Consider the following 70,451-nt stretch of genomic DNA (forward strand, 5'->3'; position numbering starts at 1 on the left):
TGTTTTATGTTGCGGCTCAGTTATTTTAGGGTTTACGGCTGATTTGTTAGATCTATTTGATTTGATGGCTGATTTACTTTTTGTTTTATGTTGCGGCTCAGTTATTTTAGGGTTTATGGCTGATTTGTTAGATTTATTCGATTCGATGGCTGATTTACTGTTTGTTTTATTTTGCGGACGGATGAGTTGTGACTGAGATATTTTGTGCTTTAGATCTGAGTTATGTGTTTGTGGCTGAGTTATGTTATGCTTTATGTATGAGTTTGTTTTATGTTATGGCTGATTTATGTTATGATTTACTTATGAACTATAACAGATGTCGATGGTGATTATTTCTTCTGAAGAACAAGCAAGGGATTACCCCCCAAGACTATATGCTAAAATAGAGTCTAGAGATATAAACACAAATTTCAGGATGAAAGAATTCCCTCAGATTAGGGAATCAATAGGACTGGATGCGTGGGATGAAACGAAGAAAGTACCAATTGGAATAATCTCTAAGCTAGTTGATAGCCAATTCGTCTGGTCTGGTAAGGTTGTTCATTTCCTACTATGTAACCAGTTAAGGGTACATAAGAAGGAGCTTTGGTTTGTGGTCGGCGGTCAACCTATCAGGTTTGGGTTGAATGAATTTCATTATCTGACGGGGTTAAACATAGACCCAATGCCTACTGAACAGTTTGAACTTGAAGAGGAACACAAAAAGTTCTTCCGACTTTTGAAAGTGCCTGGTGGGGCAGGTCCAACGCTACTTGAACTCAGGGAAGCATTAAAAGTGTGCCGGGGATGGGTTAACCTTGATCATCGTAAATGGTTGGGGCTGTTGCTTCTTCAACACATTGGACTTTATGGTTTGCATCATAACTCTAGAATTCCATATGAAAGTGCCAAAAGAGTTTTTGATGATGAAGCAATGAAGACGTATCCGTGGGGTCGGTCAGCATTTGAAGCTCTTGTTGATTCCATAAAGATGCTGAACCCTACGGGAAAGTCGTACACCCTTAGCGGGTTTACACCCATGTTACAGGTTTGGGCGTATGAGTCCATCAAATGCTTTGGAGAACGGTTTGGGAATGCATCAGCTGAAGATGGTGGCATACCGATGCTTCAATGGGGTGGAAACCGTACACGTTCATCGCTGGAAACCGCAATTGCTGAAGAGATCAAAGCGCTTGGTGAGGTAAGGTTTATATCTGGTTGAGTGATTGTTTAGTAATGGATGAGTATGATTAGTTATGGCTGAGTTATTGTTTAGTAACGGCTGAGTTATGTTTTAGTAATGGCTGATTTATGCTTTAGTGTTGGCTGAGTTATGTTTTAGTAATGACTGATTTATGCTTTAGTCTTGTCTGAGTTAAAACTTACAGATGGGTTTCATAATCTCTTATGTTACAGCTGCGTGTGATTAATATGGTTATGAAGGAAAATGGGTGCGAGCTATTTCATTCGTGGCCAGAAGAAGAAGACGACCCAGCAATCGATCGCCTGATCGAAGACATACATCTGAATACGTTTGTTAAAGGTTTTTGGGATGTTAAGGGGAGTGATAAAAAGAAAAAGAAAAAGAAAGCTGAAGCAGTTGTTGAGTCTGAATCTCCTCCCGCAAAGAAGCGGAAAGTTCAGAAGATGAAAGTTTCCAACAGTCAGGAAACTAGTGAAGGAGTTGCACAGGAGAGGAAGAAGAAAGAAAAAAAGGTAAGTGAGGAGGAAGATGTTGGGGAAGATGTTGGGAAAGGTGATCTCTACGAATTGATCTCTAAGTTATACACAAGGTTTGACACTGTTGATAGGAACATTGAAAATGTATCGGCGAATCTGGAGAAGAAGATGGATGAAAGGATTGAAACCAGGCTTGGATCTTTTGAGACGGACCTCAAACAGATGAAAGAGCTCGTGCTTCCAAAGAGCACGACTGACCAGACTTTAAAAATGGGACATGAACTAAATAACCTGGGACATGGACAGGAACTTCAGACATCAAAAGGTCCACCAAAAGTTCCGGTAACGTCTAGTTTATCTTTGTTTTATGGCTGATCTTTCAGAATGTTTAGGCTGAGTTATTATAATTTTAATTGTCTTCGCTATGATATACAGGAAAAGAACTCTTTGACTTCTCCTAAGAAGTCTCCAGATGCTAAGAAACCAGCTGATACGAAAACAGGGCCTTCCACGAGGAGAAATGCCAAAGAGTTAGAGGCGTCAGAGAAGGCCAAAGAGTTAGAGGCGGGAGAGAAGGTAATGTCTGGTTTATCTTTGTTTTATGGCTGATTTTTCAGAATGTTTAGGCTGAGTTATTATAATGTCTGATTTATCTTTGTTTTATGGCTGATTTTTCAGAATGTTTAGGCTGAGTTATTATAATTTTAATATACAGGAAAAGAACTATTTGACTTCTCCAGATGCTAAGAAGTCTCCAGCTACTAAGAGACCAGCTGATACGAAAATATGGCCTTCCACGAGGAGAAATGTTAAAGAGTTAGAGGCGGCAGAGGAGGCCAAAGAGTTAGAGGCGGCAGAGAAGGCCAAAGAAGTAGCTGCGTTAAAGAAGCCCAAAGAAGTAGCTGCGGCAAAGCAGGCTAAAGAAGTAGCTGCGGCTGGAGGTAGAGGTGGAGGTAGAGGTAGAGGTAGAGGTAGAGGTAGAGGTAGAGGTAGAGGTAGAGGTAGAGGTAGGGCGCCTAAAAATCCTACTGCTGCTGTTGTGGCTGCTGGTGTTAAGCCGTTGAAATTTGTACTACCTGGAGGTTCAGAAGCTGGTGCATAAGCTGGTGCAGAAGATATTACAGACGAGTATTTTGCTGAAGCCGACTCACTTGAACCTGAATCTGAGGATGATGAGGAGGAAAAGATTAGGCTTGATAGAATTAAAGCTTTAAGGCTGGAGAGTGTTAAGCTGTCAGCGGATGGGAGTGCTTTGAATACACAACAAGATCATCCAAGCTGGATTTTCCCTAATATTGGAGACAACGGACTGACGTGCATGAGGAAGAACTGTTCACCTGGACCTGGAATATATGATCCTCTGGCACCTGTTGATCCGGTCAAGTTGCAGAAACTTTTGGAGTACCTAAAGAAAGCCGAGTATGACCCTTTAGACCCTTTTGCTTAACAAGTTAATAACAGCTTGTTAACATTATATTAACTTGTGTTTATTTGTTTGTTAGGAATATCCCGTTAGGCAAAGGCCGAATGGAAATTGAATTCTATAGGGTGCTAATCACCGAACGAAAGGAATGGCCAGTGAAGCCAGAAGAATATGGTAAATATGGGTGGCTTACTGATGAAGTAAGTTTATCTTAATGTCTTAGTTATTGTTGTCGTTGTCTGACTTATATTACATTATGGCTGCGTTGTTGTTTACTACTCAGTTTTCTGTTGTACAACACTTGGGCGCGTTTATGAGAGTCCTTAGGTGTAGGTACAAACGAGATCCCTTCCCATTCCACAACAAACGCATTACGTTTATAGACCTGTGGTTCACCAGTGAAATGGTTCACCGTCATTATCCGATGTTCATGTCCGCACCCTAGTTTTTTACAATGATTGGCAATTGTTATGAAGAATTAGTTAAAGGTTTGATTCCATCAGACGAACAAACTAATTTGAAGTGGATAGAAGATGTGGATCACCTGTATATTGCTCCACAAACTGGAGGCGATCACTGGGTGGTGCTGCACGTGGATCTCAACAGAAGGCATATTGATTGCTATATAGCATCGTGGGACAAGTAACCGGAGAGAGTGAGCTTAGAATTTTGAATGCTTGGTAGGTAGGACTTGATCACAGCATTCAAAATTTGGATTTCTTTTGGTAGGAATTGTACTTGGATAAGAAAGTCCTTTGTTTAGTATCTTTTCAATGTTACGGCTGAGTTATGTACTTCACACGGCTGAGTTATAATTAAATATTGAATAAACATATATGTTATGGCTGAGTTATATATTTCGAACGGCTGAGTTATCTACTTCGTACGGATGAGTGAGTTATGGCTGAGTTATGTACTTGGTACGGCTTCGTTTAGTCTTTCGTGCCGTGCCTCGATATTACTAAAAGTGTTGTTGGGGAAGCCCAAACAATAATTCTGTGCGTGCTCAGATCCACACGCGTAATCAATTTATAAAGTTAGTTTTTTCACAATATATTATACAAAATAATTAAAAAATTGAACTCAAAATTCGAATAAAAAATCTTAAAATTCCGACAAAGTGACTAAGTGATGGCTGAGTTATTGACTTACACGGCTGACTTATAAAATATTTGTAAATTTACATTATTATAACTCAACATTTAAATGTAAAATTGAATTATGAATATTACAATTATTATAACCAATAAAAAGTAATAATTATAGAGAAATATTGATTTTTACACATTCTCACCAAGGATGTGTAAAACATACAACACATGACGTTTAGGGGTTAGGGTTAGGATTAGGGTTGGGGTTTAGGGTTTGAGATGTAGGATTCAGATTATTTGATTTTTGGATTTGGTTCTAATGTGTTTTAATGTGTATGGTTTAAGGTGGTAATATGGATATAATAATATTATTACCATTTGAATATTTTTTTAAAAATCAAAAAATCAAAAAAATATTTGGTTATTTCCGGTTATGGGTCGGTTATATTAATATCTAACAATAAATAACCCAAAATATATTGTAATTAAGTAGATTAGCCTAATATAACAGAAATTAAGCCGAATATATCCGAAATTAATTAAACATACCAATTCAAAAATATCAAATTGGAAAATTTATTTTATCAGTCGGTTCGGTTTAGTCGGTTATTTAGTCATTCTAATAAATAACCCAAAATATATTGCAATAAAGTAGATTAGCCTAATATAACCGAAATTAAGCCGAATATATCCGAAATAAACCAAACATACCAATTCAAAAATATCAAATTGGAAAATTTATTTTATCGGTCGGTTCGGTTAAGTCGGTTATTTAGTCATTCTAATTTGAGGGTTGGCTGATATATCGTCTATTGACGGCTGAGTTATAATTAATCAGCGAGATTCTCGGGACGCAGCAAAAATCTCGCTGCACTCTGGTTGGTGGATTCAGTGGCGGTTACGCCCCTTAACCCCGTACAAATAGGTTTGAGAGCCTGAGAGATTGAAATATTCTACGGCCTCCACTTCGTCTGCAGGACCAACCCAGACGGTGATGGTGAAACTCCGACCGTTCCAGACTTAGAATTCGGACGGTTTTTTCTTTTTTTCATCTAGGACTCTGAGTCATCGAAGGGGTTTTATTTTATCGGTCGGTTTGGTTTAGTTGGTTATTTAGTCATTCTAATTTGAGGGTTGGCTGAGATATCGTTTATGACGGCTGAGTTATAATTAATCATGACTGAGTTATAATTAATCATGACTGAGTTATTAAAATAGATTGATAAAACACCACAACATAGAAAGTTCATATCAATTCCAAAAAAAAAAAAAAAACAACGGAGCTTGACTAATCTCACAGATACTTGTTCAAGCTCTCAAACTTCTTCGCCAGCGCGTCATATTTCTTTTCCAAATACAAGATCATTTCTTCTTGAATCTCGATGCGCTTCTTGGATGCATCCAAGTCCTGCTTCATCTCATTCTTCTCCTCCTGAATAACCCTAAACTCTTCGCGCACTGCATCAGTCCACCACTTCCTGAAACCGCAGCCTTGACCGGGACCCTTACAAATAGTACATAATTCATATTAGACTAAAAAAAAGTCAGAAACAGAACACAAAACTCAAAAATAAGAGTACAAAAATCTTTACATCTGTGATGTCATACGGACAACTGAAATAACGTTCTCCTCTCATGGTAGGATCATTAGAAGTGGCAACGAGAAGCACCGCACCGCAATTACACCCGATTGGAATGCCCTTGTCTCGCCTCCGGATTTCGCCGTACCTCATTTTCATATTTATTTCATTACGATTCAGCTCCTACAGTTCCACAAACACAATGTTAAGATAATGCTTTGAGATTTCAGATAGTCCAGAGATCTACCTCAGCTAGTGCTTCAGAAGCAGTTTTCTCATCAGCCCTGGAGTTGCCGCCGTAGTTATCTCTATTTGCCATCATCTTGACTCGATCTCGATTACTGAAGCAATAAATCACAACAAATCCCTTAATTTATACTAAAACAATATATCAAACGATGTCGTTTGACAGTAATATACTTGAAGGCTGAGTTGTGTTGTTTACACGACTGACTTAGGGTAGTCAGTTAAATTAACAAGTTTGTTATGGCTGACTTATGCAACGGCCATAATAATAGTGTTACGGCTGAGTTATCCGACGGCCACCCTATTAATTTATTATATACCCTCTCGGGAATGCAAAAAGGGTTGTTGGGGAGACGCAAACAATAATTATGTTTCTTGTTATCATCCATACGCTTAATAAAAATATTTAAACGATTTATTATTAAAAATAAATTCAAAAATTTGAATTCAAATTTTTCATGTATTTTTATTTATTATTAAAGAAGGGGCCAGTAATTTGACTAAGTAGTGGCTGGGTTATTGACTTAAACGGCTGAGTTATGAGATATTTGTAAAATAAGGTTATTATAACTCAAAATTAAAATTTAGAATGGCAAAATGAATATTACTATTATTATAACCAATAAAAATAATAATTATAGACAAAAAAGTGATTTTACACATTCTGATCAAAATGTGTCAAACATACCAAAACATGTTGTTTTGGGGTTAGAGTTAGGGTTAGGGTTTAGGGTTTAGGGTTAGATGAGGTAACATTATTTGTTTTTAATATAACAGTTTGGTTTTGGATATAATGTGTTTGGATTAAGGTGGTAATATGGATATACTAATATGAGTACCATTTTGAAATTAATTTTTTAAAAACTTTTTAAAATTTTGAAATTAATTTTTGGTTATTTCCGGTTATGGGTCGGTTAGATGAATATCTAACAATAAATAACCCAAAATATATTGTAATTAGGTAAATTAGCATAATATAACCGAAATAAGCCGAATATAAGAAAACTAGGCAAACATACCAATGCAAAAATACCAAATTGGGAAAAATTATTTTTTGGGTTCGGTTCGGTTTAGTCGGTTATTTAATCATTCTAAATTGAGTGTTGGCTGAGATACCGTTTATGACTGCTGAGTTATCTTTCCAGCATCGACAATTACAATGAGAGGGAAAGTGAACGGTTTTTAAACCGCGAAAACAAAAAAAACTCTCTGTCCTTATCGTCGGCAAAATCTAACCCTAATTCCGCCGGCGATAATCTGTCTTTTTCTACTCTCCCGCCGTCATCTCTCGCCGTCCTCGCTCGATATCCTCATTCGCTATTTCTTCTCTTCGTCGTCGCTGGTCTTGTTCGATTCCGTCTAAGCCGTCTCGTCTTCGAGTTCCGGTATGTGTCTTCCTATTTATTTTTGAGTTACGGGTGATTGTCGCCGTCTTGGATGGCTGAGTTTAGACTGAGTTATCTTATGCTTTATGACTGAGTTATGTATTATGGCGGAGTTATTATATGCCTTGTGTTTGCCATATGTTATGGCTGATTTATTTTATGCTTTACTATCAGATGGCTAAGGATATTTCTGAAGAACAAGCAAGGGATTACCCACCAAGACTTTGGCCAGAAATGAAGTCTATTCTACATACTAAACAAATTAACACCAATTTCACGATGTTAGAATTACCTCAGATTAGGGAATCAATAGGAATGGATGCGTGGGAAAAAACGAAGGATGTACCAATTGGAATAATCTCTAAGCTAGTTGATAGCCAATTCGTCTGGTCTGGTAAGGTTGTTCATTTCCTACTATGTAACCAGTTAAGGGTACATAAGAAGGAGCTTTGGTTTGTGGTCGGCGGTCAACCTATCAGGTTTGGGTTGAATGAATTTCATTATCTGACGGGGTTAAACATAGACCCAATGCCTACTGAACAGTTTGAACTTGAAGAGGAACACAAAAAGTTCTTCCGACTTTTGAAAGTGGCTGGTGGGGCAGGTCCAACGCTACTTGAACTCAGGGAAGCATTAAAAGTGTGCCGGGGATGGGTTAACCTTGATCATCGTAAATGGTTGGGACTGTTGCTTCTTCAACACATTGGACTTTATGGTTTGCATCATAACTCTAGAATTCCATATGAAAGTGCCAAAAGAGTTTTTGATGATGAAGCAATGAAGACGTATCCGTGGGGTCGGTCAGCATTTGAAGCTCTTGTTGATTTCATAAAGATGTTGAACCCTACGGGAAAGACGTACACCCTCAGTGGGTTTACACCCGTGTTACAGGCTTGGGCGTATGAGTCCATCAAATGCTTTGGAGAACGGTTTGGGAATGCATCAGCTAATGATGGTGGCATACCGATGCTTCAATGGGGTGGAAACCGTACACGTTCTACGATGGTATCGTTAATTGCTGAAGAGATCAAAGCGCTTGGTGAGGTAAGGTTTATATGTGGTTGAGTGATTGTTTAGTAATGGATGAGTTATGATTTAGTTATGGCTGAGTTATTGTTTAGTAACGGCTGAGTTATGTTTTAGTAATGGCTGATTTATGCTTTAGTGTTGGCTGAGTTATTATTCACTGATGGGTCTCATATTCTCTTATGTTACAGCTGCGTTTGACTAAAATGGTTATGAAGGATGATGTCCGGGAGCTATTTCATACGTGGCCAGATCAAAAAGACGACGACCCAGCAGTTGATCGCCTTATCCAAGACATACATGAGGATAAGTTTGTTAAAGGTTTTTGGGATGTTGATTCTAACTCTCCTCCCGCAAAGAAGCAGAAAGTTGATTCTCACTCTCCTCCCGCAAAGAAGCAGAAAGTCAAGAAGGTGGTAGTTTCCAATAGTCAGGGTGGTGGATCTGGTGAAGGAGCTGAACAGAAGGTGGTAGTTTCCAACAGTCAGGGTGGTGGACCGGTTGGAACTCTCATTGAGTTGGTGTCTAATTTAACCTCAAGGTTTGACACCTTGGAAAAAAACATTGGAGATAGAATAGAAGAGAGGATGAATGAAAGGTTTGAAACCAGGTTTCGTTCTGTTGAGAGTGATCTCAAGCAGATGAAAGAGCACGTGTTTTCCTTGGGTGTTGGGCAAACTGGCCAAAACAATGTTGAAGACCTTCGGGATGAACTGTTGTCACAAAACACTTGTAAAAATTTCAAAATAAAGAACCTTAGGGATGAACTGTTTTCACCAGAAAGTCCACCAGTACCAGTAGTTCCAGGAAAAATGCACCAAAACTACTCTGTCAACAGTCTTCCGGTAATGTCTGAATTATGTTAATGTTATGGCTGAGTTTCCAGATTGTTTAGGTTGAGTTATCATTATCTTTAATTGTCTTCGCTATGTTATACAGGTAGTTGGCCGTGGTTTGGCTGGGGTCAGTAGGAATCTGAATAAAGAGTTTGATAAAGATGAGTTTGATACAGATGATCCTCTTAATTTCATTGAGAAGTCTCCAGCTGCTACGAAACCAATTCAACGGCCTAACACGAGGAAAAATGTTAATGATGGAAAGAAGGACGAATAAGTAAATGCAAAGAAGGCCAAAGTTGAGGCGGCCGCTGCGAAGAAGAACAAAGAGTTGGCGGCAAAGAAGGCCAAAGATGAGGCGGTGGCTGCGAAGAAGGTCAAAGAGTTTGCGGAAAAGAAGGCAGAAGATGAGGCGGCGGCTGCAAAGAAGGTCAAAGAGTTGGCAGAAGAAAAGGATGGAAATAATCCGCCAAAGAAAAAACATAGAAAGACTACTAAGCCTAATCAAATCATTCAATTGGGATCTAATTTGAATGAGGGAGTATCCAAAGCTGGTGCAAACGCTGGTGCCGACGCTGCTGACAGCAGTATATGTGATATGACAGCCAAGATTATGGCTGAAAACAATATCCTTGAACCTGAATCTGAGGATGATGAGGAGGAAAAGATTAGGCTTGATAGAATCAAAGCTTTTAGGCTGGAGAATGTTAAGCTGTCCCCGGATGGAAGTTCATTGAATAAACTACAAGCTACACAAGAGAGGACTTTTCCTTATATTGGGGACAACGGACTGACGTGCATGAGGAAGAACTGTTCACCTGCCAAAATATCGCTTTATGGCTGAGTTATAATATTTACGGAAAAACGAAAGGTCATGTGATAGCTGAGTTATATTGAGTTATGGCTGAGTTATCACTAGAAACAATCTGATATATATGACTTTACGGCTGAGTTATAATATTTACGGGAAAACGAAAGGTCTCGTCGACTCATATAACGGCTGAGTTATATTGATTTATAAATCCGTAATGGCTGAGATATCGTACCAATTATAAATCCGTAATGTAGGATTTTTATAGACTTATAGTGATTTTTACACGTTCTATTATTTGGTTAACTTATGGTTTCCCGCCAAAATATCGCTTTACGGCTGAGTTATAATATTTACGGAAAAACGAAAGGTCATGTGATAGCTGAGTTATATTGAGTTATGGCTGAGTTATCACTAGAAACAATCTGATATATATGACTTTACGGCTGAGTTATAATATTTACGGGAAAACGAGAGGTCTCGTCGACTCATATAACGGCTGAGTTATATTGATTTATAAATCCGTAATGGCTGAGATATCGTACCAATTATAAATCCGTAATGTAGGATTTTTATAGACTTATAGTGATTTTTACACGTTCTATTATTTGGTTAACTTATGATTTCCCGCCAAAATATCGCTTTACGGCTGAGTTATAATATTTACGGAAAAACGAAAGGTCATGTGATAGCTGAGTTATATTGAGTTATGGCTGAGTTATCACTAGAAACAATCTGATATATATGACTTTACGGCTGAGTTATAATATTTACGGGAAAACGAGAGGTCTCGTCGACTCATATAACGGCTGAGTTATATTGATTTATAAATCCGTAATGGCTGAGATATCGTACCAATTATAAATCCGTAATGTAGGATTTTTATAGACTTATAGTGATTTTTACACGTTCTATTATTTGGTTAACTTATGGTTTCCCGCCTATTATTTGGTTAACTTATGGTTTCCCGGCAGTGGAATCAATGGGGGTTGCGTTCCAAGTTTTAGTATAAATAGGGAAAGGGTTGGAAATGTTAAGAGCATTCCAAACTAGAACGAAACTAGCAAAGATGCCAGTGACTACCCGATCTGCATGGTTGAAACGGGCCCGAGAACTGACAGCCGCTGGAACTAGTGGTTTCGGTCCAAATGCGTCGGATAATTCCCCCCCTCAAGAGTCTCCGTCTCGATCCCGTTACTTTAATCCTTTGCAAAGGGAACTCCGGATGTACCGAGCTCGCCGCAAGAGACTTGGCGCTTATATTAAAGCATTTCGTCTTAAATTCGAGCAAGTCTTTCGGCTCTGCCGATTGGAAGGGACTATCCGAGTCCTGGATGAGCTCATCGCCAAAGGTTTTTTTCTGGCGAAGTGGCGCATGACTCGTCTACTTGCTGAGCATGCCTCTTGCGTAGAACAGGTCTCCCGTATGGTGGTGCCCAACTTACCCGAAGGTGATTACAAACCTTTGGGAAATTCTGACTTCCCGCACAACACGGAAGTCTTAACCTACTGAGCTTGCCTGGAGAGGCTGAGGCGGTACATCAACCACTTGGAGTCAACGGACTATTTCTTCCGCGAAAGCCATGACGTAGAAGGTCCATGTGCCTTCTTGGAGGAGATGGTGTCCAAGGGCTCCGAAGTGCCGATGGAAAGGCTTGAATCCTTAAGGCGGGATGAACCGTTGGAGTCCGATCTATACGGTCCGCTCCCATCCTGAGACTTCAGGACCGTACAGAATGCTAGAGACGATAGCCTTCCCATGGGAACTAGTTCGCTAATATGATGCTTGTCGCATTTATTTTTTTTTTATTTTTATTTTTTGGCGAATTGCAGAACTGAATGTAATCAATTGCAGCACGGAATGTAATCAATTCGAATTTAATGCTCTGTGTATGTGAGACTTGACGGCTGAGTTATAATATTTACGGGATAACGAAAGGCCATGTGACGGCTGATTTATATTGATTTATGGCTGAGTTATCACAAGTAACAATTTGAAAGTAAATGTGTAATATATATGACTTGACGCTGAGTTATAAACTTCACGGGAAAACGAAAGGTCATGTGAAGGCTGAGTAATGGCTGAGTTATCACAAGAAACAATTTGAAAGTAAATGAGTGATATATATGACTTGACGGCTGAGTTATAATATTTACGGGAAAACGAAAGTTCATGTGACGGCTGAGTTATAGCACCCTATAACGTTATGGATGAGTTATAGCCACCAGAGGCTTGTAAAACCGTAATTGATTGAAGGCGTAATACGCGAAGCGTCGCTTTAGTTCGGTTATAATTACGCGTTGAAGGGCTTAGAATTATGTATTTATGTTTTCGAAGGGGTACTTTTTGTAAACCAAAGCGACGCTTCGCGTATTATAAATACTTTTTGCTCTCCACTTACACATCAAACCTTTGTCTCACGAAAAATCCTAAATCATCTCTCAGATCCGAAAAGTCTGTTTACCTTCTTCCTTCAATCCGTCAGAAATGGCCCGTCGTTCTCCTTCAAACTATATAAGGACTGATTTGAAATATCTAAACAGGGATCTTTCGCCAAACATCACAGCAGGTAAACACATACATCTTCAGATTAGATTTGTTTTACTATTAAGGATAAATGAGACTGAGTGTTTGACTTTTTTTTAGTAACTGTTGATGACGACATTTTCCGTTGGGAGGCCACCCTAATCGGACCGGTGAACACTCCTTATGAAGGGGGAGTGTTTAAACTTAGGCTTAGTTTTCCACCTGATTACCCAAGAAGTCCCCCCAAGGTATCTATTTTTTATTATACTCCTTTTTATTTTAGCAAGCATGTTTATTAGGACTCCCAACTAAATAGTTTTTAAAATAAAATTTCTTGATAATGCAGGTTGTTTTCATCACAAGAATTTGCCACCCAAATGTATCAGATAGTGGAGGCATTTACCTAAAAGTTTTGAGGACCGACCGTTGAATTCCCACTGCCTTGCCGATTGTTAGGCTTTTCAAGGGATTAGTGGAGATGTTGATTGAACCAGAGGTCAATGATGAGGAACAGACCATTGAATATCTTGCCAACCTCTACAAATCTGATAGGAGAAGGTTTGAAGCAATGGCTAGAGAGATGACAATTCAATAAGCTGGGAGAGGAAACTGAAATATGAACTTAAATAGTTCAAATCTATTTTAAGAACTCTTGAATAATTTATCTTGTTTTTGTACTTTTTAATAAAATATTTCAGTCACTGCTCTTGTAAACTCTATTTTAAAAAATATTTTATTCAGAGTCTACTGTTTTAATATTAGAAACAACTTGTAAAGCTTTTAGAAAAGCAAATAAAATTGATATATATCATTATAAACAATTTGTAAAACCTTTTAAAACTTTCTAAAAACCAGATATACTCTTGTAAATGAATGATATATATAACTTGACGGCTGAGTTATAATATTTACGGGAAAACGAAAGGTCATGTGACGGCTGAGTTATAGTAAGTTATGGCTGAGGTATCACAAGAAACAATTTGAAAGTAAATGAGTGATATAAATGACTTGACGGCTGAGTTATAATATTTACGGGAAAACGAAAAGTCATGTGACGGCTGAGTTATAGTGAGTTATGGATGAGTTATAGTAAATATATGGCTGAGTTAGTAAAAAAGATTGATAAAACACCACTAACAACAACATTAGTTTGCTTGGAATCCATAACCATTAACAACAACATTATGGAAACATAATCCCATCATACACTATCTCATCCTGCTATCTTAAATAGACCAAACATGATTATATAACCAAAAACTATCACAACTATCATAACCTTCATCCTTGCTTTCAATTCTGATTTTGCATCTTCAACCCTCTCAAATAGCTCCTTCCCAAGCTCCATTTGTAGTTTTTCAGTTTGAACAGAGAAAGACTCTACCTCATCCAACAGTGCCTCATCGACCCACTTGAAGACGTGTTCATCATTCATAAGCTATCAAGGTGATGGAGACAACAATTGGAACAAGAACAGATTCAATATAAACCAACAAGAACAGATTCAACATAACCAAGAACAGACTCTACCTTCTTCGCAGCTGCATACCCACAACGGAAGTATCGTCGACAAGGATTTGACTCCGATTTCGAATTTTTGGCCACAATTGCTTCTCCACACCAACATCTCTTAGGTACGCCAACAACTGTACCTCGTCCTCTCTCTCGGACATTTGATGCACAACTCGAATCTCCAGATACATTGCTCATGATTTACGAGAATTTGATTTTTTAGGGTTTAAGCATTCGACATTTGGGGATTTTCGTTTTTAAGAAGAAGAACATCACTCGATAATTGAATATTAATATTATTAGGTTAACTTATGGTTTCCCGCCAACAACTGGATTTTAAAATTATTAGGTTAACTTATGGTTTCCCGCCAAAATATCGCTTTACGACTGAGTTATAACCATTATTGGAAAACGAAAGGTCACGTAACGGCTGAGTTATAGTGACTTATAGCTGAGTTATCACAAGAAAAAATTTGAAAGTAAATGAATGATATATATGATTTGACGGCTGAGATATCATATTTACGGGAATTCGAAATGTCGCACCGATTCATGTTATGGCTGAGTTAGAGTGAGTATGGCTGAGTTACCTCAAGAAACTTTATGAAAATAAATGGCTGATATATATGACTTTGCGGCTGAGTTACAATATTTATGGGAAAACGAAAACTCTCAACGATTCATGTGACGGCTGATTTATAAATCTTTAGTGGCTGATTTATCATAATACCGGCTGAGTTATATTAATATGAAACATTACAAAAAGAAATAAAAATAAAACAAGTTCAGGGTTCATAAAGAAGAAGAGACGACATTACAATGGAATTAACTTCTAAAAACCGATTAAGAGGAGGAGGAACCATGAGCTTTTAGTTAATCCCAATCAACAGGAGGAGGAACCACACACAGGTCGGCATCGGCCTCCGCAATCTCTCTCATCTCCTCTAACTTCTTGTGCTCTGTCGCTAAGTCGATAAGTTCTCCAGCCAAGATTTGATTCAGTTGGTTTAGTTGAGCGTCGATTAGTTCCACTTGATGCACGAGGACGGTCTTCTCTTCCTTCTTCTTCATATGCTCATCCATCATACGCAGAATTTCTGTGTAGCGACGCTTTGACTCCGCCTCGACCGCGGCCCTTGTCTGAGAAAAGGCTTCGGACACACCCAATAGTGATTCCTCTTCCCACTCGTAAGCTTCTGGGACTCTTGCTGGCGATAATGCTTCGTCTGCCTTGCGTTTTTGACGTCTACTGGAACCCTCTCCGTCCATAGCTCGGCTATCAAAATAAAAACAACCGTCACCAACTGATAGGTGCAATGATCGGAAAATATGCAATAGATTGAGAGGGGATGGAGAGGAGACTTACATATGCAATGATCGAAGGATATATTGATATTGGTTGTAGAGGAGATTTGTAGGTGCAATATATTGTGAGCGGAGAAGAAGGAAACGATACAATGAGTAAGAAACCGAAACGATACAATGAATTAAGAGAATTTAAAGGAAAAACAATAGGTTAACTTTTGGAAAAACGAAAGGTCACATCGACTATTAGGTTAACTTATGGTTTCCCGCCAAAATATTGCTTTACAGCTGAGTTATAGTTTTACGGATTCATGTTATGGCTGAGTTATAGTTATCAAAAGACAGGTCGCGTCTATTATTAGGTTAACTTACGGTTTCCCGCCAAAATATCGCTTAACGGCTGAGTTATAGTTTTTTACGGGAAAACGAAAGGTCTCGTATATTCATGTGATGGCTGAGTTATAGTAAGTGATGGCTGAAATATATATATATATATATATATAACTTGACGGCTGAGTTATCACTAGGATTATTAGTCTATTACATGAATAACTTATGGTTTCCCGCCAAAATACGATACAATGAATTAAGAGAATATAAAGGAAAAACAATAGAAAAACGAAAGGTCACGTCGATTATTAGGTTAACTTCTGGTTTCCCGCTAAAATATTAGTTAACGGCTGAGTTATAGTTTTACGGATTCATGTGATGGCTGAGTTATAGATATCAAAAGAAAGGTCGCGTCAATTATTAGGTTAACTTACGGTTTCCCGCCAAAATTTTGCTTAACGGCTGAGTTATAGTTTTACGGGAAAACGAAAGGTCTCGTATATTCATGTTATGGCTGAGTTATAGTAAGTGATGACTGAAATATATATATGACTTGACGGCTGAGTTATCACTAGGATTATTAGTCTATTACATGAATAACTTATGGTTTCCCACCAAAATATGCTTAACCCTAAAATCATTAGTCTATTTATTACCTCTCAACTACAAATAGAACCAAGTGTCTGAGTTATAATATTCCCGTTTTTAGTCTATTACCTCTCAACTACAAACTAGAATAAAATTATTTTTTTCAACACTATGTCCGCGCTAGCACCCAAGATGCCGGATCTCCCCGACGACGTTTTCATCAAAATCGTTTCCCTTGTTGCAGAAAATGCTGCAGAATAAGGTGGATGGACCGCACTTGGTTCTATTTTAAGGGCTAGTCGTAGGGGGAAAAATGCAGTATACAGTGATGAAGTTCTAAAGACAGCTGCTATATATTGCCTTTGTACTGATCCATCAGAAATCAACACATCCAATGCCCCTGATGGTAGCCTCCAAAATGAAGGGCGGCACAAGCCTTTCTTCGTCAAATGCTTTGACGCCGGCAACCCCATTGCCATTTACTTCGAAGGGCTAAGGGTTGTGGCTGAGGATAGAGATATCCAGCGTGGGATTGATATTCTCAATCGTATTGTACCGACCGATGGTTATGCCACCTTAGCATGTGGGGTACTAAGTATTTGTCAAGGGAATGAGGATATGGCCGTCCATTACCTCCAGCTGTTTAATGCAAATCATTATCCTCTGAAGTCTTCGGATGCCATTGTAACCGGTAATTATTTTCTAGATGATTTATCTCGTTATAAGACGGCCCGGAAAAACTCATACTCAGCCTCCCATCGCTATCCTGACAGCCCGTCACTCCCTAAACCCATTTGTGCTGTGATGTGTTGTTTGTATTATGGTTTCCATTCTCTCCGCTATGGAGACTATGAAATCACGTGCGAAAACTGTTACCTTCTGTGGTTGTCCCTCAAAGTCTCGGAGATCCTTTAGGGTTTCCAGCAGTGATTTTTAGTTTTACCTTATCAATTTGTGACTCTAATTTCTGTTTATTTTAAAATAATTGTTTTCCATTTATTCGTATAGTTTCCCATCTTTTTCATGTATTAAACGTCCCTTTTTTTCTTCGGCTAATTCTATGTATCCACCTTTCATGCTTCCACATTTTAGTATCTACTCTCATGTATTGGCTGAGTTATAGTTTTACGGGAACACGAAAGGTCACGTCGATTCATGTGACGGCTGAGTTATAGTGAATAACGGATGAGTTATCAAAATGAACAATCTATATGGCTGAGTTATCAAAAGAAAGGTCGCGTCTATTATTAGGTTAACTTGCCAAAATATTGCTTAACGGCTGAGTTATAGCTTTACGGGAAAACGAAAGATATAGTCGATTCATGTCATGGTTGAGTTATAGTGAGTTATGACCGAGTTATCGAAAAAGACAATATGAAAACAAACGGCTGAGTTATCAAAAGAAATGTTTTTGTAATTATTAGGTTAACTTGCCAAAATATTTCTTAACGGCTGAGTTATAGCTTTACGGGAAAACAAAAGACGCGTTTCATTAAATGTGTTGCACGGTCTTTTATAGTTATTCTCGGGACACAGCGGAATTTTCGCTGCAGTCTGATTGGTGGACTTAGCGGCGGTTACATCCCATGACTCTATATAAATAGGGATGAAGGTTGGGGGAATAAATCATTCTAACTTCCACCAGCGTAAGAAATAGAAGGATGCCAGCAAGAACTCGATCCGCATTGCTGAGACAGGCCCGGGAAAGGATAGCCACCGCATCCGGCAATCGGGAGCCGGAAAATCCCATTCCACATGAGGTAGGAGAGACGTCCCGATCTCGTGAGGTCGCTCCGAACTCAAATACTGTCGACCCTGGTGTGTCTCCCCTTCAGCTAGAACTCCGAGAGTACCGAGCTCGGCGAAAGAGGATGGGCGCGTATATTCGGGCGCTTCGGCTGAAACTTGACCAGCTCCATCGTTTTTACCGTTTAGAGGGAACCATTCTAGTCCTGGAAGACCTTATCGTCGAAGGTTACTTCTTGGCACACTGGCGAATGGTCCGTCTACTTGATGAGCACAAGGCGTGCAAAGAACTGGTCGATCAGATGGATGTACCCGATCTCCCGAAAGGCGATCGCGAACCCCTGAGGGAAACCGCCTTCCCGTTCGTGACGGATTTCTGGGCCTATCGAGCTTGCTTGACTAGGTTAATCCGATACGTCAATTTCCTGGAGTCGTCGGGTGAAGCCTTCCACGAGCGCCATCTTCTTGAAGGCCCATGTGCCTTTATAGAGGACATGATGTCCAGAGGCTCCGGATTGCCAATCGAAAGGCTAGAGGCCTTACAACGGGTACGAGATTTCTGTCGAATTGCGGTGAACGAACTCGCAGTGGAGGAACCATTGGAGACTGACATATCTGACCCAGCTCCCGTTCTGCGATTGCAGGACCGTCCAGAACGCTAGAGGGTTGGTGGCAAAACTTTTCGATCGGGCTCCCCCGACCAGAGATCTCTCGTTTAGGCGTTGTTATTATATATATTTTTTGTTGTTATTTGGATGAAGTGTAATGGAAACTAATCAAAACGATTTTAGCGAAGTTTAATGTCATGGCTGAGTTATAAAATTTACGGCTGAGTTATAGCTTTTACGGGAAAACGAAATATATAGTCGATTCATGTCATGACTGAGTTATCAAAGAAACAATATGAAAACAAATGACTAATTTATACGACTGATTATATGGCTGAGTTATAGTTTATTACGACTGAGTTATCATGATACAGGACGAAATATCTCGTCGATTCATGTGATGGCTGAGTTATAGTGTGTTATGGCTGAGTTATACTACTTGACAGATGAGTAATACCACAAAATAAAGTAATAATACTTTGACAGATGAGTAATAACACAAAATAAACTATAGAGCACAAGTTTTCGCATTGTGCCCAACTTGCTTACATCGCGAACATGCGTGTTGCTTCCTAGGGCATTTATTTTCAGTGGCAACTTCCAAAGATGATTTAATCCTACGCTTCTTTGGTCTTCCTGGCTGGTTCACAACAATCGGAGGCAAGCACTTCTGATTATCCACAACTTCAGGAGCAGGGAATGATCTGGAGGCATGATTGAACCAGCCCATCCGTTAAGCAAATCGACACTCCTAAATTTCGTATCGCACATGGATATACGAGACACATCCATATGCTCTGCAGCTGCGATTGCATGGATGCATGGTATTTTCTCGTGGTCGAAACGACGGCATGTGCAACTTTTTATTTCTAAATTTACAACATGCAAAGATAATCCATATTTCACTTCAACACGTACAGCATCAATCGTTTGTACCTCCATAAGTCTTGCTCCGGTGACACGGTCCTATAAGGGAGTAGAACAAAAAACAAAAACGTTTTAGGCTGAGTTATGAAAACTATAATGGTAATGGCTGAGATAAGGAAACAATTACGGCAGAGATATGGTAACTGCTACGGCTGAGTTATCAACATTGACGACTGACTTATGTAAAATTACCTGTAATAGTTTCTCAACACCTCGAGTGAGCGTTGTTTGCTGCGATTTCGCATCCTCTCTCCGTTCAGAAAACCATCTGGTCATCATATTCCGTATCGATTCTAGAAGTTGAACTATGGGAAGACTTCTAGCATTTGACAGTGCATGGTTCATTGATTCTGCAATATTCGTTGTCATTAAATTGTACCTTTCACCCGGGAAATGAACACGCGCCCACATTCGGACACCAGCTCGTTGGAGGTATCCATGTAGTTCGGGATGACGTGCTTCAATCTCATTGAAAGCCTCATTAAAATCAGTTAGCCTAAAACACTTTGCCGCTTTTTTCACTAGAGGGAACAAATGTTTTCCTTTGAACTTCACCAAGATGTTCTTATACAAATGGTAAGTGCAAATTCCACGTGAAGCCAACGGATACACTTGACGAATCGCTTTCCCTATTGACTGATGTCTGTCGGAGATTATCGCAAGATCCTTTTCGTCTGGAATGGCAACTTTGAGTTGTGTAAAGAACCAACGCCAAGACTCATCATTTTCAGTGTCAACAACAGCGAAAGCTAATGGGAAAATTTGAAAGTTACCATCCTGAGCTAGGGCTGTTAGAAGTGTCCCTTTGTAACTACCATGGAGAAACGTTCCGTCGACAACAACAACTTTGCGCATGAAAGCAAACCCAGCAATACTCGCACCAAAAGCAATAAAAACATATTTGAATCTATCTTCATCACCTATTTGAAGACGCGTGACTGTACCCGGATTTTCCCTTTTTAACTTGAATATGTAAGAAGGCAACTCGCTAAAACTTTCCTCAGGAGTTCCCTGATGGATCTGCCTTGCATTCAGCAGCGTTCGATATGCCTTCCAATAACCCATCTGTCGACACCAACAAATTAATAAATCAGCCATAATATATAAATAACTCAGCCGATACATTCGAATAAGTCAGCCTTAAATAATCAATAAATGAGCCGTAAAATGTAAATAACTCAGCCTATACATACCTATAACTCAGCCATTGTTATCAATAAAGTCAGTCGAAACATAGTAATTACCTTTAGACTAAATTGCTTATTGAAAATGACTCCGACACTTTTAGGTTTAACATCCGGACCAAGATCACCAAGATAGTCCCTGTAAAGACCTGCCAGTACATCAGCTGTTGATTGAGGGCATCTAGTAGAACGTTCCGTCACATAACATGTGTGTTCCGAATCGTATACAGGAACATGAAAATCCGGGTCATCCCCTTGTACAGATGCACGAATTCTCCAATGACATCCTTTAACCCAACACCTAAAAACCACTTGTCTCGGATTTGAGACTGGTACATTAAAATCAAATCCATCCCTAACCGAAATAAGTTTCACGTGATTCCTGAACTGCTTTTTGCTACTGTATCGTTGTCCTACAGCAATTTTTAGCGTTGACACCTCCAACCTAATAGCCTCCGGATTCATCTTCGATCCGGCAAAGTTATCATCTCTATGAGCTTTCTTCTGAGGAGGCGGAGTAGGTGGGTCTTCCACTGTACTCTGAGGCTCGCCCAATACAGAAAACTTCTCATCATCGGAGTCGTCGAAAACATCAAATCGGGTTGAAAATTCATCGTCTTCTTCTTCTTTAGATGCTACTTCGACAGCTTCTTCTTCGTTTTCTTTGTCAACAATCTTACCATAATCAAAACAAGTGCCTTCAAATCCCCCACCGCACACTTCGTATGTAGATTCTGCTTTCGAGTCTCTGCTTCGCCGAATTATACTTCCTCTAGCTCCACTAGTTTCTGTAGACTCTTTCGCCGAAAACTCTACACAGAGACGTAGCTGATCGGTTTCCATAGCCCCAAAAAACATTGCAACTGTCGATCAGTGGAGACAAAAACTGGTGGAGTATCATGCACCATATGTTTCATTGCCCTGTTCGAGAACATGTAGCTCAACTTTAGCTCATGTCTAAACGAGTCCAATCCGTAGTCTTCAAAAACAAGCTTAACAAGCTTGTCGTATGTTGTGCCTCCATCTATCTGCACAACGATACACCCTCTCTCGTCGGAGTTAAATACATATCTCTGTGTCTTTATCCAATTACCGGACACAACTAGTACCGGCACTGGATCCATGAAATATAATGAAGAACAAGGTGGAGTAGAACAAAAGTAGAAGAACAAGGTGTGAAAAAGAAAGTGAAGAAGAAGTAGAAGAACAAGGTGAATAAGAAGGTAAATAGTTCACTTATTAAACCAGTTGAAGAACCAGAGTCGAACGACGTTTCGTATTTCCGGAGAAAAAAGATGATGACATGGAATGCTGACATGGATGCTGCATCCGACGTGGCAAATCAGCCATGAAACAATACCATAACTCAGCCTAACTAAAACTCAGCCACAACACGAAAAACATTACAGTAATTAAAAAGCAAAAAAATTTGCTGCCAAACTCAGCCGCTTCATGAACTGAAAATATGTAACTCAGCCGTATCGTTTGATAAGTCAGCCGTAACTGAAAAACATTCTAGTAATTAATCTTTTGCCAATAAGTCAGCCGTCAAACGGCTGACTTGTCGATAAGTCAGCCTATGACGGCTGAGTTATAGTTTTTTTACCATAACTCAGCCGTAACTACATCTCATAAGTCAGCCATTTTTCATAACACAGCCAGTCGGAAAATGGCAACTCAGCCGTGTCGTTGTGATAACTCAGTCAAAATTTTGACAACTCAACCGTGTCGTAGCGATAACTCAGCCAAAATCTTGACAACTCAACCATCAGGTGAAAACTCAGCCATTACTACAGCTGAGTTATGCGCATAACTCAGTCAAATTTAATAAGTCAGCCATAACGCTTGGCTGACTTATGAGCATAACTCAGCCAGAGTTTCATAAGTCAGCCGTCTGCTCTTACTCAAATGTTTTTCCGATAACACAGCCGCAACATACCTATAACTCAGCCGCAACATACTCTGTATCGCGTTACGGCTGAGTTATGGTTACACGTCAGCGATTTCTGACGAGGCGTCTGACATGGCAATGGCATTTTTGTAATAACATTTTTTCCGGTAACATAAAACAGGGGCACGCTGGGTATTTTGAAAATACCCGAAACATTCTAGTAATAAAAAAGTTTTTTGTAGATTCTGGTAATATTACCTAAAATGAGTAAAATTTGAGTAATTCACCCTATACAAAAATATCTAACTGGTGGTCCGTTGGAAGTGGAATAAGTTAAGAGCTAGTTAATGAATGGTGGTATTCTTTTCATATGGGTAAGATGACAGTTTAATTCTGTTTGTAAAGATTATACTAATATTACTGTTGTTCAAAAGACTAAACTATGTAAAATAGCGGAAAAGAAACATGTGTACTAGGATCAAAGATGTGCCAAAAAAGATCTTGCTTCCAGCGTCCAATGATAAAGATCTTAATACCACCAAACCGTTAAACAAAAAAATCTCATAATACTATATATACATACATGTGTGGTACGTATGTGATTCTATCTTCAAAGTCTTAAACTATGGACCATCAAGTTTCTTTGCCAACATCTACCACCACCGGTCTCTCGTTCAAGGTACATCGCCGGCAGCCGGAGCTAGTCACTCCGGCTAAACCAACGCCACGAGAGCTCAAGCCTCTCTCCGATATCGATGACCAACAAGGACTAAGATTTCAACTTCCATTTATATTTTTCTATAGACCTAATCTTACAAGTAATCTTGACCCGGTCCAAGTGATAAAGAAAGCCCTAGCCGAGGCCCTGATTTACTACTATCCGTTCGCTGGTAGGCTCCGGGAACTTTCGAACCAGAAACTCGCTGTGGAATGTACCGGTGAAGGCGTTTTGTTCATCGAGGCTGAAGCTGACGTTGCGCTTACAGAGTTGGAGGAAGCTGATGCGCTTCTCCCTCCCTACCCTTGCATAGAAGGGCTTCTCTTTGACGTGGAAGGTTCGACCGATGTGCTCAACACTCCATTGCTTCTGTTCCAGGTAAATTTTCTTAAAAAAACAAAAAGAATCTTAAAAAAGTTGGTTAAGTTATATTAAAACTTCAAAGGGACTGGCATGCAGGTCACGCGCTTGAAATGCAGCGGATTTATATTTGCCATCCGTTTCAACCACACCATGACCGATGGAGCCGGCGTGTCGCTCTTTCTAAAGTCACTATGCGAGTTGGCGTGTGGGCTTCAGGGGCCCTCGGTTCCACCCGTATGGGACCGAAATTTGTTGACTGTGAGTGCTTCCGAGGCGCGTGTGACCCACACGCACCGTGAGTACGAAGATCAGGTGGAAATCAATGAGGTAGCGGCTGGAGAGCCTTTGGTTAGCCGATCATTCTTCTTTAGGGCGGACGAGATCTCCGCCATACGAAGACTTCTTCCGCATGATCTCCGCAATACCTCATTTGAAGCGTTGTCGTCATTTTTATGGCGTTGTCGGACAATCGCGTTGAATCCTGACCCCAACACTGAGATGCGACTTACTATCATCAACTCTCGTTCCAAGCTTAGCAACCCACCTCTATCGCCGGGTTACTATGGAAACGTGTTCGTCATTCCCCCGGCAATAGCGAAAGCAAGGGATCTTATGGAGAAACCTCTTGAGTTTGCTTTGAGATTGATACAAAAAACGAAATCCATTGTAACGGAGGACTACGTCCGCTCGGTAACAGCCCTAATGGCGACAAGAGGTCGGCCTATGTTTGTGTTGGCGGGGAACTACATAATATCTGATTTGCGACATTTTGATTTGGGAAAAGTTGATTTTGGGCCGTGGGGTAAGCCAGTGTATGGTGGAAACGCTAAGGCCGGTATCGCAGTTTTTCCGGGAGTGAGTTTCTACGTGCCGTTTGAGAATAAAAAAGGTGAGACAGGTACCGTTGTGGCGATTAGCTTGCCTGTACGGGCGATGGAGAGGTTCATAGCAGAGCTACATGGCGTGGTAAATGTGTTTTAAGAGATGAACCAAAAATCCTAAGTCTGTTATGTCTTCGCACTTCGCTCTAAGAGCTGAGTCGAGACCGAGCCATGCCAACACTAAGAGATATAAGAAGCGACTAAAAAAAATGCCCAATTCAATTAAAAAAAATCGTCAGAAAAAAATAAAAGAACTAAAATAACAAACGAAAGATAATTCTAAAACATTTTTCTTCCCTTTTTCTCCACAAAATTGGTAGCCAAATTTTCAAAATCAACGTTTCTAACCAATTCTTGATATATATATATATATATGCCCTTAAATTTTTCTTGTGATATAAATATATGCCCTTAAATATTTTTTCCAAAATTTGATGACTAAATGTTTCTTTTTTTCTAATTAACTGAGGCTCAGCCCTGGACTCCAGACGTTACGTTATCAGTGAAATGATTGATCATCTAATTAATTATTGAGTTAAAGACAAAAGATTTAAAGGTTGAATAATTGCAGACCACCAAGACATTATTCTCTTTTTTTTGTTAAAAGGCATTCAAACCAAGACATTATTCTTCATAGCCGCTCCTATTGGTTTTGATTTCATGGATAGGATCGCGTGACATTCTCAAGAGCTTATCTTCTATTAGAGTCCCTCCCAATGAATTTGGGTTTTTGCTTGGATCTAAATACGCTCATGCATGGAAATATGTGTGTAACTCTGTTGTCTATATCCAGTGGTTTATATATATATCATGCGCCACATGATAGACTATCTAAACCAAATTATGGGAGATTATTATCAACGACTAACATACTCTCTGTCGTTGTTATCAAAAAAGAAATCTGTAGTATGGCGTTATCAATGACAACCCCATAAGACACTTTTGTGTGAAGGAAAACAAATCAAGAAAGGTGTTGAAAAAAGATGGACCAAGGCAGATAGTGAAGGTTGAGAAAGCTGTGGCGTGGGGACTTCCTTTGGTGGTCCGGAGCTCTCCCCATCAATTTTTAAAAAATGAAAGAACAAAAATGAAAAAGCAAGCAAGGACACTTAATTACAAACTGAAAATTGTTAAGCTCTGGATTCCATTACACGATTGAAAGAAAACAAAACTAGAAGCAGCAACGTACGTTATAATTTAGGCCCGTCAAATTCCTTCCACTCCCATTGGAGTATTTTTATTTTATTTTTGGGATAATATATTTCTTTTGGTAATATACATAAATTAATAATCCAAAATTCACAAGATAGAAATTTTTTTTGTCAACCATTGGGCCACAACTGGCCGGCCCATTAGCTAAATTCCTACATTCGTAGGAGCCGGGACTCGATCCTGGGTGTGATGGTGCCTTCTACAAATGGACTTACCTCTTGTCACTGCACTAAGATCACTTCACCACAAAATAGAGATTTATCACATTCTAGACACATGATAAGTTATTTATACCTCTGGTACAATACAAAACCAGTGATAAGTTATTTATAAAATTATGTTTTGTTTTAGTATATACATGCAAAAAAAAATTAAAATACTTTATAATTTTCTTTATATGGAGTATATAAAATTAATACTAAGAAAAGAAGTTTTAAATGCAGTATATATTAGTTACTAGTGAAGAATTGTAAACTTTATCAAAACTATTTAATTACTATTTTTTAGAATTAAAGAAAATCGTAAATAATAAAAATGGTGTATTTGTGTGCGAAATGCCTAAAAATGATTACTTAATACTTAGGAACATATGAAGTATTAATTTAATAATATTCAATTATGCCATGAAGACAACTATTTTTTTTTTTTGACAGGCCATGAAGACAACTTTTAGGGTGGAAATGGTTGCACAATTGAAAATGTTGCAGGAGTTGAAAAAAAATTATTCAACCAAGTTTCACCATTTGAATGGAAGAGGTTGAAGAAGTTGGAAAAAACTATTGAACCCATTCAACTTAAAAAGTTGAAAAAATAAACTAATCATACAGCAAATTTGTTCAACTTGTTCAACTACTATTTTGGAGATGAATGAGTTGAATAATGTTCAATCCAATTTTGTTCAGCTTAATATTTCCAACTCTTTCAATTTTAAGCAACCATTTGCACCCTTAGTTTTAGAAAATGCCATTTTCGAGACCTCCTTTCTAAAATCGGTCATATTGCCTCTCTATTTTTTTGTGACATCGGTCATATTGGCTTTTTGTGGCATGCATTAAACCACTATATAATAAAACGGAAGTTGTTTTGTAGACTGTATAATTTTAATAAGTTGGTTACAAATAGGTTATAGATTAAGTTTATATTATTTGTATATTCTGGATTTATTGTTTCTAAAAATCTTAAAGAGAATATTCTAAAAAGTCATTTGATATCATCTAACTTACCATATTAATTTCATTTATTAAATTATTTATCAAATAAAATCTTTTGATATCTAATTGAACATATTAATTTGTTAATTATCATTATACTTCAACTCTCATTTTTATATATGAGTCTATTTTGTGAAACAATAAATTATCATATTATTTATTATAATTAAAATAGTTTTATTTCCGGATATATCATAAGTTGAATTTTTAGAAACAAATATAAATAATTCAATCTATAAAATATCAAGTTTTAGTAATATAATTCTTTAAAAAAATCTCTATTGAATTAAAAAAATTTACGGAGTAACGGGTCAAAATTTAAATATTTAAATTCAATTTCATACTTTTTTGTTGAATTTTCTAATTTTCTATAATATAATAAACTTTAAATAATTTATTTTGAAATATTTTTAAAATATTGAAACTTGATATAAAAGTTAGAAACTATAAACACTCTAAATTGGTTTGTTATAGCAATATCAATAATATGTCACTATAATATGAAAGAATTTCAAAAAACTAAGTATATTAAAACAAAAAGTATAACAATATATTAAATTACTCATAATATAATAACTCGCTTTTTAAAAGCCAAATTCACAAAATTATGTCTTATAATGACATTCAAGACATGATGTAGAATATACATTGTTGAAATAACTTCACGTACATAAACGAATACAATATATTAGAATTTTATTTTAAATTAGAAAATATACAAAATTTGTATAAAATAAAATTTAATCAGTGTTATAGCACGGATACTTATCTAGAATCATTAAGAATATAAAACTTACAAAATAAATGTCTTTTTCAAGTCATTATATTTAGCATATGATTTTATTGCATAATATTTTATCAAAAAACTTTTAAAAAAATCACATAAATTATATTTTATATAAAAATTACAATATAAATAAAATGAATTTCACCCCGTGCTATTAATCTAATCTCTATATTAGAGAAATGAAAATTACTTAAGTTTCTTAGTAAAGAAGAAAGATTACTTAAGTTTCTTGGATAAGAAGAATTATCCAAAACAAGTGTGTAGATTACCCACTTTATACATCTCGCAATTAAGACTTTGCTAGACAGCTAGAGAGAAGTCTCAAGCAAAGTTTGTAATATGTCACAAGACTGTTATTAGGCAAAAAAACAATGCATGTGACAATGTGACATGCGAAGCAGAATAAGAGCAATAGAGCTAACAGTAATATAAAATACCATGTGGCTCCGTGAGACATTGAACAACATGCAAATCTCATATTTTTAAGAAAAGTATAATGACAATTGACAATTTAATATAAGTTTTTTTAACATATAGGTTTCAAGCCCACGCATAAAATGAGATGTTCCCTAAAATATATAAATAGAGAGAACAAGAGACATAAATGCAACTAATTAATGGTAACACTTTTTCATCATCGTTCCACCAAAAAAAAAAAAAAAAAATCATAACAATACACCAAATATTTAACTAACATTTGCATATGTTCATACTTCATACGAATAAAACTGAGCCTTTTTCTTACTATTACTTCAACTTCTTGATGCAAAGCTTCAGCTTCAATGAGTCACCACGCAATAAACTGTGAGGGATTAATCTGAAGTTCTCTTCAGGTTTTTGGGAGCTCACTTCAAGAATTCTCTTCACCTCTGATGATTCGTAAGTCATAGTGTTCCCATCCACAGTATATGTTAGATGGTACGAAAACTCTTCTACTTCTGAACTAGATGTTGCAATGCGGCTTACAGTTACATATACACTATACGGCTCTCTAAAACACTGCACTACGGCTGACTGTGTTTTCCAAATCGCGAACTTTCAATTTTCTCCCAAATTTTATATTACGGGTGATTGGCAAGGGCTAACATTGATCGGATATGAAAGCAGCATTACGGTTTAGGTTTAGGGTTCTTGGGTAAAAAGAAAGATTAATTAAGTTTCTTGGGTAGGAAGAAATATTTCTTCTATGCGACAACACCTTCTGGTGTCTTTTTCTCTCTGAAACAAGAAACCTTCCTTACATTCTTTCATAACAAGTAAATTTCTGTCACTGAAGTCAAATTATAGTCAACCTCAAAAGAACAAATTAACCAATAATCAAGTCTCTTCCTACGGCGGATTCAGTCAAAGTTTTTGAACCCTTCACCTCTTGAATTAAGTGGTGCATTCATTATCACTAAACCACTTATATCAACAAGTTAAATGTAAAATTAAACAAGTTTTATATTTCATATGGTGCAATTATCCCCAACCAAAGTGGTCCGCCCCCACTGTAATTGCAGTTCGGTATAGGACATAAGCAAAGAGAGAAATATTCAATTAGCATTGAGCATATTCAAGCCCATGCATAGCATGAGATGTTTACTAGTATGGAAATAAATAGAACAAGAGACATACAAATGCAACTAATGATAACACTTTTTCATCATATATAGTTCTAAAAGTTGAAAATTTCAATAAAAATACACCGAGTTTTTAACTAACATTTGAATATGTTCATACGAATAAAACAGAGCCTTTGTCTTATTATTGCTTCAACTTGTTGATGCAAAGCTTCATCTTCAATGAGTCACCATGCAAAAAACGCTGAGGGATCAACATGAAGCTCTCTTCAGGTCTTTGGGAGCTCACTTCAAGAATTCTCTTCACCTCTGATGATTCGTAAGTCAGACTGTTCCCATCCACAGTGTATATTAGATGGTATGAAAACTCTCCTACTTCTGGACTAGGGGGTGCAATGCAGCTTATAGTTACACACCATACGGCTCTCTCAAACACTGCACTGCGAACGATAGGTTTATCATATATTCAATTTCAATTAATATCTTATCACTGATGTTCATCCGAACATTAAAGAAATTGTCACAGCAGAACAACATGTATCTGTTCTGGTGGTCACGGGTAAAGTGACGGAACATGTTATCGTATGAGCAAATGTAACTGCAGTCTTCCAGAGGGCATGAGCAAAGATGAGAGAAGGTACATTCCTTCTCATGTGTTGTTTCTTTCCCATAAGAGACATTTTTGGTGCAACCTAAGTTGGCGTTTGGGCATGGGACAAAGATCGATTCAAGAACCTTCTCCATTGCTCTGCAGCGACTGTGACCAACAGGCAAAGCACATGAAGGACACTTATTACTCAGTTTGGGAAAGCATGAAGCGCAAGCTAAATGTCCATTATCACACTGAAACAAAAAAGAAAAAGAAAAACTCAACAGAGTTACTATCAAAGCCGTATTCAAGAAACGAGCACCTAGCAAGAGTGTTTTAATGACCACAATTCCGAATATCATCTTCTTAATGCAAAGTTTGACCCCAAACTAATCAGTCATCATCAAACATGGTATATTGATACATACTTGGAAGATAGGAATACTGAATGGCTCGACGCAGATAGGGCAGTCGAGAAAATCAAGATCCAGCATTGACGAGCGAGTTTTATCCTCTGTTCGTTGCCTCTTTCGTAAGTGAATGTTACTCATACCGTTTACATCGCTTGAGGAACACTCCATAATGATACACTGAAATTGAATTGTGATTAAGTTTTATTAGTCTAGACGCTTAAAAATATGAGACATGGTTTTGGTTGAATTCGAACCAAAATATTAATTTCCCCTATTCAATTGTTTGGATTCACTTGACTCAAAATCGTAACAATTCGAATTTACAAACTTTGAATCGAAACAATTCGAGGCCGCACCCGCCACTACAAGAAAACATGCATTTTGGGACTACAGTTTGTGACTACTTATTCAGTCGCAAAATTTAGCGACGTTTTTGCGATTAACTTGCGACTATTAAGCGACTACAAAAATATTGGAGACAAAAACGTCGCTTATTAACGACGAAACATAAACGTCATAAAAGGGTTTCAAATAAGCGACTACATTAGGACTACTTTGCGTCGAAAACCAATTCGTCTCATAATGGTCACAATTTTGCGACTAGTTCTATAGTCGGTAATAATAGTTGCAAAAAAGTCGCATATTCAGGACTTATTTGCTCCACATTTGTTACTCCTACCACGTAACAAAGTAGTCACAACTTGCGACTATATTGTGACACGTATCTGAAGACTTTGCGACTAACATCTGATTTAGCTACTCTTTTAAGACTGTTTAGCCACTTTATATATTTTTTATTTTGAAATTTCACATTTGAGATTCATCTACATGTTTAGGTTGAAGTTTATACTTTGTTTTGCTCAATTTGTCAATAATAACTTTCTCAAAGTATTAAATTTCAATGTCTATAAACTAAACATCCATAACTCCAAAATTTATCCTAAGTGTTACATGTTCATTTATAAGAATGTGTTCCAATGAAGAAAAATCAAAATTAAGTAATATAAACATTGTTTAACTAAATCTTACTATTATAAGTACTCTATTGTATCTACTATGAGTCTCCTTAGTGATTTATATTGTTCATAATGTGTAGAATTCAAGATTTTTATTTTGTGACTTTAACAAGGTAGTGTTAAAATAGTCACACATTGCGACCCTTTTGCCACAATATTACGACTAACACCTAATTTAGCTACTCTTTTAAGACTGTTTAGCCACTTTATATATTTTTTATTTTGAAATTTCACATTTGAGATTCATCTACATGTTTAGGTTGAAGTTTATACTTTGTTTTGCTCAATTTGTCAATAATAACTTTCTCAAAGTATTAAATTTCAATGTCTATAAACTAAACATCCATAACTCCAAAAATCAAGATTTTTATTTTGTGACTTTAATAAGGTAGTGTTAAAATAGTCACAAAAGAGTAACAATTTGCGGCTGACTTGCGACTGATTTGCTATTTTGTTTTGGCGGTATATCTTCCCACCACTTATTAATCTAATTAATTTGGTTGGGACTGGTTTGCGACTAAAGTGCGACCTAGTTTCGTTATTAACTAGGCAAACCCTTTAAACGATTAAACACTTCTTCCTTCTTTTTCATTTCGATCTAGGGTTTTCGAGAGAAAACTTCTCAACTCTCCTTCTCTCAAACCTCTCAATCATCTCCTTCTGTCAATCCTCTCCTTCTCTCAAACCTCTCAATTCTTTCAATCCTCTCCTTCTCTCAAACCTCTCAATCCTCTCCTTCTCTCAATCTCTCAATCGTCTCCTTCTCTCAATCTCTCAATTGTCTCTTTCCTCTCCTTCCTCTCAATCGATCTAATGCCTCCTAAGGGTAAGGCTTCTTCCAGAGGTCGCGGTGCCAGAACCGCCACCGGTATCCGAATCTATAATCCGAGTAACAGTTTGTCTTCTCAATCGTCGAACCCCTCTCAACAGACGCAGTCGGCAAGCCATTCACACCAAAGTCGACCTTCTCAGTTCCCGCCGACGACAAATCCAGCTCCGATAACGAGTCCGTCACCGAGTACCCATCCACCGTCAAGGGAAGATCCTGAACCGCGGAGGGAACTTACACCGCCGAGTACCAATCCACCGCCGAGTACCAATCCACCGCCGAGTACCAATCCACCGCCGAGTACAAATCCACCGCGGAGGACAAATCCTCACCAACTGCCTCCTCATCAGCCGCGGAGGACAAATCCTCACCAACTGCCTCCTCATCAGCCGCCTCCTCATCAACCGCCTCCTCATCATCCGCCTCCTCATCATCAACCGCCTACTCATCAACCGGAGCAACTACCTCCTCATCAACCGCAACCGCAACAAAACCCTAATCATGAAGAGGAAGATAATGGCGAAGAAGGAAACCAAGAGCAACAAAATCCAAATGTCGATTACTACCAAGAGCTTTTGGATGGGTTGCTAAGACTTCCAGGCCGAGAACATCTACCACTCTTGTCTGAGCATCCTATCCCTGGCCGAGAAACGTTATGGTATGAAATTCTTTCCTTTGCTACTCGGTTGTAGTTGTTGATTACGGTTGTAGTTGTTGATTACGGTTGTAGTTGTTGATTACTCGGTTGCTTGTAGTTGTTGATTACTCGGTTGCTTGTATAAAATGCTATGGTATTAAGTGTTTGTAGTTGTTGCTAAAAGTGTCTATAAGTCTATAAGTGTTGCTTGTAGTTCTTGATTTAAGTGTTGCTTGTAGTTCTTGATTTAAGTGTTGCTTGTAGTTCTTGATTTAAGTGTTTGATATTCAATAGTTTGATATTCAAAAAGTCTTAGTTTCTAGTTGTTGTTTGATATTCAACAAGTCTATGTTTGATATTTAATAAGTCTAAGTTTGTAGTTGTTTCTTTAAGTGTCAATAATTCTAGTTGTTGTTTGATATTCAATAAGTATAGTTGTTGCTTTAAGTGTCGGTTGTTTGATATTCAATAGTTTGTTTCAATTGTTTCAAGTCCATATTTAGTAGTAGACTTACTCATTTTATGTAACAGGTTTAACCGGCAGAAAGGTCAGCTGTCTCGAGCTATTTCTGGAATATTGAGGAGAAAGTTTGATGGGCCTTACTACAGTTGGAAGGTTACTCCAGTCAACATTCAAGAGCGATATTTCAGGACATTTGCGGTAAGGTTTACTCCTTATTTCTGTTATTGTTGCTAACTATGTTTTAGTATTGTTGCTAACTATGTTTTGTGTTATTGTAGCGGAAGTACAATTGGGATATCGGCATTACTGAGCTCGTTAAAGCAGGTTTCTTGAAGATAGCCAAGAAAAGGATGAAAGGAATTGTCAGTCAAGTTAGGAGGAGTGGTGTACGACCACCATGGATCGGTGAAAAAGTATGGCCTGTTATGGTGGAATATTGGCAGACCCCTGATGCAATTGAGAAGAGTGAGAATGCTTCACAGTGCAGAAACTCTGATCGTGGAGGTCTTGGAGTGCACAAACACTTAGCTGGTCAGAAATCATTTGTGCAAATTCATCAAGAGATGGTAAGACTTATCGAATTCAGCTCAAAGTTTTTCTGATATTTCCATGTTTTTTCTGATATTTACATGATTTAATCTGTTTCACTATCATTGTAGGAGGAAGAGTTGGGGCGTCCTGTGTCACTAGTGGAAGTGTTTCTTAAAACACACACTCGTCCGGATGGAACATTTGTGGATCAAAAAGCCAAACAAGTTGCTGAGACATATGATAGAACCATAGAAGAGAGACAAGCTGAAACAGAGGTAGATGGTCCAGATGGTTCAGAGAGTTCAACACATCATAATCTTTCCGTTGATGAAAGAAATGAAATCTTCCTTCAGGTAATTTTGTTTCTGTCTGTTTTTTTTTTAAAATCTGGTTTGTGATGATTACTGAATGTTTGTGATGATTACTGAATGTTTGTGATGATTACTGAATGTTTATCTCTTGGTTTAGTGTACTCATACAGACCACAACGGCAACCCATTTGGACTTGGATCACTTGTGGAGACACTAAAGAAAAGGAAAAGGGCAGAGAGTTATACAAGTGCTTCTCCAACAACTCTTGGGGAGCTTCAAGATGAACTTCGGCGCAAGATTGCTGAACACGAGGCTGAGAATGCACGACGTGATCAGGAACACCGAGAGTCTCAAGCTAAACTGAAGAGGCTTCTCCTCTATATGAAAGAAAAAAATCCTGAGTTCGAAGCTTTTATGGTTTCTCCTCCTGAATCATCCACACCTCCAACCACCCATCCAGCTACCGCACCTGCAACGAATGCACAACTCACTGGCGGAGGAACCACACCAGGCACCACACCAGTCTCCAGTCCAGCTGCCAATTCTCCTTCCTCTAATACTGCTTCCAGTTGAACTTGTTGCAATTCCCTTTTTTTTTTTTAATGAACTTGTTTTGCTTTTGAATACTTTTTGGATGATCTTTTTGTTTAGGATGATAAGTTTTAATGATTAGTACCTTAAATTATCATTACTTTTGATTAATATCATTTCAAAATCCGAAATTAATCAAATTTAGGATTGCTAAACCGTGACTAATTTGTGACCAAACCAATTCAAAAAATGTAACTACTTTGTGACCAAACCAATTCAAACAATGTGACCACTTCGTGACCATATCCAAATTACATAAATAGTCACAAAAAAGTCCCCAAATAGAGTTGGTTGCAGTTTAGTCGGAAACTGCAACTACCACATTCGGTCACACAAACGTCGCTAATATACGACTATAATAACTAGTCCTAAATCAGTCGCAAATACGCGACCATGTTGCGACCAACAAATTTTGCGACCGTTTTTTAGCGACCATCGCAAATAGTTGCGAAGTGGTCGCAAAACCCTTTTTTGCGACCATTGAGCGACTATTACGGGTGTCGCAAATGGCATGTTTTCTTGTAGTGCGCACAGCAGTAAACACCCTACTTCTAGAAAAATCAATAGGCAAAACAAACTAGATCAACATAACGAGACGCTACTGCTAGAACCTGTTTTAGGTTAAGGTTTCTTGAGTAAGAAGAACCTCCACCAGTACATACCTTCTCCTTTCTCTACGCTCTTGACGAAGACAGTTCCTTTTGTGCTTTTAAATTGAATTAGTCTCCTGTAATCTCACGAGCATATATTATACATTTTGAGTTTTCCAAATTAAATAATCAATTTCCTTAATTATCTAATAAGGAATATAAGTAATTGCCATAATTTTTTTTTTGTCAACCTTTTTTTTTTTTGAATTTAATGTTAAATTATATTCAAAAGAAAAATAAACCTTTTACAAAGCTTTTTAAAGCAGTTTAGAAATTGTGTTTAGAAATCATAGATTGATAAAACTCTAATTAGTAAAAACGTGCAGCAAACCAGACTTGAATGGGATCGCCTGCATCTTTAAATGTACTTAACCGGTTGCGGATAGTTTTGTCTATCATCTTCACTAGCTGATCCTCTGTGGAAGGCTGCTCACCATGTCGGCGGGTGTTTCTCTCCATCCAAATGGAGTGAGTCGCGGCCTGAAAAGCATATTTCACTATGAACCGTGTGGTCTTGTCCAGTGCTTGCCCATCGAGTAACATCAGTATGTCATGCCACTGACTAACAAACTTGTCCGAGACTAGATGTTGAACTAATGCCTCCCAAACTCTACGAGAGTAAGGACAGTTGAAAAAGAGATGATCTCTGGATTCCATAGGGTGCCTGCAGAACACACAACTTGTGTTGATAGATGAGTTCCATTTGATCATACGATCTCCTGTGGAGAGTCTGTTTTTTGCGGCTAGCCATGTGAGAAAAGCAAACTTAGGGGTGGCGTAGGGGAACCAGATCACTTGGTAGCCTTCCATGATCGGGTTTGGGGAACATATGTGGTGCCATGTTGTTTTCGTGTTGAACTTGCGTATGTAGGAATCATTCTTCCCCTTCCACAAAGCAATATCCTGGAGATCAGGAACTCTGGTGAGGCGGCATTTCTGAATCTCCGCTTCAACAGACTGTAACAGAGCAGACCTGCGAGTTCTCCTGCTGTTTCGGTCCATAGCCTCAGCCAATGTACTATGTAATGGAATGCCGAGATCAATACAACCTCTTGGGCCAACTACATCATACAAGCAGCCAAGAGTACACCACTGATCAAACCAGAAAGACGTGGTTAGTCCATTGTGTACCTCCACCCGGTGAAACTGTTTTGCTAATACCCTGTATTTAAGTAACTTCTTCCAAATCCAGGATCCAGAAGCAGAGTTTTCAGACTCTGACCAGAGAGAACCACTACGGATGAGATATCTGTTCACCCAGTCTACCCAAAGGGAGCCTCTTGCAGAAACAATGCGCCAGATTAACTTTAACATACTGACCTTATTAGCTTCTGTTAACGATCTTAAGCCCAAACCTCCCTCTTGTCGAGGACGACAAACTTCAGACCAGGCCACCTTCGACTTGTTTGTGTTCAGTGAGGGACCAGACCACAAGAAAGCTGCACATAACTGGTCAATCTCCTTAATACAAGCTTTAGGCAAGCGGAAAGCAGAGATCCAGAAATTTGTAATACTGAAAATAACCGAGCTGAGGAGCTGGAGACGACCTGCAAAAGAGAGAGCTCTAGCAGTCCATGAGTTTATCTTCTTTCGAATAATTTCAATGAGTGGGCGGTAGTCGTGAGCAGACATGCATTTCGGTGATAGCGGCAACCCAAGATATCTGACCGGTAAAGAACCAGACTCAAAAAGGAATTGATGAAGAATATCATCTTTTTGTTGTTGAGAAACCCCAGCCGTATAGATGGTAGATTTCTCAAGACTAACTTTCATACCGGAATGAGTAGCAAAGTCATCAAAAACCCACAAAACTCCAGTCACAGAGGGTTTGTTACCGTCGACAAAAACCAAGAGATCGTCTGCAAAGCACAGGTGAGTGAGTTGCAGGTGCTTACAAGAAGGGTGATAACCAAAAACATTGTTTGTAGCAGCCTTGTCCAACAGTCTTGATAAGACATTCATATAGATAACAAACAGATAGGGGCTGAGCGAACAGCCCTGTCTTAAACGCCTCTTACTCCCAAAATATCCAGCTAGTTCCCCGTTTACTTGAACTGAGAAAGAAGCACTAGAGATACAAGTCTTAATCCAAAGAACAAACTGCTCCGGAAAGTCTAGAGCCCTCAATGTGTTCAGCAAAAAATTCCACTGGACTGAATCAAAGGCTTTAGATATGTCGATCTTTAAAGCACAGCGTGGAGTGACTGTGTCTTTATGGTAGTCTTTGATGACTTCAGTAGCAAGGAGGATATTTTCCATAAGTAAACGATCCTTAACAAAAGCGGATTGGCTAGGATAGATAAACTTGGGTAAGATCAGTTTAAGTCTCTTAGCAAGAATCTTTGAAATGACCTTGTAGATAACATTGCAGCATGATATTGGTCGATAATCCTTCATTACCTGTGCTTTTTTCTTCTTGGGGATGAGAGCTAATATGGTGGAGTTAACTCCTTTAGGTAGAAAACCTGTACGGGAGAAGGGTTGGATGGCAACCAGAAAATCATCACCCACAATTGCCCAAGATTCTTTAAAAAACTCAGCATTAAACCCATCGGGACCCGGGGATTTGAAGTTAGGCATCGCAAAGAGTACTCGCTTCACCTCCTCCCTCGTAACCTCGTGTGTAAGGAGAGCCTTATCACTATCAGCACACCTGAAGTCTAAGATGGTTTCGAGCTCCTCTTTTTTTTGTCAACCTTAGCCAAATGGACTAATTTGAAGAGGAAATTGCACAAAGATTTGTGAAAAGCGTTAGAGCTTCATAAAGAGTTTAGGTAAGCTTCAAATGCCAAAACATAAATATTCTAACACAGAGATGCACTACAAGAAAACAGCCCATAGCCGACTACATTTTACGACTATTTTTCAGTCGCTAAATTTAGCGACTATTTGGTTACTCCGTTACGACTATTATACGACTAAATAAAAATGATCGTACAGTAGTCGCTAAAGTGCGACAAAATTCAGTAGTCGTAAAAATAGTTGCCATTTAACGACTACGTTACGACTAATATGTAAAATTATAAACGCAGTCGTAACCTTGTCGTTACGTAGTCCCTCAGTTACGACTATCTAGGTAGACGCATACAAGTCACCAAATTTGGCGACTATATTACGACAATTTCGGCGGGTCGTACAGGTTGTCGCTTATTAGTCGTTATTTAGCGACTATTATGCGACACTTTCGGTGAGTCGTAACGTAGTCGTATAATAGTCGTAACATGTCGGTATTAAAATTCACGTTTTCTTCGTTTGGGGGTTGGTGTACTTGTATTATGCGACTGAATTTTAATAGTCGCTTGGTAGTCGCCAAAATTGCCTATATATACGACCTTCACCACTTCTTCTCTCTTCACTCACCATTTCTTCTCTTCTCACTCATAAAAACACAAAAAAAAAATCTTCCAAAATAAAAAAATATTCCAAAAAAATTTTAAAAAAAAAATCTTCCAAAAAAAAAAAAGAAAAAAAAGATTTTATATATTCTTGTATAATGTCTGGGAATTACAATTATAGTAATTCTCGAGAGTGGATGTATAAGAGGTTCGATGAAGTGACGGGCAATTTTTCGGCGGAGTTTACAACGGGGATGGAGCAATTCATGGAATTTGCAAATAGTCAATCTCTAGCACAGAATAATGGGGGTATGTTTCACTGTCCTTGTAGTCGTTGTAAGAACGATAAGTTTATGTCGGGAAAAAGAATTTGGAATCATCTTTTTAGCAATGGATTTATGCCTGATTATTATATTTGGTATAGACATGGGGAAGAAATCAATATGGATATAGGAACAAGTTATGTTGGTAGTGATCAAGAAGTGGGTAATGTAGATGTGGGTAATGTAGTAGAAAATCCATATGTGGATATGGTGAATGATGCATTTCGTTATAATGTGGGTTTAGATGATAACTATCATGAGGGTAGTTCTCAAAATGTAGAATAACCAATACGTAATCATTCAAAGAAATTCTACGACTTGTTAGAAGGCGCAAAAAATCCACTATACGATGGTTGCCATGAAGGTCACTCACAATTATCGTTAGCTGCTCGAGTCATGCAAAATAAGGCGGAGTATAATATGAGTGAAAAGTTAGTGGATTCGGTGTGCGAAATATTGAATGAGTATTTACCAGAAGGAAACCAGGCAACGGGTTCACATTACGAGACGGAAAAATTAATGCGCAATTTAGGTCTCCCATATTATACAATTGATGTTTGTATTAACAATTGTATGATATTCTGGAAAGATTACGAAAAGGAAAAGACTTGTCTGTTTTGTGGTGCTCAAAGATGGAAGCCAAAGGATCCTCGACGTAGAACCAAAGTACCATACAGTCGTATGTGGTATCTACCTATTGCTGATAGATTGAAGAGGATGTACCAGAGCCACAAGACTGCGGCGGCGATGAGATGGCATGCTGAGCACAAATCTAAGGAGGGAGAAATGTGCCATCCTTCAGATGCAGCGGAGTGGAAATATTTTCAAGAACAAAATCCTCGATATGCAGAAGAACCCCGTAACGTTTATCTTGGACTATGCACTGATGGGTTCAATCCGTTTGGCGTGTCTCGTAATCATTCATTGTGGCCTGTGATCTTGACTCCATACAATCTACCCCCTGGTATGTGCATGAACGAAGAGTTCTTGTTTCTTACAATTTTGAATTCTGGGCCAAATCATCCGCGAGCTAGTCTGGATATCTTCCTCCAACCTTTGATTGAGGAGTTAAAAGAGTTGTGGTCTACTGGAGTCGATGCATACGATGTTTCCTTGAATGAAAATTTTAATCTAAAGGCAGCGCTAATGTGGACGATAAGTGACTTTCCGGCGTATGGCATGTTATCAGGATGGACAACCCATGGAAAATTGTCTTGTCCAGTTTGCATGGAGGATACAAAGTCGTTTTATCTCCCTAATGGAAGGAAGGTGTGTTGGTTTGATTATCATCGGAGATTTCTTCCTCACGGTCATCCATTAAGGAGGAATAAGAAAGACTTTCTAAAGGGAAAAGATGCTTTGAGAGAGTATCCACCTTAGTCATTGACCGGTGAGCAAGTTTATTACGAGCGGTTGGCTGAAGTAAAACCACCAAAAACCAAGGACGTTGGTGGAAATGGTCATGAAAAGAAGACTGCTGGCTATGGGAAGCAACACAACTGGCATAAGTTAAGCATCTTATGGGAGCTGCCTTACTGGAGGGACCTCAATCTTCGACACAATATTGATGTGATGCATACAGAGAAGAACGTTTTGGATAACATCATGTATACTCTTATGAGTGTGAAGGGTAAATCAAAAGACAACATCATGTCAAGATTGGATATACAAAAATTCTGTTCTCGGCCACAACTACATATTGATAGTGATGGTAAAGCTCCTTTCCCACCCTACACTTTGACAGAAGAAGCAAGAACAAGTTTACTAGAATGTGTCAAACATTCGGTGAAATTTCCTGATGGCTATTCGTCAGACCTAGCTAGTTGTGTTGATATGGAAAATGGAAAGTTTTCAGGCATGAAGAGTCATGACTGCCATGTTTTTATGGAACGACTACTTCCATTTATCTTTGCAGAACTCCTAGACCGGAACGTCCACCTTGCATTATCAGGTATTAATTAATTTCATATATATACCTATATTTTTGAAGTCATTTAATAGTAAATATAAAGAAATTAACCCCAATAGTTTGCATTGTATATTGTAGGGCTTGGAGCATTTTTCCGGGACTTATGTGCGAGAACTTTGCATAAAAGTCGCATTCAAATTCTAAAACAGAACATAATTCAGATCCTATGCAATTTGGAAAAGATCTTTCCACCATCATTTTTCGACGTGATGGAGCATTTGCCTATACATCTCCCCTACGAAGCTGAATTAGGAGGCCCTGTCCAATATAGGTGGATGTATCCTTTTGAGAGATTTTTTAAAAAGTTGAAAGGAAAAGCGAAGAACAAAAGATATGCGGCTGGATCAATCGTTGAGTCATATATCAATGACGAGATTGCTTACTTCTCTGAGCACTACTTTGCCGATCATATAAAAACAAAATCAAGGTAAATTCTAAAATCAATCAAGGTAGATAAAACTGTTATCATTTATTTGAAAGTCATTTGCTTTTCTCATTTGGTCAGGTTAACACGATTTGATCAAGGTGAAGCCCATGAATATCATGTCCCTGGAGTACCTCCTATATTTACTCACATCGGCCGTCCAAGTGGAGAAATGAATGAAGTATGGCTGTCTGAAAGGGACTATCAATGCGCACATGCATATGTTTTAAGAAATTGTGACTATTTTCAGCCAATTGAGAGGTATAATTAAGTTTATATACTTTATTATATATATAATCCACAAAAATTCTCATATATTTGTGTTGGTCTTGTATATATAGTATGTTCGAGGATTTTATTGGTGCAAAATATCCAGGACTTTCGGAAAAAGAACTCTCCACCAAAAGAGATGACGAATATCATTTATGGGTTAAAGATTATGTATGTCTTTATTTAATCCTTATGTAAAATATTTTTATTATATATTATAAATAATTCTCATATAATATTGTGACTAATATGCAGGTTTTTTACTGGAACGCCACAAATCCATTTCCTACCTGGGTTCAAGAGATAGTGCATGGACCTTTGAACAAGGTCAAAACATGGCCAATGTATTTTACAAGAGGCTACTTATTTCATACACGTGATCATGGTGTTGGACGAAAGACTTGTAACTATGGAGTCTGTGTTAAAGGTGAAAATTACACTGATGCATCCGATGCAGCGGATTTCTACGGGACTTTAACTGATATCATAGAACTCGAGTATGAGGGGATGGTCAATTTGAGAATCACACTTTTTAAGTGTAAGTGGTATGACCCTGTTATGGGTAGAGGCACTCGAATGAGCAATGGTGGTGTTGTAGACGTTCTATCATCGAGAAAATATAATAAATACGAACCATTTATTCTAGGTACGTACATATATATATATATAGATATTATTTTTTAATGTCGATAATATATATTTGTGTTGATATTCCTAAACAGCCTCCCAGGCGCATCAAGTTTGCTATATTCCCTACCCATACACAAAGAAACCAAGGAAGGAATGACTCAATGTTTTAAAAGTTAATCCAAGGGGAAACATTGCAGGAGAATATGAGAACAAAGAACCAACTCTTTTGCAAACAGAAAATGATGATGCTGTATTGGTGACAACTATTGAAGATCTGGTTTTCGATAATCTAGAAGAAATAAATGAACCAATAAATCTTGATTATGATGTCGAAGATGCAGAACCAGAAGATGAATTTCAATGTAATTTATCATCTTCAGACGATGAAGTAGATGAAGACGAAGATCCTCCTAACTAATTATGCTTGTGTAAAATATTTGTATCAATTTGGATAATTATGCTTGTATCAAATATTATTAATAATTATGTTTCTATTAAAATAAATAATTATGTGTTTATATTAAATTGTAAATTATGACTAATTAGTTTCAAAATATTGAACTTTTAGTTTCAAAATATTAAACTTTTAGTTTAATTATGACTAATATTTAGTTTCTAAATATTAAAATTTTAGTTTAATTATTATGACTATTAGCGACTAATTAGCGACTAAATTAAGAAAATATGAATTAATTAATCTCAACCAAAATAAACCCGGGAAACCAAATTAATTTCCCTCTAAACCAAAATTATTTCCCCCTAAACCAAAAAAATTTTGATTTCCCCCTACCTAAAACCTAATTTTTCCCCCAAACCCAAAACCAAAATCCCTAACTCTCCTCTTCTCTTCTCTTCGATAACTCCGAAACCAAAATCCCTAACTCTCCTCTTCTCTTCTCGATTTCTCTTCTGAATCCCTAACTCTCCTCTTCTCCTCTTCGAAAACTCTCCTCTTCCCGATTTCTCTTCTGAATCCCGATTTGCTTTCTCTTATCTGTTTGTCTTTCTCATCTGTCTCCCGATTCTCTTCTTCATGATGGCTCCAACGCAATCTGCGGCGAAGTCTGCAACTAAGGCTCCGACCAAAGCTCCAGTTAAGCGAGGAAGAAAGAGGAAGATGGACCGTAATTTCTTCCAAAGAACCGAAGGGTCGACCCCCATCAAAGAAGCGAGAAGACCAAACCCTCTACCGACACAATACAACTTTACACCGGCAGCAGATTTGCCCCATCCTCAAACACCGCAAGAGCAAGACCACGTTTTCCCGAGACCCTCACCGTCAGAAACACCACAGATCCGCAACTATCCACCGCCACAGACTCTTTTCCGGACCTCGGTGAACCAACAACGTCAGACTCAACAGCCTCTTTCGTCAGAGGAGGTCCATAACAATCCGCGACAGTCTCCACCTGATCCTCCACCACAAGACGCTCCACCGTCTCCAGCTGATAACTCTCAAGCTCAGAGCCGGCCATCATCTCATGGTAACAACTACCATGAAGGCTCTGAGGCTTCAAATCCGGAGCTCCAGGAGGACACGATTGTCCCTCTAAATGCCCTGCTTATAGTTCCAAACCGTGAGAAGTTTACAACCGTCCTCTCCCCAACACCGATGCCAAACACGACCTGGTACTCAATCTTTGATGGTTCTTAATAGGTTCTGTTTTGTGCCTATATATATGTATAAGTACTCAATCTTTGACATCTGTTTTGTGTTGGACCTATATATATGTCTGTTTGATGTTTGTTCTTAATAGGTTTTGTCTTGCGTTGGTCGTATATACATAAGTATAAGTACTCAATCTGTTTTGACATCTGTTTTGTGTTGGTCCTTATCTGTTTTAGAACATTGACATCTTTTTTGCTGTTTTGTGTTTGCAGGTTTACTCGCGACGAAAAATCGCGACTGGTAAGGAGCATTACTAAAATTTTTACAAATAAATTTGATGGTCCATATTACAGCTGGACATGTGTGCCTCGGGACAGACAACAGAGATGGTTCATTGAGTTTGCTGTACAGTTTTCTTCTCTCTTAACCTTTTCACATATAGGTTTACTTGTTGAGTTTCCACTAACATCATTATATTGTCTTTCCTATGTAGAAAACACACACATGGGATCCTTTGATTACTGGGACAGTTCAACAGTTTTTTGAGCTCATCTGCAAACGCCGGATGAAAGACATGATTTGCAATGCCAAGACTAGTGGAGAGCGACCAATATGGATCAGAGATACTATTTGGCAAATAATGGTTGATTTTTGGGAGACTGAAGAAGCACAACAAAGGAGTGTCACCTACTCTAAAGCTCGTATGTCTGATCGTGGTGGTCTTGGTCCTCACGTCCACTTATCAGGTTCAAAGTCTTATCAACAAATCCATAACGAAATGGTTAGTAACTTTTATATACCCATCAATTTTGTTTTTCTTTACATTTGGAGCTTTAAATGATGTCATAACCCTTGATTCTTTTGTAACATTGCAGGAGAAGGAATTGGGAAGACCGGTTAGTCTTGGTGAGGTTTTTATTAAGACACATACCAAGCCTGATGGTACTTATGTTGACAGGAAGGCAGAGCAAATCTCTCTCAATTATGAGAAGAACTTGCAGCAGAAGTTGTCCGACCTTGGGGAACATACTTCACAGCCTCCAGAGCTCACAGCAGATGATTACACAAACATCTTTATTCAGGTAAATATCACTTTTCACAACCCACATTGAATTATCTTTTGATTTCTACAGCCTCTTTAACGTTTGTTTTTCTCTTTGTTTTCTTGTAGTCTACTCAGAAAGATTCACGAGGAAACCTGTATGGAGTTGGAAGTCTTAAGCATACTCTTCAACCTCTTCTCAATGGCTTGGCAAACCAACAACAAGAGTCTGCAATGTTTCAGTCATTGCAAGAGCAAATGAGGGAAACTCAACGTCAAATCGAAGAGCAGGCTGCTTATAATTCTCGCCGTGATGCAGAGGTTGCTGCTCGTGATGCAGAGCTTGCTGCCCGTGAAGCACTACATTTCCAAGCTGTGGCTGAGCAGAAGGACAAGTTAGAGCATTTGGCCTTAGTCGAGAAGTACCTGCGCAAAACTGAGCCTGCCTTTATAGAGTTTATGAAGACTCAATCAGCTGAAGCAACCACAGAGCCACTCTCAACCACACTCCCTGCAACAGCTCCACCTTCAAATCCGGTTCCTTAACAGTGATGCTTTGTAGGTTAACTTCTCACCTACAATTTCATAGACCTAACTAATTAGCTTGTCTCTTTTGTTGAACTTCTCTCTTTTTGTTGAACTTGTCTCTTTGTTGAGACACATGTATACTTGGTATGCATTTGTCTCTTTTGGTTTGTATATTTGTCTTGTGAGAAACTTGGTCTTTTGGTTTGTATTATAAATCATGGTTAATATGATTTTATTGCCTTAATCTTTTTTTTGTTCTAATATGACTTTATTGCCATAATATTGGTTTCATAATATTTTGAGAAACAGGTACCAGTTTCAATTTAAAACATTTATAAATTTGTTTTCCACAAAAAATTAGTCGCTAAACAAACTAAAATTACATTACTAATTTGTTTAGAATAGTAGCCAAATAGTCGTAAATCAATAAGCATGTTACGACTACGTTACGACTACAAGCAAAATTACTGTATATCATGATTAGTCGTAAATCCGTCGTAAGCGAGTCTTCAAATGTTACGACTACAATACAACTCCTTTACAACTGCCAACATAACTGCTGGTTAATCGTAACTCTGTCGTATCGTAGTCGTAATTATTTACGACTCTGTTACGACTATTTTTATGAGTACGGAACTTTGTCGTACAATAGTCGTTAAATAACGACTATTTTTACGACTAATTCTTTTACCGACTAAGGATTTACGACTACACGTTTTAGTCGTAACTGAATCGTAAACAGCAAATTAGCGACTACTTAACGACTCTAACTGTAGTCGGGAATGGACTGTTTTCTTGTAGTGATGTGACTACTTCTCAATAGACAAAAACAAAAAAAAGAACCAACCGAGAGAGATTATGAGCTCGCAGAAACCTTCAGTCCGATGGTAATCTTCATCTCCAACGAGTCACCACGCAATAGAGAGAGTATCCACCTTAGACTTTCTAAAGGGAAAAGATGCTTTGAGAGAGTATCCACCTTAGTCATTGACCGGTGAGCAAGTTTATTACGAGCGGTTGGCTGAAGTAAAACCACCAAAAACCAAGGACGTTGGTGGAAATGGTCATGAAAAGAAGACTGCTGGCTATGGGAAGCAACACAACTGGCATAAGTTAAGCATCTTATGGGAGCTGCCTTACTGGAGGGACCTCAATCTTCGACACAATATTGATGTGATGCATACAGAGAAGAACGTTTTGGATAACATCATGTATACTCTTATGAGTGTGAAGGGTAAATCAAAAGACAACATCATGTCAAGATTGGATATACAAAAATTCTGTTCTCGGCCACAACTACATATTGATAGTGATGGTAAAGCTCCTTTCCCACCCTACACTTTGACAGAAGAAGCAAGAACAAGTTTACTAGAATGTGTCAAACATTCGGTGAAATTTCCTGATGGCTATTCGTCAGACCTAGCTAGTTGTGTTGATATGGAAAATGGAAAGTTTTCAGGCATGAAGAGTCATGACTGCCATGTTTTTATGGAACGACTACTTCCATTTATCTTTGCAGAACTCCTAGACCGGAACGTCCACCTTGCATTATCAGGTATTAATTAATTTCATATATATACCTATATTTTTGAAGTCATTTAATAGTAAATATAAAGAAATTAACCCCAATAGTTTGCATTGTATATTGTAGGGCTTGGAGCATTTTTCCGGGACTTATGTGCGAGAACTTTGCATAAAAGTCGCATTCAAATTCTAAAACAGAACATAATTCAGATCCTATGCAATTTGGAAAAGATCTTTCCACCATCATTTTTCGACGTGATGGAGCATTTGCCTATACATCTCCCCTACGAAGCTGAATTAGGAGGCCCTGTCCAATATAGGTGGATGTATCCTTTTGAGAGATTTTTTAAAAAGTTGAAAGGAAAAGCGAAGAACAAAAGATATGCGGCTGGATCAATCGTTGAGTCATATATCAATGACGAGATTGCTTACTTCTCTGAGCACTACTTTGCCGATCATATAAAAACAAAATCAAGGTAAATTCTAAAATCAATCAAGGTAGATAAAACTGTTATCATTTATTTGAAAGTCATTTGCTTTTCTCATTTGGTCAGGTTAACACGATTTGATCAAGGTGAAGCCCATGAATATCATGTCCCTGGAGTACCTCCTATATTTACTCACATCGGCCGTCCAAGTGGAGAAATGAATGAAGTATGGCTGTCTGAAAGGGACTATCAATGCGCACATGCATATGTTTTAAGAAATTGTGACTATTTTCAGCCAATTGAGAGGTATAATTAAGTTTATATACTTTATTATATATATAATCCACAAAAATTCTCATATATTTGTGTTGGTCTTGTATATATAGTATGTTCGAGGATTTTATTGGTGCAAAATATCCAGGACTTTCGGAAAAAGAACTCTCCACCAAAAGAGATGACGAATATCATTTATGGGTTAAAGATTATGTATGTCTTTATTTAATCCTTATGTAAAATATTTTTATTATATATTATAAATAATTCTCATATAATATTGTGACTAATATGCAGGTTTTTTACTGGAACGCCACAAATCCATTTCCTACCTGGGTTCAAGAGATAGTGCATGGACCTTTGAACAAGGTCAAAACATGGCCAATGTATTTTACAAGAGGCTACTTATTTCATACACGTGATCATGGTGTTGGACGAAAGACTTGTAACTATGGAGTCTGTGTTAAAGGTGAAAATTACACTGATGCATCCGATGCAGCGGATTTCTACGGGACTTTAACTGATATCATAGAACTCGAGTATGAGGGGATGGTCAATTTGAGAATCACACTTTTTAAGTGTAAGTGGTATGACCCTGTTATGGGTAGAGGCACTCGAATGAGCAATGGTGGTGTTGTAGACGTTCTATCATCGAGAAAATATAATAAATACGAACCATTTATTCTAGGTACGTACATATATATATATATATAGATATTATTTTTTAATGTCGATAATATATATTTGTGTTGATATTCCTAAACAGCCTCCCAGGCGCATCAAGTTTGCTATATTCCCTACCCATACACAAAGAAACCAAGGAAGGAATGACTCAATGTTTTAAAAGTTAATCCAAGGGGAAACATTGCAGGAGAATATGAGAACAAAGAACCAACTCTTTTGCAAACAGAAAATGATGATGCTGTATTGGTGACAACTATTGAAGATCTGGTTTTCGATAATCTAGAAGAAATAAATGAACCAATAAATCTTGATTATGATGTCGAAGATGCAGAACCAGAAGATGAATTTCAATGTAATTTATCATCTTCAGACGATGAAGTAGATGAAGACGAAGATCCTCCTAACTAATTATGCTTGTGTAAAATATTTGTATCAATTTGGATAATTATGCTTGTATCAAATATTATTAATAATTATGTTTCTATTAAAATAAATAATTATGTGTTTATATTAAATTGTAAATTATGACTAATTAGTTTCAAAATATTGAACTTTTAGTTTCAAAATATTAAACTTTTAGTTTAATTATGACTAATATTTAGTTTCTAAATATTAAAATTTTAGTTTAATTATTATGACTATTAGCGACTAATTAGCGACTAAATTAAGAAAATATGAATTAATTAATCTCAACCAAAATAAACCCGGGAAACCAAATTAATTTCCCTCTAAACCAAAATTATTTCCCCCTAAACCAAAAAAATTTTGATTTCCCCCTACCTAAAACCTAATTTTTCCCCCAAACCCAAAACCAAAATCCCTAACTCTCCTCTTCTCTTCTCTTCGATAACTCCGAAACCAAAATCCCTAACTCTCCTCTTCTCTTCTCGATTTCTCTTCTGAATCCCTAACTCTCCTCTTCTCCTCTTCGAAAACTCTCCTCTTCCCGATTTCTCTTCTGAATCCCGATTTGCTTTCTCTTATCTGTTTGTCTTTCTCATCTGTCTCCCGATTCTCTTCTTCATGATGGCTCCAACGCAATCTGCGGCGAAGTCTGCAACTAAGGCTCCGACCAAAGCTCCAGTTAAGCGAGGAAGAAAGAGGAAGATGGACCGTAATTTCTTCCAAAGAACCGAAGGGTCGACCCCCATCAAAGAAGCGAGAAGACCAAACCCTCTACCGACACAATACAACTTTACACCGGCAGCAGATTTGCCCCATCCTCAAACACCGCAAGAGCAAGACCACGTTTTCCCGAGACCCTCACCGTCAGAAACACCACAGATCCGCAACTATCCACCGCCACAGACTCTTTTCCGGACCTCGGTGAACCAACAACGTCAGACTCAACAGCCTCTTTCGTCAGAGGAGGTCCATAACAATCCGCGACAGTCTCCACCTGATCCTCCACCACAAGACGCTCCACCGTCTCCAGCTGATAACTCTCAAGCTCAGAGCCGGCCATCATCTCATGGTAACAACTACCATGAAGGCTCTGAGGCTTCAAATCCGGAGCTCCAGGAGGACACGATTGTCCCTCTAAATGCCCTGCTTATAGTTCCAAACCGTGAGAAGTTTACAACCGTCCTCTCCCCAACACCGATGCCAAACACGACCTGGTACTCAATCTTTGATGGTTCTTAATAGGTTCTGTTTTGTGCCTATATATATGTATAAGTACTCAATCTTTGACATCTGTTTTGTGTTGGACCTATATATATGTCTGTTTGATGTTTGTTCTTAATAGGTTTTGTCTTGCGTTGGTCGTATATACATAAGTATAAGTACTCAATCTGTTTTGACATCTGTTTTGTGTTGGTCCTTATCTGTTTTAGAACATTGACATCTTTTTTGCTGTTTTGTGTTTGCAGGTTTACTCGCGACGAAAAATCGCGACTGGTAAGGAGCATTACTAAAATTTTTACAAATAAATTTGATGGTCCATATTACAGCTGGACATGTGTGCCTCGGGACAGACAACAGAGATGGTTCATTGAGTTTGCTGTACAGTTTTCTTCTCTCTTAACCTTTTCACATATAGGTTTACTTGTTGAGTTTCCACTAACATCATTATATTGTCTTTCCTATGTAGAAAACACACACATGGGATCCTTTGATTACTGGGACAGTTCAACAGTTTTTTGAGCTCATCTGCAAACGCCGGATGAAAGACATGATTTGCAATGCCAAGACTAGTGGAGAGCGACCAATATGGATCAGAGATACTATTTGGCAAATAATGGTTGATTTTTGGGAGACTGAAGAAGCACAACAAAGGAGTGTCACCTACTCTAAAGCTCGTATGTCTGATCGTGGTGGTCTTGGTCCTCACGTCCACTTATCAGGTTCAAAGTCTTATCAACAAATCCATAACGAAATGGTTAGTAACTTTTATATACCCATCAATTTTGTTTTTCTTTACATTTGGAGCTTTAAATGATGTCATAACCCTTGATTCTTTTGTAACATTGCAGGAGAAGGAATTGGGAAGACCGGTTAGTCTTGGTGAGGTTTTTATTAAGACACATACCAAGCCTGATGGTACTTATGTTGACAGGAAGGCAGAGCAAATCTCTCTCAATTATGAGAAGAACTTGCAGCAGAAGTTGTCCGACCTTGGGGAACATACTTCACAGCCTCCAGAGCTCACAGCAGATGATTACACAAACATCTTTATTCAGGTAAATATCACTTTTCACAACCCACATTGAATTATCTTTTGATTTCTACAGCCTCTTTAACGTTTGTTTTTCTCTTTGTTTTCTTGTAGTCTACTCAGAAAGATTCACGAGGAAACCTGTATGGAGTTGGAAGTCTTAAGCATACTCTTCAACCTCTTCTCAATGGCTTGGCAAACCAACAACAAGAGTCTGCAATGTTTCAGTCATTGCAAGAGCAAATGAGGGAAACTCAACGTCAAATCGAAGAGCAGGCTGCTTATAATTCTCGCCGTGATGCAGAGGTTGCTGCTCGTGATGCAGAGCTTGCTGCCCGTGAAGCACTACATTTCCAAGCTGTGGCTGAGCAGAAGGACAAGTTAGAGCATTTGGCCTTAGTCGAGAAGTACCTGCGCAAAACTGAGCCTGCCTTTATAGAGTTTATGAAGACTCAATCAGCTGAAGCAACCACAGAGCCACTCTCAACCACACTCCCTGCAACAGCTCCACCTTCAAATCCGGTTCCTTAACAGTGATGCTTTGTAGGTTAACTTCTCACCTACAATTTCATAGACCTAACTAATTAGCTTGTCTCTTTTGTTGAACTTCTCTCTTTTTGTTGAACTTGTCTCTTTGTTGAGACACATGTATACTTGGTATGCATTTGTCTCTTTTGGTTTGTATATTTGTCTTGTGAGAAACTTGGTCTTTTGGTTTGTATTATAAATCATGGTTAATATGATTTTATTGCCTTAATCTTTTTTTTGTTCTAATATGACTTTATTGCCATAATATTGGTTTCATAATATTTTGAGAAACAGGTACCAGTTTCAATTTAAAACATTTATAAATTTGTTTTCCACAAAAAATTAGTCGCTAAACAAACTAAAATTACATTACTAATTTGTTTAGAATAGTAGCCAAATAGTCGTAAATCAATAAGCATGTTACGACTACGTTACGACTACAAGCAAAATTACTGTATATCATGATTAGTCGTAAATCCGTCGTAAGCGAGTCTTCAAATGTTACGACTACAATACAACTCCTTTACAACTGCCAACATAACTGCTGGTTAATCGTAACTCTGTCGTATCGTAGTCGTAATTATTTACGACTCTGTTACGACTATTTTTATGAGTACGGAACTTTGTCGTACAATAGTCGTTAAATAACGACTATTTTTACGACTAATTCTTTTACCGACTAAGGATTTACGACTACACGTTTTAGTCGTAACTGAATCGTAAACAGCAAATTAGCGACTACTTAACGACTCTAACTGTAGTCGGGAATGGACTGTTTTCTTGTAGTGATGTGACTACTTCTCAATAGACAAAAACAAAAAAAAGAACCAACCGAGAGAGATTATGAGCTCGCAGAAACCTTCAGTCCGATGGTAATCTTCATCTCCAACGAGTCACCACGCAATAGAGAGTGAGGGACAAACATGAAACTGTCTTGAGGGGTTTCAGAGCTCACTTCAAGAACTCTCTTCACTTCTGGTGATTTATAAGTAAGAGTGTGCCCATCCATAGAGTAGTAGAGACAGTATGCAAGCTGACCTAGTTCCGAAGCAGATGGTGCAATCCATCTAACAGTCACATACAAACAATGCGGCTCATTGAAACATTGCAGTGCAAACAATAGTCTCTTCTTAGATTTCCAAAGTACTAAACTCTTCTCGCTAGCTATGTTCATCTGAACATCAACTGCACCACCGCAAAAAAAGGACACAGATTTGGATTCGTGACAGTGGTTATCAAAAAAGTGAGTGTAGATGTTATCATATGATCCAGTGTAACTGCATTCCAATACAGGGCAGGAGCATTGAGTAAAAGTGCATTCCTTTTCATGGATTGATTCTTTCGCATAAGATACGTTCTTGGTGCATCCAAGCTTGGCGTTACGGCAAGGGACAAAGACTGATTCAAGAACACTCTCCATTGCTCTGCAGCGATTGTGGCCAACAGGCGAAGCACACGTAGGGCACTTATTACTCAGTTTGGGACAGCAAGAGGAGCAAGCCAAATGCCCATTATCACACTGAAAATCCAAAAACAATCAAAGCTCTAATAACCACACATATTCAAGAGAACATGAATATGGAAAAGAGACAAGAGGTTAATCCAAAAATAGAACTGTCACAGTATAAACCCAAATGTAAGGTTACGAAAACCTCAACTGATAATTAATATATAAAAGTTATTCATCGGAATAGTATCTAGCTAATATATATAATCGATGTTGCCTAGTCAATAGTTAGTTATACACACATTTCAAATGAGAAGCTTCTATTTAGGGAGAAAAAGATTAGAAACAAAACCTGAAAGATTGGAATAGTCAGTGCCTCGAAGCAAATGGGACAGTCCAGAACATCCAGACCAAGCAGCATCGCTGAACTACTACGTTGCCTCTTTTCAAGTGAGTGTTGTTGCGCAATCCTTCTCTGTCGCTGTTAGATTCGGAAGTGACCACATCAATAGAATTATAATTTTGATCATGAATCGGTCTACCTTGTTCCTCATTGCCTCCACTTTTAGTTTGAGGCTTCCTTGGACAACATCGTAGATGGCGCCACAGATTTGATGTTATACGAGGTGTCACCAAAACCTTACCACAATGGATACAACTACACCTTCCTCTGCCATCTTCCCCTGTACCTACCGATACAAACTCTTTCCAAGCATCAGCTTTTTCACAGTCACCCTGAACCGGTCCTTGAGTTTCTCCATCACCTTCCTCATTCGTTTCCATACATTCATTCTTAACATTACGAGTTACAAACTGCAAATCCATTCTGCATGAATCATAAATAACATAGATGAAATCATTAACTGCTTATAATGTCAAAGTGATCTGCTTTATAGAATGATCCCATTTCCCATAAGAAGAGCAAACACAAAAAAACAAAGATTAAATTTTTAAACAAAAGAAACCCTAAGTAGAGATGTTAAGAGATAATAACAACGAATTTAATCATACCCAGATACGAACATCACAGAGCAAACGTTTATTAAGAGAGTAAACACTATCTAGAAGCAAAGGGTGAAGAAACTAAGAACACAAACATGAAAAGTCCCTAAAGTCCATGCTACGTTTTGATTTGAATTAGCAATGTTATCTCACTTGAACAGAGCGAATGGTTAATAGGTTTTCACCAGAATAAGCTGCAAAGGACGAAGACGAAGACGAATTGAGAAAGAGCCGAGAGATTTTGGGGGTTTCTTTTTCGTGAAGATTAACAATTGAGAAGAATGTATAAAACGCTTAGTTTCACTGAAGTAACAAAGCTACGTCGTTTTGAGCCAAAGGACTTGAAAAAACATTAAGTGGGAGTTATTGGTTTGGGATTTGAATAGAGTCTAAAGACTTTAAAATGTTATATGGAATATGTTGTTATTAGATCAAGATTTTGTTAAACTCTGCTAAAGTTAAGTATTATTAATTTGTGATTTGTAAAAAGTCATGTAAAATCTTAAGAATTTTAAGTTATTGGATTCAGACTTTTATAAAGTCAATAATTTTTTTTTGTTATTCGATTAAAACAAAAAAATTTAGAATTGTTAATGAATTCAATTGTTGTGTTATTGATTCATGATTTTATACATTTTATTACAAAATAAAGTCATGGAAAGTATCACAAAAATACAGAGATTGTTTGGAGCATTTTACAAGATTTTAGAAAACTATTCAACAAAACTATAGAATACTTTCTAGCAATCCTTAAAAATCTTTCACTTATTCACTTTTGATGATTTTGTTGAAGTATTCAAAATTCTTTACAAAATGGAATTCAGTAATGCCCCCTTATGTACTATGAAGATATTGTCAATAGTTACACACATTAAATATTTCCCGCACTTGAAAAGTTAAATGAAAAAATCTCTTCCACCCTTCTTAGTTAACCAATCAAAATATAAAAATATGACATGTGATATCATATATATATAAAAATCAAAATTAAAATCAAAAGACAAAACAAATTATGGAAATCAATTTTGTAGATTTTTTATTAAGGAAATTATGTCGGTTTGGATTTATATTTTATAATTAAACGAATTATATAACTGTTTAGATTTATAAAAGATGATTAGAGTTTAGATTTTATAATTAAACAAAATTATATGTCAGTTTGGGTTTATAAAAGAGTGGTTAAAGTTTAGATTTTACACTAAACAAAATTATATGTCGGTTTGGGTTAATAAAATAGTGATTAGTATTTAGTTATTACAATAAAACAAAATTATATTTCAGTTTTGATTTATAAATGAGTGGCTAGGGTTTAGATTTTATAAATAAAAAAACTATAAATAATGTTAGGATGAATGAATTTATAGTTAAAACTATAAATAATTAGATAAAATTATATGTCAGTTTGAGTTTATAAAAAAACTAGGTAATAACCCGTGCTGTTGCACGAGGTGAAATTTTTGTTTGAGATATTACATTTGTAAATATATTTATTTAGTATAACATTTATAATACAAATGTATATTGGTTTGAATTCATTAAGTTTATGAAACTTTAAAATAGTAATCGTTTCACCATAAATTTTAGATTGACATGATGGCGGATTGGATCGAATGTGAACCGAATTAGTGATCAGTTAGATTTTTATCAAAATATTGAACTATTAAATCAGATAAAACCACAAAAAACTAAAATTTTACGAACCTGATGATTTAAATAAAATTGTTAACTCGGCCAAACCCGTCTGCTAAGCCATCCCGCAACGGGTTTAAATATTTTGAGCCGTAAAATATCTTTGCATCTGTGTCGCTTGAATTCGTAAGATCTGTGGGTAACCCACATGCATTTCAATAAATCATTTTTTCTAATATATAAATATATTTAAAGCTTAAACTTAATTTATATTTATAAAATTATGTGATAAATTTTTTATGAATAACACATTTTTTTTGGTTAAAAACACAATGGCATATAGCTAGAAATAATAAATCAAAATGAGACTAAATAACTAAATGTGTCACAGACTCTCTGGATTGGAGAAATTACGGTATTATATCACTGTATTTTTAAATTTTAGTTGGTCATTAGATCACTATATATCTCAGCTATTGGTATAATATTATTACTTGTTTTTATTTTTATTGGACTAGATTTTCTAAATTTTAAGATTTCTGTAAAAACACTATAACTGCATATTTATATATAATGGTCAACTACATAATTATCCAAATTCAAGTATATATTCATGTCATTTCAAATTGTAATCACAGGTTTTTTTTGGGCAAATATAGGTATTGTTTTTAGCTACAAAATAAATATTGAGCTAGTTTCAAATGATCTTCGATTATTTCACCTTTAGAGCTTTATTAAATTATTAGAAAGGTAACATTATTTATATTTCTGAAGATATGATTTTAAATGTACATATTTTTTACATCTCATAATGTAGTTATATTATTATATTACAATACATAGTGAAATTAATATAATTGCAAAAATATGTAGAGTATAATATTTCTCAGTTTTTGAATAATATTTACCAGTTTTAAAATTTATAGGAGTAAATTATTGTGTATATAAATAAATTAAATAGTAGTGGTAATTGACCCAAAAGAAGAATATAGCAGTGACATAGCAGTGACAGTTTTTATGTAATATTATAGAATATAAAGAACAAATACAAAATTGGGAATGAAGCTCTCTGACGATGACATATCAGCTTTTTTAAGAGAATGCTTCTCTTATGATATATAGGAGATAGTTAGGGTTTAGATTTTAAAACTAAAAACTATAAATAATGTTCTGATTAGTGATTTTAAATATTTCCCGAGCTTGAAAATTTAAATTATTGTACCATTTAGCTTAATTACTGTTTTTTTTTAAAATGAATGTAAAAGTATATTCAAACAAAAAAATTCCTTTTTACCATGAATGCGTCCTTATATCAAAAACAGGTTGATTAAAAAGCTGAAAGATTTGGAGACAGAGAAAATAGATACGAGTGGCCAACCAGAGCTGTAATCCATCACTAAACTTAATTATTGTTTTTAGTACAACTTAATTACTGTTTTTACCACAACTTAATAACTGTTTTAAATGATTTAGACTTAAATCTGATCCCCAACACGGATCCACATTGTCTCTAGCATTTTGATTACCATTATTAGAAGCAAGTTTACACGGGTTTGGTGGATTTTGCATCCCACTAGAAACAGGCTTATGCGGGTATGGTTGTTTGTTTCTGCATCTCGGTCTTTGCTTTTTTTGACTTCCTTCTTTGATCATAAGAAGTTCTCGTAAACCTATCAGATAACATACATACACCAACTTCTGTAACCGCGTAAAGGCACCTTCTGAGCCATTAGGCTTGTTCTTGTCCGGATGAAGCAAAAGTGCTAACTTCTTGTACTGGAAATTAGTTTGGAAATTAATGGATTGGGAAAATGGAAATTAATAAAAGAAAATTCATTACTAAGAAGTGGAGTGAATAGGAAATTATTAGTACAGAGAATATTCTATTGTATTTGATTGAGAGAAGTAAGGAAATATTATGTTTTGATATTCGTATTGTAGAAGACATAATGTTTTAAGCAAGTTAGGAGCCTACACATCGGCAATGAAAGGACTCTTCATTCTGTATTACTTCTACCCTATGTGTCTTGCATCTACTGCACTTTACCCACAACATACGGCTTTTTGATGAATCCCTAGACGCATACTGACGACTTCTTGCTTTCTCCCTCTGTTGTTGGTTTGATGCTCTATGGATATGAGTGCATGCTTCTCTCGACTTCCTCCTTTGATCATAAGAAGCTCTCCTAATCTTATCAGATAACAAACACCAAGTTTCTGAAACCAGCTTAAAGGCGCCTTCCGCACCATCAAACTTGTTCTTGTCCGGATGAAGCAAAAGAGCTAACTGCTTGTAAGTTTTCTTCACTGCTTCTTCATCCGCTAAAGGATCGACGCCGAGAATCTTGTACCAATCAGCCTCTCCTCCTCTGTTTGATGCATAGATATAAACATTGATCATCATTGAAACTTGCTTCAAACAATCAAGATTTGGATACAACAGCTGAGCCTTGTTAATGAAGTTCTTCGCACCATTGTAATCATTCTCCGAGAGTTTCTTCTTAGCAATCTCCATTGCTGTTCTAGCTTCTTCTTCCATCTTCTCTTCAGATATAAAACAGAACCAGTCCAGAAGATAACACAGAGAGATCCGAAGAAAAAACGAATAGAGATTTTGCAGTACCTCAGTGGACGATATAACAAAAGCCGTGAAAGGTCTCTCTGATCAACTTTAACCCTAGAAGTGTTACAGTACAAACAAGAACGCTTTGGTATAAGTCATTTTTATATATTTATACGGTGCTTTTTTTCCAATTTCCAAAAAGAAGATTGATTTCCTTTTTTCTTAGGGGATTATTAAAGGGAATTTTACAAAACAATTGAGTAACCAAAACGGAAAATATTATGTCGGTGAATAGAGATTTTTTTTTTCTTTGTTTTAATTGGAAGCAACTATTAAAATTGTTAATTTTGTAACATTAAAAATTTCTTAAAATATTTGAAAATGTAAAATGCTAGATCAATTGCTACATTGCGAGTTTTCTGAAATCTAGTATCTCAACGGTGAAGTAGTGAACCGAGAAACCAGCCAAGCCAAATATAAACGTCTACATCTGCTTTTAGTTTAGATTCATCAGAACATACATAGTACAAATGCGGTTTTGTACTATGATAGATCTCCAATAGACAAAAACAAAAGAACTTAGAGAGAGAGAGACTATGATGAGCCCACACGAACCTTAAGTCCAATGCTAACCTTTATCTTCAACGATTCACCATGCAACAAAGAGTGAGGGACAAACATGAAATTGTCTTGAGGGGTTTCAGAGCTCACTTTAAGAACCATCTTCACTTCTGGTGACTTATAAGTAAGAGTGTGCCCATCCATTGAGTAGTAGAGATAATATGCAAGCTTCCCTAGTTCCAGAGTAGATGGTGCAATGCATCTAATAGTCACATACACACCATGCAGCTCATTGAAACACTGCACTGCAAACAATAGACTCTTCTCAGATTCGCAAAGTACTATAATTTTCTCCGAAGCTATGTTCATCTCAACATCAACTGAACCACCGCAAACAAAGGACAGAGAATTGGATTCGTGACAGTGGTTATTAAAAAAGTGAGGGTAGATGTCATTGTATGATCCGGTGTGATTGCAGTCCAATGCAGGGCAGGCACATTGAGAGAAACTGCAGTCCTTTTCATGAGTTGATTCTTTACCATAAGATACATTTTCGGTGCATCCAAACTTAGCGTTTCGGCATGGGACAAAGACTGATTCTAGAACACTCTCCATTACACTGCAGCGTTTGTGGCCAACACGTAACTCACATGTAGGGCACTTATACCTCAGTTTAGAACAGCAAGAGGAGCAAGCCACATGCCCATTCTCACACTAAAATGGAATACCAATGAAATAACAATGACTAGTTATACACACATTTCCATAGAGAAACTGCAACTGAGGGAGAAACTGATTAGAAACAAAACCTGAAAGATAGGAACGTCAATGCATGGAAGCAAATGGGGCAATCAAGAATATCCAGACCAAGCAGCATCGCCGAGCGTGTCTTGCCCTCTGATGTAAAAATACGTTGCCTCTTTGTCGAGACATTGTTGCTCACTTCTTCTCTGTTGCCGAAGGATTTGGGAACTAAGGCTCTCTTCACGTCAGTAGATTTATGTTTGCGTCTGACCTGTTTATCATTGCCTCCTCTTTTACTTTCAGGCCTCTTTGAGCAATGTAGTAAGTGACGCCTCAAATGTGAAGTTCCATAAAGCTTTTCTATTATATAACTCCTACTACAATGGATGCAACGACCCCTTTTTTTGCCATCTTCCCCTACTCCTACTGATACAAACTCTTTCCAAACTTCAGCTTTTAAGTTTTGATTAGAATCAAAGATTGTTTGAATCGGTTGAGTCAGACTTTGTACTGGTCCTTGAGTTCCTTCGTCAAGCTCCTCTTTTATTTCCATACATTCATTCTCAGCATTAAGTGTTGGAATCATTTCCTGTGACTGGTAATCCATTACTCTGCATAAATTAAAACATCATTGTGTTAATGGCAACTGGCAAGTGTGCATATACAACAAACAATGTAGAAACTCAAAATCATAAATGCTTAATGTGATTTATCATAGCATAATCCCATTCTCAGCAGAAGAGAAAACACAAATACAAGACTACAGAAGAATTAAGTACTTATCATAACTGAAGCTAATCAATACACAAGTACACAACCACAGAACAATCATAAATAAACCCAAATACAAATGGGAAGAGATGAACATTGTTCAAACAGAAGACACGCACACAACCACTGGACCACAGAACAAACAAATTCAGATTAATCGCAGAACAATTATAGACAATTACATACCAAAAGAGCAAGTTCATTCAGAGCTATATGAGAGTAAAAGAGGAAGAATGAAGAGAAAAGTTTGAACCTTTTACATACAACAATCGTTTTCATAGTGTCATAACTCACAAGAATCATAGGCAATAACTTACCAAATCAAAGAGCTAATCATCAGAGCTATATGAGAGTAAAAGGGGAAGAACCCAAGAAAAAAAAAAAGTGAAAGCTTGAACCTTTAACATAGAACAATCGTTTTCATAGTGTCACAGATCATACAAGCCATATATATTCACAACAAACAATCATGTAGAACGAACAAAATCAGTTCAACCACAGAATAATCATAGACAATAACATACCAAAATAAAGAGCTAATCAAATCAGAGCTACATGAGAGTAAAATGTGAAGAAAAAAGAAGAAATTTTTTGAACCTTTTACATACAACAATCAAATTAGCAGACCGAACCCTGTCATGCACACACACATATGTTAATGCATCTAGATATTAACACTATCAACAAGCCAAAAAGAGAGCTTTGTAAAGTAAGAACAAAAAATGCAAACCCGAAAAGCTAAAAGCCTAAAAGTCCATGCCAAGTTTCAGTTCGAATTAGTACCTTTATCTCAATTGAACATAACAAAGGACTAATGGGTTTTCTCCAGAATAGGCTGCAAGGTTACAGAGACAGAAGAATTGAGGATGAGACGAGAAGGAGAAGAGATTCAAGGGCTCTCTTTTTTTTGAGTGACGTTCTAGAGTGAAGTACAAAAGAGTGAGTGAGTGAGAAGAAGCATAGAACGCATCGTTTTAGTGAACTAAAAAAGTTGAAAAGCACCAGTAGTAAATAAGCTCTGTATGCCGCGGTTAAACAAACATGTGGTGTCGAGTTAAAAGTAAAAAAAATTATGGAACCTAATTGTGAGTTTTTTTTGGTAAGTAACCTAATTGTGAGTTGGTTAGTGAAGTTTATGCCCTTGATCAAACGAGGCCGGAGTTTGAAAAGAGAAAGAGAGTCAAAGATTTTTTGTCTACATGCAAGTTTACTGTTACAAAACTGATACATAGAGATATAGAGCAATGGATTTGCCCAAAAAAAAACCAAAAAAGGTCCCGAGTCTTTACGTTCATAGCTTCCTAAACCAAGATGCAAATATGATAAATAGTTCATCTGGTCCCAAGTTTATTACTAACTGATTTCCCATCAGAAGTCAGACCATTGTACCATTTTTTTGATCGAAAATATATTATAGTATCACAATGAAAAAAACCAAGAATATACTAGTAGTAGATAAGGAATTCACGTCTTAAATAAAATAGAAATAACTTTGAATGGGAAACGAGAAAAGAGTACTAAAGTACATAACCAACATAAAACTTATTTCATCTTAATTCATAGCCTTCTTACTCTTGGTTCAACTTGCTGATACAAATCCTCAACTTCAACGCTTGACGTCCATGCAAGAAATAGGTGGGAACCAACATAAATCTTCTTCAGGGGTTAAGAAATTCAATTTCTGAATTTTCTTGACCTTTGGCAAATCAAACGTCATATTATATTTTTCCACAACGGTTGAGATGTGGCAGGAGAACTCACCAACTTCCAAGGCAGAAGGAGCAATACAGCTTACAGTCACATAAACACCATGTGGCTCAGTGAAACAGTGAACAACAAACAATAGACCATCTTTACATTCCTTCATAACAACTGAAGTGTACTCAGTCAATTCAAAGTATACTTCAGCGAATTTATCTCCAAAAGTAAACCGATAACTATATCCGCGTTCACCTTTGTGAATTTTAAAGTGAGAGTATAGATCCTTATAAGAGCCAGTGTACTTACAACTCCGTGCAGGGCATGAACATAGCGAGAAAGTACATTCCTTCGCATGAGTTAAATCTTCTCCGTAAGAAAATTTCTGTTTGCAACCAAACTGGACGTTTGGACATGGTACAATGACTGCCTTGATAACCCTCTCCATTGCTCTGCAACGAATGTGACCAATGGGAAGAGCACACGAAGGACATTTGTTCCTCAATTTGTTACAGCATGTCGAACATGATATATGTTCATTGTCACACTAAAAATGCAAAAGAACAAATTTACTACTAAATCAGTATTGAAACGATTTTTTTTTAAAAAGCAATAGTAAACGATTTTGAATTACCAACACAATGTCGAAAATTTTGCTACAACATTGAGATTAAAGTAAAAAAGTATTAATAAGATACGTAACCTGTAAGATAGGAGTAGTAAGTGTCGCCCTGGGCGTTCCGTAGAAACCGATCAAACCGAACCGAACAAACCGACATTTTCGGCGCAAACCGAAGACATTCAGTATAACCATTCGGCGCAATTGATTTTGACAATCGGATTTCGGTTCGGTTCGGTTCGGTTCGGTAATCGGATCCAATCGGTTATACCTAAACCGAGCCATATATAAGGCTAATAACATAACTCATTAACCCTAATACGTTTTGTTTGTCTTCTTTGGCTGCCTCATTGCGAGTCCTCACTCCTCAGATCCAAAAACTCCATCCATTCAACACTTCTCCAATCTTATATAGGTAAGCTCTTCTTCTTTCTCTTTAATTATATGTTTTATTCTTTACTATGTAAGTTCTTTCTATATCTTTGTAACTTCTGATTAGATTTGGAGAATTATTCTTCTGGGTTCGTTACTTTTTTTAGGGTACTAGTGTTGATGTATGTCTTCCTCGTCGTTTTAAGATCTTAACTGTTTTTTTTTGTTGCTGTTTGGTGATTTTACTTTCACTGGTTTATTTAATCGATTCTCATTTGGTGTTCATGATGTTAGGTAAAAAATTGGACGCCCAAGAACCACATCTTCACCGTCTCACATCGCCGTCATCGTTAGCTGCAACCACAGCCATTCTGGAAAATCCTAATATTTGTTGGATCTGTCCATTTGGGCTTTTCACTATTGGACTTGTTTTCAGACCCATTATTTGTCTTGACCTATTTTTTTAGGTCTGTGTAAATTTGTATTTGTTGATTTAAGCCCATTTATTTTATTTTTTTGTTTATTCGGTTCAAATTAACCGAATAAGAAAAAAATCGGTTTGAATTCCGAATTAATTTATAACGTGATAACCGACCCGAATAATCCGTGTACCGATTAACCCAAACCAAATTTAGTTTCGGTTCAATTCGGTATGAATTTTCAAAAACCGAATTTTCCCAAAACCGAATAACCCAACCCGTTTAACCCGAGATAGCCGAACGCCCAGGGCATCAGTGCAAATGGGACAATCAAGAGCTTTTAGATCAAGCAGCGTTGCGGAACAATCATCAACGTCGTTTTCATCATTGGATGATTCACAAAGTAAGTTATTTTGATTTCCAAGCCCAGCCATGTCTATGGACAGGTAAGAAGAGCTTTTGAGAAATTTTCTTTATCTTAGGCCATCCGCAATGGGGGAACAGTTGGTGTGTTCTTAGCCCATTAAAATTATAAATATAATGAATAGTGGCATAAGAACATGTTGTCCAGTTCTTGATATAGAACTGATCTAGGCTCAGTTCTAAGCTCACGTGGCAAGCTGTGATTGGATACAATTTTTTGGAAACAATTTTTCACAAATTAAAAGAGGATTTGATTTAAACTATGTATTAATTAAATAAAATGTTTGTTTGTTTTAATTAAGTAATATGCTTGTTTGTTTTTTTTTTAATCTTGAATGTTTTTTTTGTTTCATTAAAATTTGGTATTGTATTTTGAATTTTAGTACAAGTTTTATAAGTTTGCAATTTAAATGTTATTTTTACAGTTTTTATAAATGTAATATGTTTAAGAATATTATATTATTAAATCTTATGATCTTAAATATGTTCTCCCAATAATTAACTTTTTAACAAAAAATCTTAACTATTGATTTTAGATTATTTTCATAATATTTTTACTCTAAGAACATTCTAAAGTGTTCCCCATTGCGGATGCCCTTATGAGATTCATAGAAAGAAGATATATATATATAAGTATAGGAGATGGTTCATTAACACTATTCCCGAAGAGTATTTTTGTTTTAATTTCCGAAGAGTCTTTTATCTGAATTCATCCCATATTATGTCATAAATTCTTCTCGGAAATAGCTTGCATCAATTGGCTGGAGATCTCCCAAGAGTTTTGTTTTTCTCGTAGAACAAAAAAACTAATCAAAAATATCAAAAAAAAAAAATTAAAACAAAACTTAAGCAACATACTTTAATTAATGTCATAAATCCTACTATATTAATTGAGAAGTACAAATATGAAACTAACCTTAAAAAATGTAAAAATTTACATTCAAATACCATTAAAAATATTTAATAAAAATTAATTACTTAATTTAATAAATATAATAAATAGTTTGACCAAATATAAACAATACATCAGAAATTTCTAATAAAATAATTTAAATAATTATTAATTTTCAAAATAAAAATTATTTTATTTTTCAAACTAATTATGGATGAAAATTATAATTTATTTTTAAAAATATATAACCAATCAGAATTTTTAAAACTAAGATTTTATCACCAAGTAGGTAATATGATTATTTTTAATACCTAGATTTGGAAGATTTTGTTAAGATTTTAAATTATAGTTCTCATATCATCTTTTTTTTTTAATTTTATTTACAAATGCAAAATATCTTAGGCCTGGTTATTCCGGTTTAGAAAAATGCATGTTTAAATATCTTAACCTTGGTTATTTCGGTTTAACAGATACACTCCCCAAATTCGTCCACTTCGAAGTTCAGATTCAACATGGTTAGAACCGCTAGATCTTCAAAATAAATATGCACATTTCATATACACCTAAAAATGTGCATGAAAGTTTCTGACTCCACTTCAATTTTTTTTTTTGAATTATTAAGAGGTTCCGGACCTAAGCCCATACATCCCCTCAAGCTAGGGATCAGAGCATTTTATATAGTCTCTTTCCAAGCATCGTTTCTCAAACCAGCAACCTCTACACTTTGTCAGAGAGTCTTTACCAGTTGACCTATCGACACTTGATCACTTCAATTATTTACATAAATAGGAAGAAATCAACATAAAACCTATCTCGGGCCTGTTGATTTTTTCTCACTTTCCAAATGTTCATCACCTTTAATGTATAACTAGGTTCGGACACGCACGTATGTGCAGAGTCATATTTGTCAATATAACTCAAATTTAAATTGGACTGGTTTTAGTAAGTTTGTGAATATTTGAAATACTTATGATTTCACTTTGAAATTTTAATTATCAAGCTGCACAAACACACCTTGATAGGTGTATCCCGCAACAGATTTAATATTTTTTTGACCCATATAAAACCCATTTTATGAAACCCACATTGAGGTGTGTTTGCACAGCTTGATAATTTAGGTCATCCCATTTATTTTTTCCTAATCATGTTAAAATATTTAGACGGAGAGCTCGTATTTCCGTTTTGATATCATCATAAAGTAGATATTTAACCTTTTCAAAATTGACGCTTAATCAAATTAGTTAGGTTTTGAGAATTAAATATAGTTAAAAGAAAACACACATTCCCAATATGAGAGATTCTTGATATAATTTTTCTTTTTGGTATAAGACAAACTTTTATTCCCGATTGGAAATGGGATGGGATGGAAGCAAAAATTACCGAAGTCCCATGTTTTGCAAAACACAAAGATAAATTATATTATATTTATATATCATATGATATAAAATATTATAAAATTAATTAAATTCTTTATTCTTGTTATTTTATGTATGGTTCATCTATATTGGAACACACTTTAATTTTAATGCCTTTAATTGTTATTTTAAACATTGTTAGGCTATATAATTTGAACAAAAAAAACATGTTACATATAAGATTGTAAGCATTAATTTGTTTTATTATAATATGTTAACTTATAGTTATTAATTTATGGGGGAAAAGCAAAAATGCCCATTTTTCTATTCCACTTTTTAAAAATGCCCTTGGGAAGCGTCCATTTTTAAGGGTACCCTTTTTTTGGTGAAAAAGATAATTTTGCCCTTAATGAAGGAAACCTAATTTTCTTCACTTCGCCGTCCTTCTCTCCTTCTTCCTCAATCGACGATTCTCGATCCTTCTTCACGTCCGGCGATTTTCGATATTTCTTCGCGGTGATTCTGCGCTTTCGTCTCTCGTACACGTAATTCCCGACATCGATTCCGGTTCTATCGCAGGCAGGTTCCTTCTTTCTTTGTTTCTTTCTGGGTTTATCAATTTGGACTATCGCTATCAATTTGGACTATCGCTTTTTTAAATTTAAGGCTTTTAAATTTCTTTGATATCGATCTGGAATATGTAAACTCTTTTAAATTTGGATTTATGTTCTCGTAAATTAGTTTTTAAAAGCCCCTTCTGTTTCTTTGATATCGATCCAGATTCAGATATGACGCATTCAGATCGATAATTGTGTTTGATATGGATTTGAAATTAGTAAAGTCTTGTAAATTTGGATCGGTCGTAGTTGAATTATGTCGATAAAGTGTGTTGATAAGACGACTTCAAATCGATAATGTAACGCCCCCGAACCGCTCTATGACCACGGAGGCCATCGGACGGCGCCGAGACGCTACTTGTTGTGGGAACCGCACCCTGGTGGTCCGGTCGAGGGACGGAAGCTGCAGCTTCCCGACCAGTCCTCCTGGACGCGACTCCACCCACGGCCGAGGTTCGCTTAGGCTTTGCAACCCTTGCGTCCCATAGCACGCGTTGTGTTGGCCCGGACAAGGCCGAGTATCGTTTGCAACTTGCCATGTTTTCCTGAAAACCGTATATATATCACTTTAATAAAATAATTCATCATAAATAAATCATTAAAGCAATATATAAAGATAGTCGGGAAAATAAACATAACCGTTTACAAAATATAAGATTTTACAAAGAACACGTAAAACCCTATCCGGTACCCTAATGTTTGCTCCGGCTCTAAACTCGCTTAGGCTTCCCTGCAAGACCAAAATATTATCATGAGTAATCTAAGATTACTCAGTGAGTCTGGGTACCCCTTTCTCCTAAACAGGATACTAACTTCCCAACCCAACTACCCCGGCAAGCAAAGAAAACAAGCAAGGCAAACAAGCTAGCAAGTAATCAAAGCAACGCAACAAAAGTCATAGCGGAAGCAATTTAAACCATACACAAGCGAGAAAAGTTAGATTCAACGAATTGACTCGATGATCTAGACATCGCTATACACAACACAAGACGACTAAAGAACACTTAGACTCTTGAACCAAACGCAACTCTCTAAGACTACTAGAATAAACAAGGGATACTTGAACTATCCTAAAATCTTAGACAATACACGCATGTAAAGACGAATAGACTTAGACATGGAATACTTGAATGCTCGAAACTCTTTACACCTAGGGCCCTTCGATAATCTATTCCGTTCCGTACCATCTCCCATGCCGAGACCACAAAGGTCACCAGCAATGAGCCCGCAACTTAGCTACATCGTCATGTAGCGGTCACGCTAGTAGCTAGTTAGCCGTGACAGTGTCCCCACGTGAGTGGTCGTCGGGAACTCACGCGTGACAACCGCTTAAGGAACCAGAATTATCGATACACTACACTAGCTAAGACTCAGGAAACAAATTCGAGAGGCTAAGCTAAAATTAAAACACATAACCACAAGTTCAAGCATTGATAAATCAAGCACATTAGCATGAAATCAAGCAAGAAAATTAACATGGAATAATCAACAAGAAGCAAGAAAATAAATCAAGCAACTTAAGATTATTCTACATGCATGCAAGCAATATAAGCAACGTAAGCAAGTTAATGCAACAAGTTTGACTATGCATGCAACCGTTTATGATTTAACCATTTAAATCTCTAACTCCCACTTTACATGCAACCTATTCGTTTTAATCATTTAAATCCTTAAGGTTCATTTAAGCATGTTTTAACCTCGATTAAAATTATGCAATATATTGCAAAATACTTAATCATTTAATCATGCATGAAACCGGTTTTTCAACAAGAATAAATTCAAGTAAAACTAGGTTTGATCATGCATGCGACTAAACCCAAATTTTATGCAAGTCCAAAATTGCATAAAATGCATCCAAATTCATTCGCGATCTTGCATGGTGATTCCTAGCTCAAATTCGATGTAATCTTTAACATGAATCTAGCGTGAATCCTACCAAGTTTATGCATGCAACAATTTAACTGATTCTACCAAGAATCTAGTCTACATGCAACAAACAATTACCGCAGAACTCACCTGGACGTGATCGGTGATGATTGGACTTCACGGCACCGCGGATCAGACAATTCTCCTCTCGCGCTAGACAGCTTCTCGACCAACTTTACCGCAAACTGCGTCTCCTCTCGACACAAGCAGCACTTCGCTTCGATCTCTCCCTCTCGGTGATCTCTCTCGGCAATCCCTCTCTCGTTTCTCTCCCCTTTCTCTCTTCCTCTCCTTTCTTCCTCTCCTTTCTTTCTCTCTCTCTTCTTTACTTAAGATTTTTGGGTGAAAATGAGAGGAAGTAGAGGTCCTTATATAGAGGAAGAGAGTGGCAACTTGGCCCAATGCATGTTGGACGTTTTGCCTAGACTTATGGCCACACAATCTCTTGTTTGTACACTTGTTGAGTGTAAGCAACACTTGGCCAAAGGAATCTTGCATGCTTTTGCATTCACACCTTACATGAAATTCTATTGGCTGCATGGAAATGATTATGTCTTCCACTTCCAACTTTGTTGTAGAGATTCCATAGAATATCCCCCTTTGATTCCTCTCCTAACTTGCATGAATTCTCATTGGTTGATTTTTGAGAAAACAAATTCCGCAATTTCCGGAGTCTTGTCGGGTCGGCCGGTCGTCGATCATCTCTCGACATTTCTCGACCATCTTCGACCATCGCTCGACTATCGTCGGTTCTCTCGGCATTTCTCGGACAACTCTCTCGACAACTCGGACGCTATCGATCCTCTCGACAAAATCGGATAGTTTTCTCGGTCTCTCGGACATTATCGATCCCTTCGGCAACTCTCGACGGATTTTCTCGACATTCTCAATGGATTTCCTCGACAGATTCTCTCGATCATCTCGACGGATTGTCTCGACCACTCCTTGGATGTCTCGGTATTTTTCCCGGTACTTACCCGACTTTCCGCGGATGCTATTTCCGCATAGACTGATAATTTTCGACCAGCCTTAAGGTCTCGATCGCACCTCCAGTCACTTCAGTCTTGACTCGGCCATTCTCCGATTCATGAATTTTTCCTCGGACTTATTGTGGTCGTTCTTCTTTGTTTTACTCCCGCTACTTCCTTAAGTCTTTTCTGGGCCATTTCCTCGAATTTTTTTTTTGGGATTTCTACCCTTAGTGAGGGTCACTACAGATAACGTGTGATGTTGATTTTTAAAAACCTTTTTAAATCTCTTGTAAATCCGTTGAAAAGTCTAATTAAGTGTGAATCTTTAACAGATGGCATCAAGTGATTTTGAAGCCCTTGCACTACCAGAACCAATATATGATATGGGTTTTGAACCAATTGTTGGAGCAAACATATGTCAACATTCGGACTTAAGCCTAGTTGACAAAGTTAAAGAGGCATTAGGTAAAGAATATTTCACGAAGCTTCAATCTTCTTTCCTTGGGCCTATCATCAATCTTTCGACCAGAGACATCAAATTTTCTGGGAAATTATTCCACTACTTGAAGCTGAGAAGGCTGAAGACAAGAGGGAGAAACTTATGGTTTACAGTCGACATGCAACCTCTTCGGTTCTCCATGAGAGAGTTCTTCCTTACAACATGTAATTATAAAGTGTTTGCAATGGTTTTAAAAACCTTTCAATTGTTTTTTAAAAGGGTTTTAAAAGGGTTTTAAAACCTTTTAAAACCCTTTTAAAACCTTTTAAAACCCTTTTAA

General features: G+C 37.2%; 7 protein-coding genes, 2 long non-coding RNA genes and 5 pseudogenes across 10 annotated transcripts; 8 read left to right on the forward strand and 6 right to left on the reverse strand.

The window, feature by feature from the left end:
* The first annotated feature begins 12,545 nt into the window (after positions 1-12,545).
* On the forward strand, positions 12,546-13,179 carry LOC147932892 (ubiquitin-conjugating enzyme E2-16 kDa-like). The gene is made up of 4 exons (XM_087477217.1): positions 12,546-12,627; positions 12,705-12,832; positions 12,931-12,993; positions 13,051-13,179. The coding sequence occupies exons 1-4, from the start codon at positions 12,546-12,548 to the stop codon at positions 13,177-13,179; spliced, it is 402 nt and encodes a 133-aa protein (XP_087333343.1).
* A 9,970-nt stretch (positions 13,180-23,149) lies between these two features.
* Positions 23,150-25,067, forward strand: LOC104732679 ((Z)-3-hexen-1-ol acetyltransferase). Its single transcript, XM_010452252.3, has 2 exons — positions 23,150-23,771; positions 23,853-25,067. The coding sequence occupies exons 1-2, from the start codon at positions 23,301-23,303 to the stop codon at positions 24,735-24,737; spliced, it is 1,356 nt and encodes a 451-aa protein (XP_010450554.2). The 5' UTR covers positions 23,150-23,300; the 3' UTR covers positions 24,738-25,067.
* Positions 25,068-29,593: 4,526 nt separating this feature from the next.
* LOC104733903 (E3 ubiquitin-protein ligase SINA-like 7 pseudogene) lies at positions 29,594-30,579 on the reverse strand (annotated as a pseudogene).
* Positions 30,580-32,240: 1,661 nt separating this feature from the next.
* On the forward strand, positions 32,241-34,772 carry LOC147932893 (uncharacterized). Its single transcript, XM_087477218.1, has 5 exons — positions 32,241-32,914; positions 33,425-33,554; positions 33,635-33,922; positions 34,016-34,240; positions 34,356-34,772. Exons 1-5 carry the CDS (start codon positions 32,241-32,243, stop codon positions 34,770-34,772), a joined length of 1,734 nt encoding a protein of 577 aa, XP_087333344.1.
* A 4,136-nt stretch (positions 34,773-38,908) lies between these two features.
* Positions 38,909-41,498, forward strand: LOC147932894 (uncharacterized; annotated as a pseudogene).
* Positions 41,499-43,246: 1,748 nt separating this feature from the next.
* Positions 43,247-45,827, forward strand: LOC147932895 (uncharacterized). Its single transcript, XM_087479937.1, has 5 exons — positions 43,247-44,020; positions 44,273-44,405; positions 44,494-44,781; positions 44,876-45,082; positions 45,172-45,827. Exons 1-5 carry the CDS (start codon positions 43,425-43,427, stop codon positions 45,586-45,588), a joined length of 1,641 nt encoding a protein of 546 aa, XP_087336063.1. The 5' UTR covers positions 43,247-43,424; the 3' UTR covers positions 45,589-45,827.
* A 627-nt stretch (positions 45,828-46,454) lies between these two features.
* LOC104755719 (uncharacterized) lies at positions 46,455-47,574 on the forward strand. Its single transcript, XM_087477219.1, has 3 exons — positions 46,455-46,497; positions 46,598-47,125; positions 47,222-47,574. Exons 1-3 carry the CDS (start codon positions 46,455-46,457, stop codon positions 47,572-47,574), a joined length of 924 nt encoding a protein of 307 aa, XP_087333345.1.
* A 1,730-nt stretch (positions 47,575-49,304) lies between these two features.
* On the forward strand, positions 49,305-51,905 carry LOC147932896 (uncharacterized). Its single transcript, XM_087479770.1, has 5 exons — positions 49,305-50,098; positions 50,351-50,483; positions 50,572-50,859; positions 50,954-51,160; positions 51,250-51,905. The coding sequence occupies exons 1-5, from the start codon at positions 49,503-49,505 to the stop codon at positions 51,664-51,666; spliced, it is 1,641 nt and encodes a 546-aa protein (XP_087335896.1). The 5' UTR covers positions 49,305-49,502; the 3' UTR covers positions 51,667-51,905.
* A 251-nt stretch (positions 51,906-52,156) lies between these two features.
* Positions 52,157-53,935, reverse strand: LOC104734106 (E3 ubiquitin-protein ligase SINA-like 7; annotated as a pseudogene).
* Positions 53,936-57,704: 3,769 nt separating this feature from the next.
* LOC147932897 (uncharacterized) lies at positions 57,705-58,280 on the reverse strand. The gene has a single exon (XM_087477220.1). The coding sequence runs from the start codon at positions 58,278-58,280 to the stop codon at positions 57,705-57,707; it is 576 nt and encodes a 191-aa protein (XP_087333346.1).
* Positions 58,281-58,649: 369 nt separating this feature from the next.
* Positions 58,650-61,292, reverse strand: LOC104733047 (E3 ubiquitin-protein ligase SINA-like 7; annotated as a pseudogene). Its single transcript, XR_015574084.1, has 3 exons — positions 61,164-61,292; positions 59,675-60,220; positions 58,650-59,579 (listed from the first exon to the last, which is right to left on the reverse strand). The product of XR_015574084.1 is annotated as an E3 ubiquitin-protein ligase SINA-like 7 (transcript).
* Positions 61,293-61,986: 694 nt separating this feature from the next.
* Positions 61,987-62,892, reverse strand: LOC104734105 (E3 ubiquitin-protein ligase SINA-like 7 pseudogene; annotated as a pseudogene).
* A 120-nt stretch (positions 62,893-63,012) lies between these two features.
* On the forward strand, positions 63,013-63,771 carry LOC109127876 (uncharacterized). Its single transcript, XR_002034446.2, has 2 exons — positions 63,013-63,112; positions 63,364-63,771. It is a non-coding gene; the product is annotated as an uncharacterized LOC109127876 (long non-coding RNA).
* A 3,599-nt stretch (positions 63,772-67,370) lies between these two features.
* LOC147932898 (uncharacterized) lies at positions 67,371-68,999 on the reverse strand. The gene is made up of 2 exons (XR_015575436.1): positions 68,792-68,999; positions 67,371-67,505 (listed from the first exon to the last, which is right to left on the reverse strand). It is a non-coding gene; the product is annotated as an uncharacterized LOC147932898 (long non-coding RNA).
* Positions 69,000-70,451: the final 1,452 nt, after the last annotated feature.

The sequence above is a fragment of the Camelina sativa genome, chromosome 12, assembly GCF_030686135.1.
Source record: "Camelina sativa cultivar CO46 ecotype springtype chromosome 12, ASM3068613v1".
NCBI lineage: Eukaryota > Viridiplantae > Streptophyta > Magnoliopsida > Brassicales > Brassicaceae > Camelina > Camelina sativa.

Bases quoted from the DNA above. Each gene is read 5' to 3' on its own strand.
- LOC147932892 (XM_087477217.1), top strand. From the start codon at position 12,546: ATGGCCCGTCGTTCTCCTTCAAACTATATAAGGACTGATTTGAAATAT. The intron at 12,628-12,704 runs GTAAACACATAC...ACTTTTTTTTAG, and splicing joins TTCGCCAAACATCACAGCAG to TAACTGTTGATGACGACATT. The intron at 12,833-12,930 runs GTATCTATTTTT...TTGATAATGCAG, and splicing joins ACCCAAGAAGTCCCCCCAAG to GTTGTTTTCATCACAAGAAT.
- LOC104732679 (XM_010452252.3), top strand. From the start codon at position 23,301: ATGGACCATCAAGTTTCTTTGCCAACATCTACCACCACCGGTCTCTCG. The intron at 23,772-23,852 runs GTAAATTTTCTT...ACTGGCATGCAG, and splicing joins CTCCATTGCTTCTGTTCCAG to GTCACGCGCTTGAAATGCAG.
- LOC147932893 (XM_087477218.1), top strand. From the start codon at position 32,241: ATGCCTCCTAAGGGTAAGGCTTCTTCCAGAGGTCGCGGTGCCAGAACC. The intron at 32,915-33,424 runs GTATGAAATTCT...TTTATGTAACAG, and splicing joins CCTGGCCGAGAAACGTTATG to GTTTAACCGGCAGAAAGGTC. The intron at 33,555-33,634 runs GTAAGGTTTACT...GTGTTATTGTAG, and splicing joins GATATTTCAGGACATTTGCG to CGGAAGTACAATTGGGATAT.
- LOC147932895 (XM_087479937.1), top strand. From the start codon at position 43,425: ATGATGGCTCCAACGCAATCTGCGGCGAAGTCTGCAACTAAGGCTCCG. The intron at 44,021-44,272 runs GTACTCAATCTT...TTGTGTTTGCAG, and splicing joins CCGATGCCAAACACGACCTG to GTTTACTCGCGACGAAAAAT. The intron at 44,782-44,875 runs GTTAGTAACTTT...GTAACATTGCAG, and splicing joins AACAAATCCATAACGAAATG to GAGAAGGAATTGGGAAGACC.
- LOC104755719 (XM_087477219.1), top strand. From the start codon at position 46,455: ATGGTAATCTTCATCTCCAACGAGTCACCACGCAATAGAGAGA. The intron at 46,498-46,597 runs GTATCCACCTTA...GGTTGGCTGAAG, and splicing joins GTCACCACGCAATAGAGAGA to TAAAACCACCAAAAACCAAG. The intron at 47,126-47,221 runs GTATTAATTAAT...TGTATATTGTAG, and splicing joins CGTCCACCTTGCATTATCAG to GGCTTGGAGCATTTTTCCGG.
- LOC147932896 (XM_087479770.1), top strand. From the start codon at position 49,503: ATGATGGCTCCAACGCAATCTGCGGCGAAGTCTGCAACTAAGGCTCCG. The intron at 50,099-50,350 runs GTACTCAATCTT...TTGTGTTTGCAG, and splicing joins CCGATGCCAAACACGACCTG to GTTTACTCGCGACGAAAAAT. The intron at 50,484-50,571 runs GTACAGTTTTCT...TTTCCTATGTAG, and splicing joins GATGGTTCATTGAGTTTGCT to AAAACACACACATGGGATCC.
- LOC147932897 (XM_087477220.1), bottom strand. From the start codon at position 58,280: ATGGAAGAAGAAGCTAGAACAGCAATGGAGATTGCTAAGAAGAAACTC.